This window comes from Lactuca serriola, chromosome 5 (genome assembly GCF_051521515.1).
Source record: "Lactuca serriola cultivar US96UC23 chromosome 5, Lser_US96UC23_V15, whole genome shotgun sequence".
Classification (NCBI taxonomy): Eukaryota; Viridiplantae; Streptophyta; class Magnoliopsida; order Asterales; family Asteraceae; genus Lactuca; species Lactuca serriola.
The window spans coordinates 297,012,989-297,085,077 of NC_136412.1; the positions used below are offsets into that span (position 1 = coordinate 297,012,989).

Consider the following 72,089-nt stretch of genomic DNA (forward strand, 5'->3'; position numbering starts at 1 on the left):
TTGACCGCTCAGTGCATGTGTATAAGTTGGTCATAACAATAGATAACATATCAATAAAAAATTTCATCAAAAATTCAAATATATATCATAATTATATTTTTGAAGTTGATTCTATATAGTCGGTCCAATATATAAATAATATAATAAATAAATTTACATCAATTCTCTCACAATTTAAATTTAAAAAATAACACTTATCACCTATTAACAAGAACACAAAGATTAAGTTTAAGAAATTTATTGTTGTGTGTTTCTTTTACCTAAGCTTAGATATAAAACCTTGTAAACGAGATAATTCTAAACAAAACAAATCAAATTTCATTTTCTCTTAATTTTGTTTTAATAGAATACCATTGAATTGAGTTAAATTATGGAATGAAAAATATCAATTATATATTTTTTTTTGTTGCAAAGAATTGTTGAAATTTAAAAGCAAAGTAAAAGACCTATATTTTTTAATTAATATAACTCAAACGTTTTGTCCTTCAATCGAAAAACTATATCCAATGATTTTATAAAAAGCTTTATTGAGTTATTCAATGTTCTTCTTTTATCTTTTAATTTATTAGTTTCATTTAAAATTTAGTAGGGTTGATTAACTCACCTGATTAACGAATAATATTAAATGAGATATCATGTTTCCATAGAGATCCATGTTGATATTTAAAAAAACAAACTTTTATTCAAAAAAAACTCAATCGTTTTGTTGTTTATTTCAATATTTAAGTTTATTTTTATCCAAAAAAACTAATTATATATCGAAAATTTCATTTTTTGTCCTTATTAATTAACATCAACATTGATTTGAAAAAAAAAAAAACTCGATTATTTCAGATTCACAGTGTGAATCTAAACAATATTTCAATTTTAACGTTCACAATGTGAATCTGAGTAGATTCACAATGTGAATCTATACTGGAATTCTGTTTTTTTTTTATTTTTTTATTTTTTTTATATCAATATGAATCTATGTATAAAGAGTATCAAAAAGTATGAATTTTGATATATTTATTAAATTTTTTTGATAAAAATAGGCCTTAACTTTTCAAAAAACAAAGAAATGAAGTAAGTTTTTTTAAAAAAACAAAATTCATTTATTGTATATCAATATAGATCTCTAACGTAAAAAACGAAAAATCATGAACAATGGTAAATTTGGTTTTTTATTTTTCGATAAAAAATATGGCCTAAAAAATTAAACAAAAAAAATAGTTTTGTTTTATTCCGGTGCATGTGTGTCCATTATAAAAGTCTATAACTCTTTCTTTTGCCGTTGATTGATTTAAATTCTGACATTTTAGATTGGTTGCCTACTTCATTGATTAATAATAGTTATCTATTGAACTTTTATATATATATATATATATATATATATATATATATATATATATATATATATAATACTTCAATCAAATTAACCTGGATATAGTATTTCAATATTTTTAAAAGAAATAGAACTAAATTTAAATTGAAAGTTTCATAAAATTAATATAAAAAACTAAAAAAAGTTAGAACCTATAACAAAAATCTAAAATAAAAATATTTTTTATTTGATAAATGTCTAATAAAACAACATAAACTCATTTTTCCCAAGAAATATATTATATATGATATGTATATTTATAGATAAACAATAAACTGCTGATTAGCATATTTACACATTAAAAAATAAACCTTTGAATCATTGACAGTCGTTTATTTTAATGATTATTATTCTTAAAAAAAAACAGAAAAACATTTTTCAATGAAAAATTAATGATATCAAACTATTGTATATCATTAATCGGGTACTAAATTATACTCTTTCAATTCCAAAATTATTGTGAGAGATAAGATTCACACAGATTAAAAAAACAATAATTACAACCTATTTTATCTATAAAATGACTACTTTATCCTTTCTTGTATTTAATGCACTCATTAAATACTTAAATTTGTTAATAATAATGAGGAATATTTTAGTAAAAATATATTTATTTATAAAAGTGGACTATTATTTTAGAACAACGCAAAAAAAAGATTAACAATAATTTGGGGACAAAGGAGTGTGTGTGTGTGTGTCTATATATATATATATATATATATATATATATATATATATATATATATATATATATATATATATATATATAGGTTTAGGTTCTATGGAAAACAAAAAACCCTAAAAATCATAAAAATGCATAAAAAAAATACTTAGAGATCACAAAACTTTTTTTTGAATTTTTTTTATAAAAAATCGCAGCTTTTTATAAAAATTCACTGAAAAAAAAATCAAATTTTTTTATTAAAAAAAAGTTTTTTTTCACTGATTTTCTTTAAAAACCTGCAATTTTTTCATAAAACATGTCAAAAAAATTTTTTTTTGTGATCTCTAGGTATTTTTTTATGCATTTTTATGATTTTTAGGGTTTTTTTGTTTTGCAAATAACATTTCCCTATATATATATATATATATATATATATATATATATATATATATATATATATATATATATATATATATATATATATATATATGTTCAGGTTCATTTGAAACCATGCTTATTTTGTGAAACTGTGAGGCCAAATCTAAAAATAATTTTAAAATGCAAAATAAACGAAAAAATTCAAAAATTATATTTTTAATTATTATTTTCGGAACTTTAATTACCTAAATAAAATAAAAAAATAAAAAAAAAATTACCGTTATTTTTAAATACGTGAAATATTCTAATAGAATATTACACTGTAAATATATTATAATGTGATTTTTAGAATGTTAGAATATTTTACTACATTTGTCAGATATGTAGAATATTCTAATATTCTACTAGAGTATGTAAAAAATGTATTTTTTTTTTATTTTTTTATGGAAAATATAAATTCCGAAAATAATATTTGATTTTTTTTTTCGAAAATTTTCAATTAGTTTGCATTTTGAAAATGTTTTCTTTATCTACTAAATGAGTGATTACGATTGCGTCTCACGGTCTCACAAAATTAGGCTGTGTCACATGAACACACACACAGATATATATATATATATATATATATATATATATATATATATATATATATATATATATATATATATATATATAAAAGAATTATTAGAAATAGAAAAAACAAAGTTAAAAGTGCAATCAAAAGATGAACGTGTCACTTGTTTGATGATTTATGATTTGGAAATTTCCTGTTGTCTTTTTGGGTTATCACATGTGAAGGTTTGTTCATGTGATTCCAAAGAGAGAATATGTTTTGTTATTCGTTGGGATGTGAATACAAAAGTTTTTAGCTTTAGAAAAGAAGAAAATAGATTGATATATACGATTTTTATTGTATATGATATACCCTTAGATATATAGGATTTTTATTGTATATTATATACCCTTTTCTGTCTGATAATGTTGATTCATTCATTTTGATATATACACAAGTATCCGATATTTACCAAAACTCTATAAAATGACATTACGAGAGGAATAAGAAAGAGCATGTGGCATATCTATGTGCATAGGAAGAATTGTTTTTGTAATATTTTGTCATGATCGATCTTGATATGGGAGTCTTTCGTTTTGTGATTTAAACGAGTTGATACTGTTTTTTTTTTTTAACTATATTCTTATATTTAATTGTTTTAATTATTTCTTCGTTGACGTTTTTTTATTCCTGATGAATCAACAATACGTACAAATTAAGGCACTTTAACAATCGATTACCCTCTAGACTCAAATGTCACGGTTCTCAAGTTTGAGAGCTTAGAATGAGACAATGAACCCCACATATTCAAGGTGTCAGTGTTCTTATAAAACGATGTATGCTTATGCACAGAATGTTACTCTCTATCAACTACGATAACAAACACGAATTTAGATTTTACAAATTTGTCCTCAATGTATATATACTAACAAAAATGTATTAAAATACATCATCTCTTTTTGCTAGCGTAATGTAACAAATCGACTAAAAGCTTCAAAATTAGCACCCTTACTCTAAATGAGGATTGCTCCAAATACGCCCACGATCATCTTAGATGTTTTAAATTCACATCATACACTTGTATACTATTTCACGGGCCCTAAATTTTGTTTGGTTTTAATAAAAAAGTAAATATTACTTATTTGTTGTTCTATACAATGAAAGTTATATTTTAATTTATGGTGAATTTAATTGATTTATTGTATAAAAATAAGTAAACAAATAAATAAATAAATAAACAGCTTGATTTTTTGAATCTTTGAAAGAATATATTCTCAACACCCAACACAAAAATAGGTGTTCACGGGCACTAGCACTACCATCATCAACCCAATCAACAAAATTTATGTGGATCCCACTAGAAATGTTCATTTAACAAATCTACATATATTATGTATGTTTGTCAAAAATTAAAATTTATGTGGATCCCACTAGAAATGTTCATTTAAAAAAATTTACATAATTTATGTATGTTTTTCAAAAATTAGTTGTCTATAGCTGAAAGTTAATACTAAAAGCTTAAAAAATATAGAATAAAATTTTAAAAGTGAAACATAAATATTAAAATATTTTAAAAGTTAATTTGAAGAAGTTTTTTGATTAAAAGCTTTGAAATATGTTATTATAAGAGTTTTTAACTTATAACTTTTAATAGAAAAACCTGAATAAAAGAAAAAAGTTTTGTTAAACTGTACGATTTAAAATTTTTATTTTTAAAAAAAAAACAATTTTCAAATTTAATGTGTAGATCACGATCGTCGTCTAACAAGGATTTTTTTTTGTTCGATTGATCTGGAAATGATGCTTTGAAAGAATTTCATGGACTAAGATGACACGAAAAAGTTTTACTAAATGTGTTTTTGTGAATGGATGTTCTTTCGAATGCCAAAGTTATGAAAATATAAAAAATGACACTTTATATGAAATTTATAGGGATATTTTTCAGAAACCCACTATATTTTCAACCATTAATCTAAAAAGCTACTATTTTTTTCCTTTAAGAAAAAGTACTCATATTGGGTTTAAATGTCGAGACTACAAAAGAGTGTTGCTCTTTCAACCACAGAAGTAGGGTACATAGTTTTAGCCGAAGCCAGTAACGAGCTCATTTGATTGAAGAACTTCCCTTAAGACTTGGAGTTGAATCAAGAAGATTGTGTGTTCTATTGTAATAACCATAGTGTTGTTCACCTTGTGTAGTGTGTTAGATATAGATTAAGACATTCAAAGCTGTAAATGAACACAATATGTAATAACCATAGTGTGTTGTATTGTAATAACCATAGTGTTGTTCACCTTGTGTAGTGTGTTAGATATAGATTAAGACATTCAAAGTTGTAAATGAACACAAGATGTAATAATATATGTTTGACTAGATTTAGTCTGAATGAGTACAAGAGTGAACAAGAGTACAAGAGAGAATTCAGCTAGTGATCGAACGTTACTCTACTCTATGCACCTACCCTATTTATAAGGTACATCGGACTCACAGTTACAAGGACTAAACATCAAAGTATCGAAATAATTGTTGGGTCAAAAAATTGGTATATACTTTACTTTTCTAGGAAAATGTATTTTTATGTCTAGGACCGTAAACAGCTTGGTGTTTATGGCTATATATGTGTTTACGGTTGTGTGTACGGCCTGTAACATCCGAACTTTCAGGTATATTATTGTGTGGCTAATTTTTTAAATTTATGGAGTGAATCAACGAGTTGTGAGTCCAACTCGTCGAGTAGAGTCGTGTTTGACCGTGTGGATTAATGAACTGACTCGGCGAGTCAGTGTGCCGACTCGCCGAGTTGGTGATGTGCGTAGAAACCCTAAATTGTCGGATTTGTGACCTATTTAAGGGGCCCTAAGCCCTCATTTCCGCCACCATTTTTCATTTGAGAGCCTGAGAGAAACCCTAAACCCGTTCCATCCCTTGCTAAAGTCTTGATTTGGCATTCTGAGCCAAAGTTCCATGCAAGAACGTAAAGATGCAAGCTTTACGTGACTTTTGAGCTTAGGGAGGTTAGATCTAGGTATTGGGACCATAGATCTGACTTAAAACGTCTGGAAGAGGAAGTGGACTAAATAGACTCGCCGAGTCAATGAGCTGACTCGACGAGTCGGCTAGAGTTTGTCTCGATGAGCTTGATCATGCGATAACTCGGCGAGTTGGGGGTCAACTCGATGAGCTGAGTTGGACCTTCACAAGGCTTCTAACTTCTGAGGAAATGAAGGGGCTCGACGATTTGCATGCATGCGCTCGACGATTTGGGGTCAATATGGGCTATTGACTCGAGTTTTACTTCTGTTAACTTTAGGGTTGGTCAAATGTGAGTAACTGAGACCAAGGAGGGGTAAAATAGTCTTTTACCCATTTCAAGAGTTTGAGAGAGAATAACCTTTGGTTATTTAGAGTTGTGAATAGAGTATTAATTAGAGATAATTATCCTATGTGATAGGCGGAGACTAATTCGAGATTCGTACACGAGGTTATTCATTTGCTCGCTTGCGAGGTGAGTCTTCTCGCTATACTTTACCTAGAGTGGTATGTATGTGTGACCAGAGGGTCTTATATGTTTATTTGAGTACTATGATATTAATGTATTATGTCTGTGTTATTTATGCTATGTGTAATTCAGAGTTTACAGAGTTACGACCAGAGGGTCCACAAAGTTAGGACTAGAGGGTCCACAGAGTTAGGACCGGAGGGTCCATCAGAGTTATGGGACTGGAGGGTCCCACTGAGATACATTGATCGGAGGGTCTTATAGAGTTATAGCCTCGAGTGGCTTATATGTTGTATGTGGTATTTTGGGAAACACACTAAGCTTCGTGCTTACCGTGTTATGTGATATGTGTTTCAAATTCTTCTCAAAATCGTGGGAGGGCGTCAGTTCGATTGTAGACACCAGAGAAAGAGTTATGTTTGAGGATTCTGGATTATTAATCAAATAATTATGGAGTTGCATTTTGTAAATTAAATAAATGGGATTTTGTGAAATGTGTTATGAGAATTGTGTGATTTTAAATCGAAAAAAAATTGTTTGAAAATTTACGGTGTTACACGGTCGTACACAGGTTTACGGCCTATGACATGGAGTTTACGGTCTATGACATGGAGTTTACGGTCTAAGCATGTGCTTGGGACCTTTAGGGGGGCTTACGGCCTATGACATGGAGTTTACGGTCTAAGCATGTGCTTGGGACGTAAAATCTTGTTTACCCTTCAAATGATAAGGTTTAGGTGTTCCAAGTCCAATATTATAAGCCCCTAAGTCATATCTAAGCTCCAAATGTGGTTTGGAAGGGTTTTGAGGCTTGATTTGCATGATTAGAGGGAGTTTACGGCCTAAGGATGTTCTTGGGCCGTAAACCCTCTTTCAAGCCCCCAAACTTGATGATTCATGACTCAAACACTTCAAGATTTAATCCTAAACTAGTTTCTAAGCCTAAAGGAGAGATTTAGGGCATGTTTGGCATCTTTTTAGGGGTTTACGGCCTAAGAGTGTTCTTGGGCCGTAAACTCCTTATTCATGCCCTTTTTGGATGATTTTCAAGCTATAATTACATGCAAGGATCTTTAGCACAATCTAGGATGAGAGAACTTACGTTTTGGAGGCGGAAACTTGCAGTTTTTGGGATGAAATCGGACTTGAGGAGAGAGAGTAGAGAGAGAGAGAGAGTGTGTGTGTGTGTGTGTGTGTCTAGTGTGGTAAAAGGTCCAAAAGAGTGTCCACTCACCCTTATATAGGACTTGAGTGTTGTACCCGGTATACAACTACCCGATACTTATGTTAAACGATGTTTAAAGTTTTACCCGATTAAATGGTCGTAATTAAAAATAAACTTTTTCCAACTAAATGGAAAGGTAATTCACGTGTTTTTATTTATTTCATTACGACGTTAATAACATAAAATGAAATAAAATAAAACATTTATTGATTTGTCTACCCCCAAATTAACGGAACTTTTATAAAATAGAATATTCTATTAACGGAAAACGGGTTATAACGATGGAATAACTTTTGGGTTGTCACATCATCCCCCAGTTAAAGGAAATTTCGTCCCGAAATTTAGAATTCAAGAAGCTAAGTTATTACAGTACTACTAAGCAAAGAGATGGGGATACTTGAGTTTCATTTGATCCTCGCGCTCCCAAGTGAACTCCGGTCCTCGTTTAGCATTCAATCGAACCTTCACAATTGGGATGCGGCTTTGTTTCGTTCGCTTGACCTCTTGGTCCATAATCTCCGTAGGCTCTTCCACGAAGTTGAGGCTCTCGTTGACTTCGATCTCGTCGAGTGGGATCACGAGAGTCTCGTCGGACAGGCATTTCTTCAAGTTTTGAGACATGGAAGGTAGGAAGTATGTTACTTAGCTCGCGGGGTAGGTTGAGTTTGTAAGCTATGGGGCCGATTCTGGCGAGAATCTCGAAAGGCCCTATGTACCTTGGGTTCAGCTTTCCACGCTTTCGAAAGCATATCCTGCCCTTCCAGGGTGAGACTTTCAAAAGGACTCGGTCTCCCACTTGGAATTCCAAAGATTTTCTTCGTTTGTCTGCATAGCTTTTCTGTCGATCCCTAGCGACTTTTAATCGTTTGCGAATCTGTACAATCTTCTCGGTCGTTTCTCAAATGATCTTCGGACCCGTGAGAGTGCTGTCAGGAACTCGTCCTTTGGTTAACTGAGTGTCACCCACCTCGGCCCAGCACAGAGGGGATCTGCACTTCCGGTCGTAGAGGGCTTCGAACGGGGCTGCCTTGATGCTCGTGTGATAACTGTTATTGTAAGAAAACTCTACAAGGGGTAAGTGGGTATCCCACGCCTTACCAAATTCGATCACACAGGCTCGCAGCATATCTTCTAGGGTTTGGATCGTCCTCTCACTTTGTCCGTCAGTCTGCGGATGGTAGGCTGTACTCATGTCTAGCCTCGTCCCTAATGCTTTTTGCAGTGATTGCCAAAATCTCGAAGTAAACCTACTATCTCTATCAGAGATAATAGATATAGGGACACCACGCAACCTTACTATTTCCTTAATGTATGTTCTTGTGAGTTTCTCCTTCTTGTCTGTTTCTTTGATGGGTAGGAAGTGTGCGGACTTGGTCAATCTGTCGACGATGACCCATATGGTATCCAACCCCCTCGTTGTCTTGGGTAGTTTAGTTATGAAATCCATAGTGATCCGCTCCCACTTCCACTCCGGTATCTCCGGTTGTTGGAGAAGACCTGATGGATTCTGGTATTCGAACTTGACCTTTGCGCAAGTAAGGCATCTACTCACGAAGGTAGCAATCTCTGCTTTCATGTTAGGCCACCAGTATAGATTTTTGAGATCCAGATACATCTTATCTGAACCTGGGTGAACGGAGTATCGAGTGTTGTGTGCTTCCTTCATGACCAAGTCTCTGAAACCACCGTGACGCGGCGTGCAGATTCGGTCCATGAGATAATAGGCTCCGTCATCCTTGACCTCCAAGTTCTTATCCATTCCACGTAAGGATTCTCTTGCCACCTTCTCAGGCTTTAAGGCTTCGAGCTGAGCCTCCTTAATCTGTGCGGATAGATGTGAATGGATAGTCATTGTTAATGACTTGACTCTTCGACCAAAATACTCTTTTCTACTTAGGACGTCTGCTACTATATTGGCTTTTCCCGGGTGATAACGAATCTCGCAGTCATAATCATTTAGTAGCTCGACCCACCGTCGTTGTCTCATATTGAGCTCCTTCTAGTTTAGTATGTGTTGGAGGTTTTTGTGGTCAGTGTATATCGTGCTCTTCGTTCCATACATGTAATGTCTCCAGATCTTCAGAGCGAATACGACCGCTCCTAATTCGAGGTCGTGCGTGGTGTAGTTAACCTCATGTGTCTTCAGCTGCCTCGAGGCATAGGCGATGACCTTACCTCGTTGCATCAGGACACAACCGAGCCCTTGGTTGGATGCATCGCAGTATACCATGAAATCATTTGTCCCTTCGGGAAGGGATAATACCGGTGCGGTGCATAGGGCTCACTTCAGGGTTTGGAATGCCTTCTCCTATTTCTCTCCCCAGTCAAATGTCACGCCTTTCTGAGTCAATGTGGTGAGAGGTTTCGCAATCTGGGAGAAGTTCTAAATGAATCTGCGGTAGTAGCCGGCGAGGCCTAGAAATTGACGAATTTATGTAGGCGTCTTCGGTGCTGACCAGTTCTCGATAGCTTTAATCTTGGATGGGTCCACGTGGATTCCTTCCTTACTAACCACGTGTCCTAAGAATTCGACTCTTCGGATCCAAAATTCGCACTTAGAGAACTTCGCGTATAACTTCTCCGATCGTAGGGTTTCTGGGACTCGTCGTAGATGATTTCTATGTTCTTCCTCACTCCGAGAGTAGATAAGTATGTCATCAATAAAGACGATGACGAACTGATCTAAGTATGGACGACACACCCTATTCATCAATTCCATAAACACTATGGGTGCATTAGTCAGTCCAAAGGGCATCACTACGAACTCGTAGTGTCCGTAACGAGTTCGGAAGGCTGTTTTCGGAACATCCTCCTTAAGTACTTGTAACTGGTGATACCCGGACCTAAGATCAATCTTGGAAAAGTAACTCGCCCCTTGCAGTTGGTCGAATAGGTCGTCTATGCGGGGAAGAGGGTAACGATTTTTGACCATGCGTTTGTTGAGCTCCCTATAATCGATGCACATATGGAACGATCCGTCTTTCTTCTTCACGAACAAGACCAGAGCTCCTTTATTCTTATAAAGCCCTTGCTAAGCAGCTCGTTAAGTTGACCGGACAGTTCTTGCATCTCTGCAGGCGCTAAACGATAGGGCGATTTAGCTACAGGGGTAGCTCCTGGGACTAGGTCAATTCTGAACTCAACCTGACGTTTGGGAGGTAAACCTGGAAGCTCCTCTAGAAAGACGTCAGGGTAATCGCATACAATAGGGATGTCTTTTAGATCTGTCGTTTTCTGGCTCGTGTCAACGACGTGTGCAAGGAATGTGCAATATTCCTTACGCAAGTACTTCTGGGCTTGAATACTTGAGATGATACAAAGGCTCGTACCGGGTTTGTCTCCGTAGATTAACAGAGTTCCGTTAATCAGTAGATTTAGGCGGATGGCTTTGTCGAAGCATAGAATATCCGCGCGATGAATACTCAACCAGTCCATGCCAACAATGACATTAAAACTCTTGATCGAGACCGGTATGAGGTCGATTGGGAATCATGATCGTCTAACGTGAGGGTACAACCTATGTAAATTTCGTTAGAGCTTTCTGTCTTTCCGTTAGCCATTTCTACGACGAATGTTTCTTTTAGTGGTTGTGGGGATTGTTTAAGTAAGTTTTTAAAGTTTTGGTTTATGAAGCTTCTTTCTGCACCACTATCGAATAAGACATAAGCATAAGAGTTGTTGAGAAGGAACGTACCCGTGATTACCGCGGGGTCCGCCACCGCTTCATTGTGGCCGGTAGCGAGTAGTCTTCCTGTTCCTCCTTCATTCCCAGCCTTCGGACAGTTTTTCTTGAAATGGACAGCTTCACCGCAGCAATAGCAGGCCTGGATCACTCCCGAACTGGGGACTTGAGAGATAGGTTTGGGTTGGGATGTGCAAAACCGGACGGTATGACCCTTTCGGTTGCAGTTGGTGCAGTGCAATTCACGGCAAGGGCACTTGGGGCACTTGGGCAGGTTCCCAACATAGGTTTTTGCTGGTACAGGGGTAGCAGGAGTGGTGGCAGCATGGACAGCCACTATCTGTTGGTTTTTGGAAGAGGGTTGAGCTTTCTTATCCTTCTTTTTGTCCCACCGCTTCCTTTTGTTGTCGGATGCCTTGGGCGGTGCAGTGGCAGTTGTTGTTGCTGGAGTGGAAGGAGTTTCATGATCAATCAACCTGTGGGCCAACTCCTTAGTGCTGTCAAAGGTTGTAGGATTTAAAGACAAAACATTTCCTCGATACGGGGGCACTAAACCCCAGATGTATCATTCGATTTTCTTGCTTTAGGAAGGGATCATGTTAGGGCACATAGCTACCAGGTCGCAGAACGTGGCGGTATAAGCCACTATGTCTGTCCCCTTCATCTTGAGGTTCCAGAGTTCCTCCTCAAGCTTCTGAATCTCACCTCTAGGGCAGTACTCCCTTCTTAGTAGGTTGTTTAGTGTGTCCCAGCCCATGGCATTAGCTGTTACTAGAGAAAGTGAACTGACATGGCCATTCCACCATGTCAGGGCCCTTTCAGTGAAGGTGGTAGCAGCGAACTTGATTTTGCTTTCGTCGGGGCATGAGCACATTTCGAAAACGGCTTCGGCTCTTTCGATCCATTGGGACAGAGCAAGGATTCCTCCGGTCCCATTGAAAAATGTTGGTTTACAGTTCATTAAATCTTTATAAGTACACCCCTGTGTACGTGATGGAATTTCACCATGTCTGGAGTTGGTGCCCATTCCGGCTCCACTAGCATCGCCAGAATTCATTTGGGCCATGGCTTCCATCACAGCTGTGGTCACAACTGTTTGAAACAGCACTGGATCGAACTGCAGAGGAGGAGGTGGAGGAGGTGGGGTTTGAGTTGCAGGTCTGCCTCTGTTCGGGCGCTTGCGAGGAGGCATCTTTTACTGAAAGTTCATAGAGATGTTGACAATAGTAAGGCTCTATTGCAAGTATGATAAGAGAGTTTTATGGATTAAATCAACATAGCTCAATAATCAAAGAGAGAGTCATAGCAATAGAGTAGTTAACTGCCATTTTACTGGTATTAATGATGTAATACAAGTTTGGGAAAAAGTGACCTATCAGTAGGTCTTACATCAAACCATAAGGAAAATGTTGGCAGTCTAGAGACCTATTTAGAGTACTTTCAAAGTTAGGAATGTTTACAGACAAGTGCTCTACTGATCATAGAAAAGAAAAGGCTAGTCCTTAAACAAAAGAGTGAGATGTTTTGACATCTTCTACGGGCGACGGGTACCCATTGGGCGAACCCTCAGATCAGCTAGTTGGCGCATAACTTCCTGAAGATGTCGTTCATGAGCCCTCTGACGTGCTCGGAGTTCCCTAACCTCGACTCGGGATGCAGCTAGTTGTTGCTGCAGAGCCTCATTGGCCCTCCTCGTCCTATCCATAGCTTCTTCTAGTTGGTGGATGCGAACAGTGTTGAGATTAGAGTTGGCATCAACTTCCACAACTCGGCCAATAACTGCTTGACCTTGCTCGACATTCCTGGCAATCCTTTGGACCATGATGGGCAGAACTTGGTCCGCTGATCCTCCCTCGCTTATGTTGTAGAAGCTTCGGTCTCCATTGTAGGGTAAAGGCTGACCCTGCTCCTCGCTCCATCGGTTCAAGGTTATTGCCCACATAGGAGTGGGACCTTGAATTGCCGGACGGGGGTTGGGGTTTGGAGCTACAGGGGGTAGGTTGTTAACTTCTGGATCGGAGTTGGAGCTATCCGAAAAGCCTTCTGCATGGTGATCATCCAAAGGAATCGGGTGATCATCTTCTGGCTCCTCGTCGAGCCATCCTCCATTGCCTTGGTTTGGATAATACGGATCGCCGAGATGGTGGAAGCCAGCCATTACTATCTACGCTAGAATGGGGAAAGAAAGGTTAATAGACGTACTAATCTAGGATACTTATAAGATGGATCGTTATTAGTCGAATCAATATTTGCGTAGTGGATACCAACTACATGCAACCGAAGCAAGATAGTCCTTCGAATAAGCAACCCTAACTTCAGATCCCCAATCAAACAAGAACAGGAAATGAAGCAAAGGCCACAAATTTTAAGTCTATAGCGCCCTAGTCACATGTAACCGTGGTGTATCCACTTAGCAACTATTGCCCTACCGGTAACGACCCTTTTAGTTATCACGTATGTAGTTAGTAGAATACAGAATACTCCTATAGTATTCTTGTCCTAATGTTCTGGTGGTAGTGTTGGTAAGTTTTTAGACTTGTTGCAACACCACAATCACTCTTAGGCACATGCTAGTCACTCCTGGAAAAATATAGTTGATCAGGCTACATCCCCCCAGATGTGACTATATGTCTCTAAGCTTAATTGTGCTGCTCAATAATCTTAATACTTTTGCTCTGTTCTAGTATGATACTGACCCCTTTGTAGTGGTGAATGTATATATATATATATATATATATATATATATATATATATATATATATATACTTAATTAAATATTTTAGTATTTAGAAGTATATATTCTTGGTCAGAGTGTTTTAGTCCCGAAGTGTTTATAGTTCGTATATCTTTTATAGGTTGATATAATTGATTCACTATAAACAATGCTCTGATACCAATCTGTCACACCCCAAAACCGAGAACGGCGGAATACGTTCTGGGGTGGAGGACGTCATGTACAGTATCATAACAATTGCATAATAGTAAAAACAAGTGGCAACAACCATTGTATTAATATAGTAAATTTAATTACAAGCGTGTTCTGTATAGTTTTTGATAGACACCAAAAGTATAAACAAAATAAAAGATAAATCTTATATACGCTCCATCTTCTCAAAAGCTGCACCGGTACCTGTCTATCTTTGACCTGAAGATACAAGTTATTTTGAAAACGAGTATCAACATAAAGCTGGTGAGTTCATAAGAATTTAGTGTCGTTGCTTGTATAAAGTGTTTATAAACATGTAATATAAAAGCTGAAATTTATGTTGTGAGTAGTAGAAATCCCTAGAAAATCCTATATTTTCCAGAAAAGTACATTTGTAAGTTAAATCCTTTGAGTGGGTAAAAGTATTTTCATTGAAACTTTCAGTTATAAAAGTAAAGTAATAATTCTCATTCAAGTAATCGTAAATGAGGGAAAATTATGCCGTCTGGCAGTAGTAGTGTTGCAAACTTCAATTAGTAATAGATATTCATTTACTTCGGGATGTTGGCTTAGGCTTTAAGTCCTAGAGTATTAATTTGGATATGGATATAACCCCTCATGTAACCAAACTGAACGATAGTAGAGAGCCCGATGACCTTCCAAGTCATACGTAGTGTAGTGATGTAGTGCCATCCCTGGGCCTAGACGGCTCGAACTGTAATTGACAGTCGGGATGTAATAGCGTCTTTCCTCTATAGATCTATACATGTAGTGTTGATTTCCTTCCGAGAAACCCTGGTCACATGGTATAAGCGCAGTAGAGTGCCGCATAGAGGGATAGTGTGTTATACTCTGGATTAGTGTATTCTCTTGTGTTATAGTATAGTAAACTTTTAATATGGTACATAGAGTGTTCTCTTTAACATGCATTAACTTGTAATAGTAGCAGTTATAATGAGTATAGTAGTAATAGAGGTAACGAGCAGTAGTCTTAACTATACCTATTATAGTTAAATAGAGTGTGGAATTGCATACCTTTGATTTACAAAGGTATTGAATAGTATGAAGACTTTCATATCTAATCACAAATATATATGATATATAACTAAGAAATCAACGACAGTCAGACGGATAACAAGATACCCTAAGTCCACAATCAAACAAGAACAGGAAATAAGTCGAGCTATCGGTCCTAAGTCCTTCAAGTCGTACTTATATAAATATATTAGTGTAGATATAGTTTAAAAGAAAAGTAGTTTAAACACAGTTTGAAAACAGTTTAACAACAATTTAACCTTGAAAATGCATTTGATAATTATTTAAAACAGTTTTATTGATAAGTAGCTAAAAGTATAGAAAAATCCCTTTTTGGTTTGAAGTTATGGATAACATATGATTTGGTACTAAAACTTGTTGCATTTAACTTGTATCCCCCCCCCCTAAAACATGTAAAAACATTTGAAAAGGTTCATTAAGGGGTATGAACTCACCTGAAGCGAGTTGATCGAACGGGAGTCTCGGTTGAGTGTTTGGTGTCAAGTGAAGACTTGGACACGCTTTATGAACCTAATTACATATGAAGACATTTGTTTATATAAAATTAGTGATTGAAATACTAATTTAATACATATAGACTTCCTAATGTGAAGAAAATGCTTTGGTTAAGTGCTAGAGATGACCCGGGTAACATCTAAGGGTTTGTATGACTCGAATATGGGGTTTACTCTTCAAGAGTAAGCTCCTTATGGAGTTTTTGGCCCATATGACCAACTCCCCATGAGTTTCATGGTGGGGTGTTCTAGGATGCTTACTGGTCTTGAAATTCTTGAGGGGTGGTGCTAGACCTAGTTTTAAAGCATAGGAATGGAGTTTGAACAACATAAGGACCATTTAAGGAGTTTACGGTAGTAAACTAAGAGTTTACGGCTGTAAACTCTTATGTACCAATTATTGATGGGTTTTGATGGTCCTAGATCAATTTCAAGGGTTTTTAGTGCAAGGAACAAGTCATGGAAGGGTGTTAGGGCACAAATTGGCCTCCTTATGGGAGTTTACGGCCTAAGAACCACTCCTTGAGGGATTTACGGCCGTGAACTCCTTAGGGGGTGATTTCTTGCATGAATAAGGTCCTTAACACATTGTTGGATAGTTCTAGACTTTATTCCATGGCTTAAGGGGTGCTTAAGGGGCATTTTAGCACCTTTAGGGGGGCTTACGGCCTATGACATGGAGTTTACGGTCTAAGCATGTGCTTGGGACGTAAAATCTTGTTTACCCTTCAAATGATAAGGTTTAGGTGTTCCAAGTCCAATATTATAAGCCCCTAAGTCATATCTAAGCTCCAAATGTGGTTTGGAAGGGTTTTGAGGCTTGATTTGCATGATTAGAGGGAGTTTACGGCCTAAGGATGTTCTTGGGCCGTAAACCCTCTTTCAAGCCCCCAAACTTGATGATTCATGACTCAAACACTTCAAGATTTAATCCTAAACTAGTTTCTAAGCCTAAAGGAGAGATTTAGGGCATGTTTGGCATCTTTTTAGGGGTTTACGGCCTAAGAGTGTTCTTGGGCCGTAAACTCCTTATTCATGCCCTTTTTGGATGATTTTCAAGCTATAATTACATGCAAGGATCTTTAGCACAATCTAGGATGAGAGAACTTACGTTTTGGAGGTGGAAACTTGCTATTTTTGGGATGAAATCGGACTTGAGGGGAGAGAGTAGAGAGAGAGTGTGTCTAGTGTGGTAAAAGGTCCAAAAGAGTGTCCACTCACCCTTATATAGGGCTTGAGTGTTGTACCCGGTATACAACTACCCGATACTTATGTTAAACGAGGTTTAAAGTTTTACCCGATTAAATGGTCGTAATTAAAATAAACTTTTTCCAACTAAATGGAAGAGTAATTCACGTGTTTTTATTTATTTCATTACGACGTTAATAACATAAAATGAAATAAAATAAAACATTGATTGATTTGTCTACCCCCAAATTAACGGAACTTTTATAAAATAGAATATTCTATTAACGGAAAACGGGTTATAACGATGGAATAACTTTTGGGTTGTCACACCATACGTCCCGAACACTCTCACTCCGCTAGACCCGAAAACCTGCAATTATGCTCACAAGATTCGAAAGTACTCGAAATAGTCATAAAATAACAAAAAGTAAAATATGCATGGAAATTATCTAAATTATGAATGAAATATGCTAAAATAAACTATAAAAAGAAGTAAACAAAACAAACTATCAAATCACCCCAAGCTTAAACCTTACTTGTCCTCAAGTAAGACAAGACCAAAATGAACTTGGGATGAACTATCTTAGAAAAAAAAAGAATGGATAGAACCGCAGAACCTGATCACCGTTAGTCAACATGGTCATAATTGATCTTGGTATTACCTCATGAATTTTCCATCCGATGACAATGGAACCATAAACCACAGCCAGGACAACTCCTTTAGGTGAGTAAGGATGGATGAGCACTCGCAGCCTCAATGGAGCATGCATACAATGAAGAATATCTGTAGTAGGGAGAAAGTAGTTGGATGGGCTCGGGTGGAGCTCTCTTTTTAAATGTACACTCTGATCTCACGTCTGCCGGTTTCTCTCATGTGTAACTAGTTTTAATTGCTCGGGCACCGTTGTCGGAATCAACTCACTTGGTGTTGGCGCAAACCTCCCGTAGTATCTGACTCGACAGCCTCCTAACATCACCAATTTGCGAAAAAAAAACTCGATCTAAATACAATGAATCAAACCTATACAAATGAATATCAAACGCCGGTTGACCAAAATGTTGGAAAACTTTATTCAATAATTGAACCGGTCACCCTTCTCAGCTTTCTGCAGCTGGGAATTGCCTGCCCTTTTTGTTGTTGTTGTTGTTGTTGTTGTTTTTTACCATACTTGAAGGTAATGTAATAACAATCGAAATTTTTAACAAGATAACCATTTGACTCAAAATTTGGTTCCTAAAGTGTGTAAGTGGAACCGAAAGGGTAGTAATATAATCCGAATGGTCTAAGCGAGAAAATGACCATGTGTGGAGCATAAAGATATAATGTAAGCTCCTTTTCAAACTTGTGATTTTTTTTTTCAAAAATAATGAAAATGTCTACATGCGGACTAAAAGACTTCTCTAAAATCCTAACAAAATCGCAAAAAGATATGGTGATGAAAAGAGACCGGATATGGATTCTACTCGGGGACAAGCACTAGTGCTTCATCCTAACGGTTCAAACATGATCAAGTGTGATCCTCTCGGCGGTAGTGACCGAAAGGCTAAGACATCCATTGCTATAGTATATCCTACAGTCATTAGTATTGTATGCAAGGCTAAGACATCCATTGCTATAGTATATCCTACAATCATTAGCATTTGATCCCAAGTATGAAGTCCCAAACTGCAGCTAGTGGTCCCGGTTCGATGGGTGAGATATCAATAAGATCCTGGACGAATAATGATACAATAACTGTGAACCTATTCCATGGCATCCAAGGGGGTGAGAATAAACAGACAACAAAAATGAATGAATGTTAATGCCCTAAGCTAAATGTTATGCAAAAATATAAAAGGTGAAAAAGAAGAAAATAAAATCTTTTTGGAATTTTATATAAATAAGAGAAAAAAATGAATGAAAATTAGCTTAAAACTAAAATGTTATGCAACCTAGTTAAAAATGCATGAAAAAGTAAAAGATAAGGGAAATGCCCCACCCCCAAGCTTAAGAACAAGCATTGTCCTCAATGCTTAAGGAAAGGGCGGAAATGACCTAAATCGGTGGGTCGGGTGGCGGGAAATGCCCGTGGCGATAGTGGTAGTCCCACATATCCTGGAATTGGCGAGAAGTGTGAGGGAAGGACTGCTCCAATCTATCAACACAGCTCGCCACATCTTGGATGGCTCTCGTAGTCTCTTGCGTTTGGGCGTCGATGCGCTGCACCGTGGAGAACATTGTGGCAAATTGGTCAAAGAACGTAGGGGGGAAATATGGTGGGACTTTGTGTCCCCCATGCTGATGGGGCTGGTCAAAACGTTGTGGAGGGGCCTGGAAGTGGTCATGCTGAAACATCGGCTGCTGCATCGAAGGCTGGTCAAAATGGTCCTCAGCTTCGGGCATCTCGTCGTCTTCTTCGTCATCTTCTTCCTCTTGTTCCTCTACGTCGTCACCCTCATCATCACCGAATTCTGGAAATACACCTGCTTGGGTCAACTGTTCTGGAGGAAGCCAAGTGTCGGGGTCGTCTGTGTCGAATGAAGAACCGATCCAACTTGGCAGGATGTAAACTGGGGCTTTGTCGGAGTCTAACCAATTGTACGTGCGGGTTCCCCAATCGAGCAACATCTCCATCCGGATGAGAGCATCACAGTCTAGCAGGAAGTTCGGTGGGGTGTCGACAGGTATATACTCGGGAGCCGGGAAGTTTAGGCCGACGGCTCGACCTACGATCGTGATAAGTCCCCCGATGAAAATTTCCCCCGTGGAACGCTGGCGTATGGAATCGCATTTGTCTAAAAAGAAGCCTGAAAAACTGAGGGGGGGGGGGTGCACGCCTCATGCTACGAAGGAAAAATAGATCACATCTGTTGATTTGATCGGGCTCGAGACGCCCGAAGATGCTTGTCGTGAGAATTCGATGAGCAATTCGCCAGCAGGGGTGAACAATGTGCTTGGCACGCTGTCGGCTCGGGTTGAAGGTAGTGAGACCGGAAATCTGCATCCAAAAGCGTGCATCCGAGTTACGCAGAAAATCTTGGTACTCTTGATTTTGGGAGCTGATGCGGAATGGATCATCTATACCCATGATGGAATCAAGCTCTTCGTATGTGAGCCTATGATGCTCCTCTTTCAACTGGAATGTGAGGACTCCCGCTGCATCATCTCGTGCATATGTGCTAAGAAATTCCATTGTGGGTTCCTCCGGATTGTGCGACCCCGAAGGTTGGAGCGATAGGTTTTGATTTCAGCATTTGTAGGGGAAGGATCGCTTCCCTCTTCTCCTCTTTTTTCCGTTTACCGGCTGCTTTGCGTGACGGACCGGCGACATCCTTTTGCGGGTTAGGATCGATCGATGATCCATGGGTGCGTGTCCGAGCTGCGGTTTTGCCCATTTTCAAAACCTACAATATCAAAAACAATTTCTCCAACGTAATCCCTCACCTCACCACTCTCAAATCAATGCAACTATCTTTAAACCAAACACAAAAATTCCAAGAAATAATGGCACCCAACTTTTGACAATTTAAAATGGTTTCAACAACACCACTCAGTTAATTTGACAATCCCAACAAAAATTCAGCAGCATTACGAGACAAAATTAGAAAATCCCAACCAAAGTTTAAACAATTTTTGAACAAATTTCCAAGCAAATTAACCAATCTCAACCATTCTCAAATTAATGTTTCCAAATAAACCGGGCAACAACTAACGATCCTACGCAATTTTCAAAGCATAATTGGATGCAATTATCGAATTGAAATAATGCAATGTGATAAAAACCAAGGAAAGAAAATACCCGAATTGTCCCAAAATTGAACATGAACCCGAAATCCACTACCGTGCACCCTAAGCTTTGTGGTTATTCATGGGTGCCAAAATGCAAGACTTGTTCACTGAAGGAATATTTTCAACTTGATTTGTGTGAAAAATCCGGCGGCGGCTCGTGGTGGCTCAAAAATTCCGGGATATTTTTTGGTGAGATTTTGAGGTTTTTTTCGGTTAGAAGTAAAGAGCTTGGAAAAAGAAAAACTTTGGTGGTGTCGGAATTGCGAGAGGTGGCCGGAGTTGGCCGGAAAATGGTCGGAAAGCGGCGAGTTGGGTGGTGGTGGCGTCCCCAAACCCGGCAATGGATCGGAGTAAATTTCGGGTGGGGTTTGTAGAGCACGGAAAATGGTGAAGAATGGCGGTGGTCTCGTCGGATTCCGACCGGTGGAACTCCCGGAAATCGAATCTTAGTGAAAAGTGGGTTTATGTGTTCTTGAGAGTTTGAGAGAGAATGGTGGGTGTTTGAGAGAATGAAATGAAGAAGAAGAGTTGCTGGAGGTTTTCAATCCATATTCAAGTGTGTTCAACACCCGGTCAACGTTGGTCAACTCATTAAAACACCTGGTCAACGAAAGTCAAAGTTGGTCAACAAAATAGGGGTTGGTTGTCAAGGCAGCATGCGGGTCGTGCAGAGGGGGCACGCGGGTCACACAGATCATGCAGTTAAGGATCTGATTTGTGTCGCAAGTTGAAGGTCGGTCGCGCACCCGTGTGCGGGTCGCACAGCATCCTGCTCACGGTTCTCGATTTTTCTCCGTTTTCTTCCGTTTCTTCACTAGTTCTTGATTCGGAAGGCCCCAAACACCTAGAAACTCTTGATTTCTTCAAAAATGACTTCCAAAGACGCATCAAAACATTTTCAAAACTTCTTTATTCGAACGTAGAAACATGAAAGCATAATGCTTTCCAAAAATGCCCCTCTATAACGTCTTAGTCGAGACGTCCTTCTAGCTTGGTTCAACACACTGGGACATCCAAGTGGACGATTTCAATAACACTTGCAATAAAAACTTCATAGAATGGCTTTAATCGGTGCCCATTGACTTTGAAAATTTGTCCCGTTTCTTCACTTTGGATTTCGACCGCTCCATGGTCAAAAGTCTTTATTATAACAAAAGGGCCAATCCACCTTGATCTTAATTTGCTCGGGAATAACTTCAATCGTGAATGGTAAAGTAAAACCCTATGCCTCGGTTCAAAATTCATCCGGGTGATGGACTTGTCGTGGAAGAGCTTCGTTTTTTCCTTGTAAATTTTCGAGTTTTCATAAGAATCATTTCTCAATTCTTCTAACTCTTGAAGTTCAAGCTTTCTATGTCTTCCCGCCTCATCAATATTGAAATTGCATTTTTTTGATTGCCCAAAATGCATGGTGCTCTAACTCTATGGGAAGATGACAAGATTTTCCAAAAACCAGTCTGAAGGGCGACATTCCTATCGGGGTCTTATAAGCAGTCCGATAGGCCCATAAGGCATCGTCAAGTCTCAAACTCCAATCCTTCCTTGTCGGATTCACTGTTTTATCTAGAATAGACTTCACTTCATGATTCGAGACCTCCGCTTGACCATTCGTTTGAGAGTGGTAGGCGGTAGAGACACGATGGGTTAATAGAGCCTCCATCATTTTGTTGCCAAAGTGCGTCCCTATATCACTAATCAAAGCCCTAGGCACACCAAATCCTGCAAAAACATTAGACTTTAAAAACTTGATAACCGTTTTGGCATCGTCCGATCTTGTGGCTTTGGCTTCAACCCATTTAGAAACATAGTCAACCACGAGTAAAATATAAACGTCGCCAAATGAGACGGGAAATGGGCCCATGAAATCAATCCCCCATATGTCAAAATTTTCACAAACAAGGATTGGATTTTGGGGCATTTGGTTCTTTTGCGAAATGTTTCCCGTCCTTTGGCACCGCTCATAACTTTTGCAAAACATATAACAATCGCGTGACATGGTTGGCCAAAATAATCCACACTCAAGGACCTTTCTCAAAGTTCGGCTAGGTCCGAAGTGTCCCCCACAAGCAAATTCATGACAGAATTGAAAAATGGATTGGTGCTCTTGTTGGGGTACACATCGCCTAATGATTTGATCGGGACAATGTTTCCACAAGTAAGGTTCATCCCACACATAGTATTTTGCATCACTTTTCAACTTATCTTTTTAAGCACGTGTGAATGTGTCGGGATACCTTTTTGTGACCAAAAAGTTAACGATATCGGCATACTAAGGAATAGATTGAGTAAGGGAAAAGAGATGCTCATCTGGAAACTCGTCCCGCAACGGGAGAAGAGTTTCATTTGAAGTGATACGGCTTAAATGATCGGCAACGAGGTTCTCGCATCTGCTCTTGTCCCGGATTTCCAAGTCAAATTCTTGTAACAGTAGGATCCACAGGATGAGTCTCGGGTTTGCATCTTTCTTCGTCATCAAGTACTTAAGTGTTGCATGATCCGAATACACTATGACCTTGGTACCAAGTAGGTATTGTCTAAATTTCTCCAAGGCGGACACTATGGCAAATAGCTCCTTCTCCGTGGTAGAGTAGTTGCTTTGAGCATTGTCTAGTGTCCTTGATGCATAATAGATCACGTGGGAGGCCCTCCCATTCTTTTGACCCAAAACGGTGCATATCGCATAGTTGCTTGCATCACATATGATCTCAAAGGGGAGATCCCAATTTGGTGCTTGCATGATGGGAGCGGATGTAAGCAACTCTTTGAGCTTGTCAAAAGCTTCTTTGCACGCCTCATTGAACTCAAAATCAACCTCCTTTTGCAAGAGTTGGCACATTGGTCTTGTTATCTTTGAAAAATCCTTGATGAACCTTCGGTAGAAACCTGCATGGCCCAAAAAAGAACGAACTTCCCGAACACAAGTCGGGTAAGTTAAGCTTTGAATAACATCAATTTTTGCCTTATCTACCTCAATTCCTTTTTTAGACACAATGTGACCCAAAATGAGACCTTGACTCACCATGAAATGACATTTCTCAAAATTCAAAACCAAGTTTGTTTCAATGCATCTTTTTAAAAATTTTGTGAGATTGGTCAAACATTCTTGAAAAGAGTTGCCATATACCGTGAAATCATCCATAAAACCCTCAATTATGTTTTCAACGTATTCCAAAAGATACTAACCATACAATGTTGGAAAGTTGCCGGGGCGTTACATAATCCGAATGGCATTCTCCGGTATGCAAAAGTACCAAATGGACATGTAAATGTTGTCTTTTCTTGGTCCTCCGGTGCCACCAAGTCCAATCACCTCCTAGCCCATTTTCTTCAATTTTTTCTTCATTTTAAGCCCAATTTGACGTCTCCAAATCCTCCAAAGCTCATGCACTCGCCCGATTAACAATCTACGCACACTTGAATAAACTCCCGCATCTTGCAAATTTAAAGTTCATTTCTCTCCAAGCCTTCAAATAATCATCAAGCTCACTCCATGCATCATCTCCACAATCACCAAGCCTAACATCCTTTTTGTCTACCAAATCCCATCGCTTCCCATACGTCCCGAACACTCCCGCTCCGCTAGACCCAAAAACTTGCAATTATGCTCACAAGATTCGAAAGTACCCGAAATAGTCATAAAATAACAAAAAGTAAAATATGCATGGAAATTATCTAAATTATGAATGAAATATGCTAAAATAAACTATAAAAAGAAGTAAACAAAACAAACTATCAACCTCCTTCCCCTTTTTCTCCCCCTTGCGACAGGTGCATTGCATGAGGAGCATTTGTTGGAAGTCGAAGAACTAACCTCCTGATCGGATCCAGTTCAGCCTTAATGTTTGTCTCGATATTAGAAACCATTTGAGAAATGGATTCTGGAGAAATCGTCGATTGAGTTGAAAGCATGGTTTTGATTTCCGTTAAGAACTCTTGTAACATTCCAAAAATCAAGGATAAAAATTTCATTTTTATTATAATCAAAACATAGATGTAACTTGATCCAAACATTTAAAAACATTTCTAAGTAACACAATTATCAAAGTTGAATCCCAAAATCACATATTGCGGAAAACATGGGTGTATGTGCTGCAATCAAGTTGGGCCCTTCGCTTCTGAACTGGAAGTACCTGAAACCAAAACCACAAACTATAAGCACGAAGCTTAGTGAGTTCCCCAAATACCAAATATAACGCAAACATATTGTCAGGCATATCTGGGTGCCCGACCAACCCTGCTGAGCATATTTGGGTGCTCGACCTACCCTTGTCAGGCATATATGGGTGCCCGACCTACCCTTGTCAGGCATATTTGGGTGCCTGACCTACCCTTTTCAGACATATCTGGGTGCCTGGCCTACCCTTAGGTCTTATTCCAATTGATTACGGGGTTTCTCTCACCCTACCACTACCATATAAAATCATGTATATCTCACATAAACATCAAACAATACATACCACCTTAATAATTATCACAAATACAATCATTAAGCTATATCAATATTAGTGGGCCAACCTTGGTGCCTTCGACCCACGGATTCTAAGAAGGAAGACTCACCTCCAATGTAGAAGCTCACTGAAAGAAATCCTTAGTTGCTGCCCTGACGACTTCCCGAGCTATCAATACCAAGATATCACCGAATTAGCAATTGGGTTCCAAACTATGGTCTATAATCCAAACTTGGGGAAAAATGACCATTTTATCCCTAACCCATCCAAACTCACAACTAAGGCCCAATCCCAAAAGCAAACAAGCCCAAAACCACAAGATCCATAAAAGCCCACTAATGGCCCAATTTTCTAAATTAGGCCCAAACGTTACATGGGCCTTTCCCTAAAGCCCATTTACTTTTTCTGAACCAAAACACATAATCATAGCTAGCCCAACTAAACCTCAAACAAAACAAGCCCAAATGATAGCCAAAACTCGAAATGACACCACAAGGCCCTATAAGGCCCAATTACCCCAATTACCCCAATTAGGCCCCAATCTATCATGGACCTATCTCGAGAAGGCCCAATATCCAAAAAGACCTGAAATACTGAATGTTCAACCCTAGTCAACTCTTGGTCTAAGGTCCAAAGCCTAAAAAGTCAATAAAACAAGATGATTCAAGCAGGCCGAGTACGCCCTGTGTACTCATCTGGTACGCCAAGCGTACACCCTTTGGGGCTAGTACGCGGAGCGTACCCTGTGGGTACGCCCAACGTACTCCCCTAGACTCCAAACTTCTCCAATAAGCACTTAATCACTTCATCCCTTGCTCCAACACTCCAGTTTGATTCCTATGGATGACTTTTCAAGTAAAGTTGGCAACTTTACTAGTTTGCATGGCGTAATGGGACTCTAGAGCTCAAAAGAGATTAATGGATGGTCTTAACTCATGCATGAACTCAAAAAATCCACAAAGCTTTCACCTTTGTGAATGAGGGACCTTTAAAATTTCTAGTTATACTATATTAAGCTTCTAAAACAACCTACCTCACCAAGACCAAGCAAAAGGGACTAAAATGGCCAAACACCAACCCAAAGTAGATCTATACAATGAATTGCCAAGATATAGACTTTATACCTCTAAAGCCTTGAAATGGAGATGCTAACACTGGATCTCTAGGCTCTTCTCCAGAGGTAGAGTCTCTCACCTTCTTCTTCTTCTTTCAAGCTCCAAGGTTCACCCAAAGCACTCTAGGGTTCCATGAACATCAAAAGGGTTGGTGGCTGACATAAAATGACCACATGGGTGGTATAATGTTGCTTATATATGGTAGGAACCCCGAAATTAGGGTTTTGCTCTAAAGGGAGTATGCCCCGCGTACCCCTTAGTACGCCCAACGCACTCACAAACCACCCGCGACAAGATGACCTTATATGCTAGGCGTACCCTAGCTTACGTTGGGTGTACCCAGCCAAACACGCTCTTGCTTCCTTGCATGCATAGGGTTTCTCTACCAAATATTTCCATTAGGGGACAAATCTGCCAAAAACTTCAATATACCATAACTCCCTCATCCTAGGTCCACTTTCGACGAACCTTATATCCACAAACAGGTGGCGAGAATCCCTAAGCTCCTAACAACACACCCAAACTTTAAAACCTCCCGAACAAAACCCAAAATCCATAAAAGATCAAGATACCAAATTACGATTATACTCTTGGACTCTAAAGACACAATCAAACACTTGGATCACTTATATTATGACACCCACATCCGAATTGGGCCAAATACTTCCTTTACCAAGGCCCTAATCCCTATGACAACTGATGATTGGGCCGCAGCCCCGAGCGACGAAGCAAATCCAAAACCGAGTGTTACAACTCTCCCCCACTTAAATTAGATTTTGTCCTCGATTGCTCCTTACTAACACCCATATCAAAACAACAATCTGAGGAACGCAATCAAATTTTTTTTGTGCATAAGACAACCTTCCTAAGACAACCGAAACCCAAACCAAAATTCCACCCCGAAGAAACAAACCCTAAGCTCCCGCAATAATTTTTCGAGACCTGAAATATATAATGGTGTGACTCCCCGACAGACCGCCTATGCTGAAATATTACCATGCCAAAACCTCATCGAATAACTAACCAACCATAATACTTCTAACCCTGATTATCTTGATGCAACCTACAAAAAAAAAGCCACTAACCATAACCATCTGCAAAACACTTATACTTGACAGAATGCTTAGATAATCCTTCGAGTAGAAGATTCATCCCTGCAACCATAAGACTCAAACGAGAGTTGCGCAAAAGGTTCAAATCAATTACTCTGAGATTATTTAATCCAACTGCAAGTGGCTTAGCACTTTCAATCAACAAGCTACCTGAAGCATATGATGCCTCCCATCTGCTTCCAAACATAACCGCGACCTCCCTGGTCCCAACTTATCTGCCAACTATCTAGAATATTGGATTCCTCATAGTCGCCCCACGACTTATGACAGAAAACTACGACCGGCAATTAATACCTGAACCATCACGACACTAACTTGATGCTAAACTGAATGCTATAGGACCGGTTGTAGTCCTATCTCATACCCGGTCTTCGACGACCTCCCAAATCCTGATTCCAAACATGATGTGGCCCTCCCATAGTCTTGCAAACATACCCACCCTGGCTAAACCATCTGAAAAAACTCGTGTGCAAATCACAGATTTGCCACAATCTCACCGCCGCACAGGGACCGGTGGATGCAACGTGTCACCCCGCAATCTTCTAACACTTCAATACTAACTGCTAACTAGTGAATGTTACGGGCTACCCCGTATTCTTACAACACTTCCACTTCACCACAACCGCCGCCCAAAACCTTGTCGCTAACCTATCAATTCGAACTCCTCCAGAGTCGAGCATACACTCGACCAAACACCCAAGCCGAACTCGAGTCATGACTGGAACCCCACCCTGGGTTACCCTCCCAAATCCTGTTAACTAACACCTTTAAGAAGATGTGAACCCAATGTTGGGAAGTTTCCTGAACTCCCAACTCACACAATCTGCAATCCAGACAACCACTTGGGCCGCCTTACTCCCCGACGGGGATACGAAACTCATCCTAGTTTCACACCTGCTTCTAATCCTGAATACCTGAATGATTCTCCCCCACTTTGATCCGACTACGCATTTACAACACACAAGAATTAAAGGATTCCCAATCCTTCTTACCCTCTAATGATCGATCCACTCACAAATTGCGCTTACCAATGCTAGTGATCCATTACCAACCAAACCCTATGATCGCCCAACCTCTGAAATCCTAAAGAGTACTCTTGAAATCTTAACCGGTCCGATACTCCAATTCACCTTCCATGATACTACACCAAATCTTTGAGCTCCCATGTTGGCAACTAGGAGCCATAACCCTTACCATGTATGACGAATCTTCACCCCAACTTCCATTCTCACAGAACCACTGAACTCTAACCGAACACAACCCATGCAAAAATAAAATTCCCTCGAAACATCCAATGACCAAACAACTCATGCCACATATACTGCTATCTTCCTGCTACCGCTCCTCTCCTAGAAACGGTAGTGCATGAACCCAAAAGTACTCCCATAGGCAACCGCCGATCATACCAGAACAGATGATGAAACCACGATACCCCAACAATACCGGAGAACTACCCCGATGAAGCTGACAAAAGACCTTCCAGACAATACCCCTGAACCGATCCCGACCAAGAACCATAATTTTAACCGAACACATTGAAACCCACTTCAGAAGATACAACCCCCTTACTGGCCCACTAAAGATTAATGGCATGCAATTGGCATATAATGATTCCTTGAAAACATAACCTAAATATAAACCGAGAATTAAACCAGAGATAACGCTTACCCAAACCAATGCAAGATTCCAAACAACATAAATATTGATAAGGACCGAAAGGAATCAAAAGGTAACATACCCGCAATTTCACCTGAGGAAACCCTGACTCCTTCTTTCTGTTGAAGTACCCACGGTGGAACCTGTGCTGCTCTAATCACCAAGCGAGGACAATTCGCTTGGATATGACCAGGCTGATGACAACGATGGCACAACTCTACCTCCAACGTGCATTCTTGGCGGAGATGACCCTTCCGTCCACACTTGCCACACTTAGACCTGTTGCGCACCTCCTCATGCGCCCCCTCATCCTTCGTGTAACCACCACGAACCCTCAGGTCTCTAACACCAGCTATGGCAACATCCAACTGCTCCAATCCTCAAGCCCGACCAGAAGTCCGCTTCCTCTTTCCTAGCTGTCTATCTGAACCAATCTCCTGCTCCTGAGTTACCCCGACCTCCCTATCATCCGCCTGAATAAACTGAGGCCCGCCTCTCAAAATTGACGAACAATCTATCAGTGACTGATACGTGCACGCTTCCATCATGCGAAGGCTCTAGGTGGCTGATACGTGTCTTCGTAGTACGTTGGGCGTACTTCTCCGGTCCAACCTCGTAATTTGTGCCATAAACCTCAAAATTTCATATCTTTCGCATACTACCTCCGTTTTTGACGTTCTTTATATTCATGCGTAGATGAGATTAAACTCTACAACTTTCGTGTAGATTCCATCGGCTAATTTTGACTTCATATTTAATATTATATTTTTAACGGGTTGGGGCAGGAAAAGTCCATTAAAAACTCATAACTTCTTCATTTGACGTCCATTTTTGTCTGTATTTTTACCGTTGTTCTACTATTGACGAGACCTTCGATTCTCGTTTAAGTTGTATCGGCTAAAAATCACTCGATCTTTATTTCGAGTTTCGGGTTGTGTACTGCTATGTCGAATCTTAGAAAAAACATAACTTCCTCATACGAAGTTAGATTTGGACGTTCTTTTTATGAAAATTCTCGGTTTAACGAATACTACGAATTTCATTTAGATCACAAAGGCTAAACAATTAGTTTATCGTAAACTCACTTTTTACGTCATATAGTGTCGTGTCGGTTTTGTCGCGAAATTTCAATAATTCATAACTTCTTCGTCATCATTCGGATTTCAATGAGGTTTTCGCCTAAATGTTTCTATCGAGATAATCTACAACTTTCAATAACATTATTTTTTTTTACTTATTTCCCACTTAAATTTTACATTTTCGTTAATTTCAAAATTTAACTTTTGATTGGAATCTCATAAGACTTTCAATGCTTTCCGAATGATTCTAAACATAGTTTTACTTCAAATCTCATAAAAATATCTTTTTAGAACTCAATGCTCAAAACCATATAACATTTAATAATATTCATATTTAAACTAACAAAACACGATAACTGAACATGTATGTTACATGTAGGCTTCATGCTTTGGATAATTTTTGTTGCATGTATAACTAGAGAAAACTTAGTTCCAAAGCATTAGGCTTGTATGTGCACCATAGGGATGTTAGAGTACATAAAACCCAACAATGGTATCAGAGTCATGAGTTGTTTTCTGTTATATAAATGCATTAGTTAATTTTTCAAAGCTGAAAAATTATGATTTTTGATGTCTGACTGTTGGACTCGACGATTCCCATGAGTGGACTCAACGAGTTGGCTCATATGACCATGAACTCGATGAGTCCATAGCCTGGCTCGACGAGTTGGATCATCCGTTGGCAAATTTTTCGAGTTTTTTTTGGCCTGTTTTGAATTATGATCATTACCACAAAATGTTTTGGTTCATAAAATTTAATTTTGTTGATATGGTAATGATTATCCCCATCCAGTAACATGATGATTGCCAAATTTTAAGATAATTACTTGATTTTGTGAAAAAACTAATTGTTTGTAAAATTTGAATTAGGTCAAATTAGTATAAGATAAAATGGTTATTTTATAATACTTGATTTTAAGAGTTGCATTAGGTCAAATTGTTAAAAGATAAAATGGTTATTTTATAAGTTTAAAATTTGATCTAAATGTTTTTGAAGAGTTACAAAACTTGTCTTTAAGTTTTGGAATTCTAAAAGATTTTAAGGAGTTACAAAATTAAGTCCATAAGTTATGGAATCCAAAAGTTTTCAAGAGTTTCATAACTTGCCCTCAAGTTATGGAATATGAAAAGTCTCATTCATGAAAATATTAACTCTTGTAATTGAAAGGTTTCAAAAAGATACAACTCTTAGGTTCATAACTTAAAAATTAATTAAATAGCTTTTTATTTTGAACTTTTATACTAAGAACCTTGATGTTTTGAATAGTTCAAATTACACCTTATGGATTTTATTTAATTAATTAAAAGATGTTAATAAATCCATAATCACATGGTTCAAGTTTAATTAAATTAAGAGTATAGTTTAATTAATAGATTAAACCACAAAGTATTTTAAAAGTATAAAATACACCCTTATACTATATGAAATTAAAAGTTTAATATATTATATATGTATAACTAAAAAGTCAGTCTTACCGTTATTAGGCCTCATTCACGAAGCTGGTCTATAACAGGTGTTTAAGGAAGCGGCATGTAAAATGACCGACATTGGGTATCCACTCTTACCCACCGCACCCTTGACCAGTAGGGGGTCGTTAGCCGTCGGATTTCATAGGACATTTAAATCCTCGTTAAAAGTATAATGAAATATAAAGTAACTAAAACCTTATAAATTCCCAATCTTAGTTACTTTAAGAAAAATGTGAATTTGGTGCTAATCCATGAAATTGCACTTTGCACCTTCCCAAGTCGTTAGTGGAGCGTGTGTGGTTAACCAGCACACTAACTTGGACTAGTAAGGGTGGCAAAGGGTAGTTCAATGTTTTTCATAGATCAATGGAGCGTGTGTGGTTAACCGACACATAGATTAGGTGATAAATGACTTCAAGAGTACCGAGCTAATTTGCATGGTTATTCATACCTTTTTTTGTGATCCTCGGTATCCCAGTAACAAACTTGAAGGGCATAATCGAGATTAAACATGCTATTGAAGAGTTCAATGAATCTCAAAAGAATCTAGGAATTTCATTTCATTTAAAACTTAATTCGTTTAAAATTTCGTTTTCGTGGTGGAATTGGTAAATCGTCATTTACCTACCGACAAATAGTTTTCAATTGGATTACGACAACCCTCTTCCAAATTGTAAATTATTGAGTTGGGTCCTAGCCTTAATATTTCATTTGGGTGTTATATTAAGGGCTTAAATCAACTAAACTTGAATTTCTCCCTTGTAGATGTCTAGTTCAGACAACTATGGTCTTCTCGAATCTTTTGGAAAAAGCTTTCATCATAAAGATGATGTTCCCAAAAATCATACTTCACTTCCTCCACCTCTTCCAATAATTCTCCCTGACCCACATGTTCGTCGACTTGAAAAGTTCAAGGTCACTCAAACCCTATTGGCAAGCAAACACCAGGATGCAAGGTCTGTGTGTGAACATGTCTTGGAGATGAAGTCACACATTGACAGACTGGGAATGTTAGGTGTCGTTTTGCCAAGGAAGTTGGCTATTGACCGGCTTCTTCAGTCACTTCCCGAGTCATATGGTCAGTTTGTTAAAGACTACTATATGACAGATCACGACGTGACCCTTATCGATCTTACCTATTTGCTAACTGTTGTTGAATCAGAAATGATTTGGCGCATTGATAAAGCAAATTTGATTGGAAGATCTACTTTCCAAACTTCCATGAACATTGACAATGGAAACATTAGAAGTCCAGAAAAGTCTTCTCTTCCCAATGGAAAGGGATCAACCATGGTCAAGCCATTTGACCAAATGGTAAAGAGAAAGGCTAAGTCTAAGATTGTCCCGTGTGTCATTCCGAAAGAGTCTGTTTTTTCTACTGCCAATAGAAGGGCACTGGATGCGGAGCTGCCGTATCTACCTGAAGGATCATAACGATGGTAAAGTCAAATTGTATAACTCTAATTCAGATAAGTCCACTATCTAACTCTATTAAGTTCCTATTTGGAGATTCTTAATACATGATGTAATGTAATTACATTTTGATGTTTTTTAGGATCGAAGAAAAGAAAGGAAGCTTAAAGGAAAAGCATGTTGAGTCTGATCGCGAAGAGATGGATTTCGATCGCATGATTCGATGATCAGAGTTTTGAGCTGCTGCTTAAGAGTTATGATAGAATGCTTAGAAATATGTAGTAACATAATTTTCATTTGTAATTGCAATGTAAGGACAAGTTTTCCCACAATTTTATAAATAAAGAAAATTTTGATTTTATCTTATTTTATATTTCCTTACAAATGCATTTGTGAAAATTGATGTTTGTATGTATCTATTTTTAGCAATATGGATTTGATTCCTGCGTTTGTGGTAGTGTCTAAATTACCAAAAAATGAAAGATTCACATCACCCAAGTTTCAATTGGATAGAAACTTGGAATCATGCGACTTGTATTATGTGATGAATAAGAACCTTTGTCTTTGGGAAAATTAAGACTAATTCCTTGTTCACATGTATATGTGAGTCAAGTGAAGGACTAGGGGATCGGGTACACCTGGTTGTGCACTGGTCAAGTCCACCACAAAGAACGATAAGACTATTCGTCATGATTTACTAAAAGATTAGTGAATATGATTATGCTTACAAGATTAAGTATAATTTTGAATAATTGAAAAGCTTCAATGTATAACAGAACGAGAGTACTTTAGTTTCGTGTTTTATGATCATCTTAATGATTATGAAAACCATATCACAATTAATCCTCTAAGGACACATTAGTGCATTAGCATGGCTAAGAAGAGGTATCGGGAATTGTTGAAATGGTTAGATCAAAAGGATGAGTCATACTTCGTTCCAAAATCAAGTCTTAGAGTCATACTCCAAGATTGTTCCTTGAGTGACATATCTTAAGTAGCTTTATAACACATTTGTAAATGGTAGTTGTGATTTCTTGGAAAAGACAAAGACTAACTAAGACCAATTGTATAAAGTGTTATCTTGATAAGAATCCGCACTAACTCTTGGATATTTTTTTGTCAAAGAATGTTTCTTAACAAGAGAATCCTATACGTCAAGAGGTCAGTGGGAGTCTTAAAGATCTTGAAAATTTTCAAGAACTAATCAAGAATAAACCTATTGTTTAACACTAGCACGCGACTTGAGGTTTGTAACCTATCGTGTTGACATATTCTTGTTTTTGCGCCCATTCCAGTTGAAGTTGTCTATGCATATGAGTTCTAAGAGTTCTCTGTTGGTTGCATAAGGCAATGCACCTTGATCAATGGAAAGTACATTGATTAGTAAGGGTGAGTTGCTGAACAACCTGTAAGCAATGGTAGGCTCTTGGGCTACTAAATGGCAAGAAATTAAGATTGAACAAGTTCAATCCATGTGAGTTTGAACTTGTCATAGACCTTGTCTTGTGATAATGGTTGGGAATGACAGATTCACATGGATAGGAACACATACACCATAAAATCTAAGTGTCATAAGGTTTCTCTCCGATTCGTGAAAATAATTATGAGGAAACGCTTTCACTAAGTAGATTTTAATGAGATAAAAGTTGTGTTAATTGCGTTCTCAAATTCGATTATGATTACGGCATCCCTCTTCACAATTTGAATTGTGAGAAATGGCAATTAGTTTGAACATTCGGGACTTACTGTCGTAAGTTCTGAAATAGTTTAGACACACATATGAGCTTTCTTATGAAAGGTGTATGAGCTTAGATAAAGGATTATCGAAGCACCCTGTATCAGAAATCCGAAATATGGAAAGAAATTCAATAAATATTGATTTCTAGAAGTCCACCTGATTTTGGATACATGTCAAAGCTAGTGGGAGCATAAATGTTATGCTAGTAACAAAATAATTATTATGCTAGTGGGAGCATAATTATTATGGTAAGTGTTGAGAGTTAGCAACATTATTTATAAGAAACAAAGTTCTAATTTGCAAAGTTGCAAAGGTTGAAAAGTTGTTTCGCTATAGTAAGGGAGATGATACTTATACTTTATTTCGAATCTAAAAGTTTAGATTGAAGTATTAATCAAACTTAGTCATGGGTATATATGAATACCATGTTGAAGTATTTCAACATTGGAAATTCCATATATGGAAATATTATAGCAAAAGACTGGTTAAGTATCATGTCTTTATATAAGACATTATGAATCGTGTCCCATATGCTTTGGATATAGGATCGATTGCATATGCTATAATATTCACGTGTTCTAATTTTCCAAATACCTAGGCAATTAAGAGGGAAAAGGGACTAGAATCGGATATGACTAAAGTGGTTAAACAACTGTCAAGGACAATCTAAGGTTCGCTAAGGATTGGTTGCTTAAGGACAGTTGGAAGTATAGTAATGGATGGACCATATCGACATTACTATGAATAGACATAATTCTATTAATAATGCATTGTCATATGGCAAATATGGAAATGTTTTCATAATAGGGGTTGGTAAGTAAGAATATATGTGTAGATTAGAAACTTTTACGCAAGAAGGATGTTCAAAGGAATGTACTTTGAATTTGAGACTTCGCTTCCTTGGAATTGTTTTGTTATCAATCTCCAGTGGAAAGTTTTGTAATATCGTTGGCAAAGTCTTTGTGACTTTGGTACCATGAAATTACAAAAGGGAGTTATTGCATTATAGTTTAAAATCTAACACTTGTGATAAAGATTTGGAATTATGAAATGAGCATCATTGAAATGTTTTCAAATGATCTATTTCACAAAGTAAGGACCACATATGTAGACATAGTGTGCATGCTTGGAGCATGGGATAACTATTGTTTTTAATTCAAGTATTAAGTTGATTAATCGAAACATTATACAATGAATAATTTGTAATCAATATGGTGATTAAATAAAAGGTGTTTTATTTATATTTAAAAGTTTTGAGACCATATTGGATTCGATTATTCTTGTGTTTCACTTCGCATGTTTTACTTCCCGGATAACTAGGTTATTCAAACATCCACAGTCAACCATAATGAGGCAAGACTGTCATGAATCTGACTGTAGATTGTCTAAGCATTTAGACATAGCACAAGTTTGCTACAGTGTTCATGAGTACTCCTGAAATAAGATTTGAGTATTGGATTAAACCCACGCTCATCTGAATCACTTCATGGATTTCATCATGAGTGATTATGAGACGATAATATCTTATATTCTTCAAACGGAGACATATAGTTGCAGTTTACAAGTCGGTTGCACATTAATGATATGTAAACGTATCAGTAACTTGGTGTTATAAGACGTATCATTGTGTGCGATTTGATGAGTAAAAAGAGAAAGCATATGAGTCACAGTTTATCCGTTCCTTTTACCCTAAGAGGGATAAAAGTGATATATGTGGGCCCCTCGATGATTTAGTGATGACAACCCTAAGCGCTTGGCCAAGTCTGGACTGATTTTGATTCGTTCAATTAGTCGGTCATCATAAATCGAAAATCGGGAAACAACACATGGCCAGAGATAATGATTATAATCCATGTCTCATGTCCATACGATATCTAGAATAGAGGGATATATGATCCCTTATCTAATGGACGCGTCAGAGTTCGACATCAGCTTTTAGGAGCTACGATTGCTAGTCGGTTTTAAGTTGTACTTACAGTTATAGTTATTAGACTTATCCAAGTGGGAGTCTATTGGATTAGGTGTCGAAGCCATAACTATAATTGATATGTATTTGACCTGAGAGTAGCGCGGTCCATTTCAGGTTGCATTCACCAGGGCAATTTGATAGGATGGATATTTGAGAAAGAGGTTATTTGTGATTTATTAATGTATTATAAGTATAATATATTAAATTGAGAAATCATATTATTAAATTAGTATTAATCAAATTTGGAATTAATTAAGTGATCAAAAGAGACAAATTAAATTTTCGGGTGCTGATTATGTAAATTAGTGATACATATGGTTTGGGCTATTGATCCATGATGGACTAAGTTTATGTAAGTTTCCATGAAGACTTAGTCCATGTGAGTTATTGGATCATAAGCCTAAGTGTAAGAATTAGGGTTTTCATATGACTCTAGGAATTCTACACTATATATGTATTTCCCTAAGCCTAAAATCGGACCTATGAGTTCAAAGAAAGACCTAGCCGATTTTGTGTCTCCAAACCTCTCTCTCATATTCATCCAATTGTTCATGGTGTGTTGTGAACCGTTTGAGGCATCATACTTGAGGTGCTAAGCTCTTGAAAGGCCAAATACAAGAAGCTACAACAAGATGTAATCTTCTAACTAGTTTTTATGATTCAAATGTCAAATTGTATGCTAGTTGTAGGGTTCATGTTTTGGATAATTTTTGTTGCATGTATAACTAGAGAAAACTTAGATCCAAAGCATTAGGGTTGTATGTGCACCATAGGGATGTTAGAGTACATAAAACCCAACAGAAAGATCCTTAAAAATCCTTCATTCAAACCCGACATGCCCTCCTTGCGAATTCCTTGAATTCTTGCTGATACCACCAAAATCGAACTAGATGTTGGTATTCTCCCACTTAAATCTTGTTCTGACGATGGTCGATGTCTCCCACATCGAAATCCAAAACCGGCTCACCCGAATATCCTCTAAACATGACATTTGGTATGCAAAATGGCATATGAAGATTCTCAAGATAAAATGTCTAGACGATCATGAAGAAAAACTCTAATCTCTAGGTGGAGACTTAGATAAACAACACATGGCATCTCACACATGAAAATACATTCATAAATCTAGTTAATAAGAGCATGAAGGAAGTGAATACAACACATACCTACGACTTCAAATGATGGAACTTGGATCCCTTCGGCGTGTGACTGCAATGCTTGGCTCCTCACCACATGAACATCCACTTTGCCCTCGCGACCATTAGTAATCCTCAGAGTGGCTGGAGCAGGTGCCCTCACTGCTCCCTTCACCAACTCTAGACTGTCGGAATTCTTATGGCCCACTTGGTTGAAGTGGAAACATAACAGACTTGTACCCTGGGGACAATCTCTACTGACATGACCAAACCTACAACACTTGTAGAAACCCATACCCTTAGATCGGCAAACCCCATCTTGCTGCTTCCCGCATGTGTTGCACTGACCTCGACCTTGTTGGCCCCTTACTCGCTGATTAGAAGTCTTTGGTCTCTTCCCACGAACCCCAACTGTCTGAACCTACTCTTCGTTCCTCTTCCTAAGGTGATCTAAATCAATCTCCCACTCTCGGGCTCTAGCTATCATGTCCTCCAAAGTCTGACAAGCTGAAAAACTAGTGGTCCATCTCTTCAACAGGTTGTCCAATGGCGACGAGTTTATCACAAATAATTTTGGAAGTTTCGATCATAATCAGAGACTATAGAAGTACCTTTAGTAATTTGAAGAAGATAGTCACACAAAAAGTGGATTTTTTCAACATATGAAATGCTATGGGTCAACTCCAATGCGATCCAGATGTCGTGAGCATTAGAGAGGCCTAAGATCTATGTAGCAACTTCCTCAATTAAAGAAGAATTGAGAAGAATGACTGCTTGTTGGTCTTTATCGGTCCAATTTTCAAAAACTGGATTAGGAACCAATTTGTCTTTAGGAACGATATCTTTCGGTGGTGTAGGAGTACCATTAATGTGATTGGTAAGTTTTTGATAAGAAAAGAGAGGAAACATTTGATTCTTCCATAACAAATAGTTTGTCAAGCCCAACTTGATTGCAATCAAGTGAAGAAGGATATTCATCATAAATGTGTCGTCGGTAAAAGAAGGAGCCACCATGATGAGGTACCAGGAAGAAAGAAAACGACGGTGGTGTTTTTAGGTTTTAAGGAAGGGAGAAGAGTTTTAAGGTTGATATCATATAAGAGATATTGAATTAACCACATTTCTAATTGTGTGTAGTGTTCATTATATATATAATTAAATAGTACAACAATATACTCCTATAAAAAAGGAGTTGATACATATAACTTAATACACAGGATATTATCTAATAATAACCCTTTTCTGATTAATTGGTCATTTAAAAAAAAATAGTCTTTTTAATAATAACTTAATCAATAATGTTAATATCCTCTAAAGAAAATATTAGTAACTAATGAAACCCGAAAAGATGCCCAATGGTTTTATGTAAAAAATTAATGTGTAGTAAAGCAAATTGTGGGAAAAGTGCATTAATGAGTAGTTGTACTTGTGGCCTAAAATTCACCCCTGTGATTGCATAAATGTCAGTGGTATCGCCCGTGACTCACATTCTAAGTTTAGTGACATCTAAATTCTAAAGTGATTATTTTTTTAATAAAAACAATTAGATATAAGAAAATGATTACAATTAAAAATCTACCAATTTAAAACAATATGGCACTAGTCCATTTAGTAGAGGTTTTGCATTTTAGATTGGAGGTCACAAATTCTATTTATGACGTTGACGGTTTTATAATACTAACTGTTAATCATTAACTCTGTCTTAAAAAAATCTACTAATTTAATATTTTATATGTAAAAATCAAGTTTATTGTAAAATTTTACTGCTAATTTTTAAAATTGTGATTGTTTAGGTCTTATTAAATGAGATGATTAAAAACAAAATTCGATTTGGCAAAAACTAGAAACTAATTATTTCACGTCAAATTTGCCACTGTATTCAAACACCCTTTACTTTCATGTATATTCATTTTTTTACTCAGTTATCTGTAATCTTTTTCTTTTCATTTTTTTTATTGAAGTCAGTTATTTAACTTGAACACTTGTTCGTTAGAAATCATGATACTATATTAGTGAAAATAATGATGGCGTACAATTATTCTTAATTTCTAGAATTTAATTACTAATTAAGAGCTTTTACAAGGTTGTGCCTGTGTTGTTGGCCTTAGTTACCCTTAAAAAACGTTTTCAAACATAAAAAAGTTTACCTCATATACGACAATTTTTTTTAATCATACATAACAATTTATAATTTAAAGATGTCATACAATATACTCAAAAATATGTTATTGTTGCATATGACAAAAAACATTATATACAAATCAAATCCATAAAAAACTAATTTCAAATGAACTAATGAACTAGGCGATGGGCACCACATACACATGTCTTCACATATCGAAATTTGTTATAAGAAAAATAATATATATATACGCATATAAAAACATTGGTTTGCAAGTTATGCACTTTTGCCCATTTTTAACAATATTATATTTCATGACTAGTTCAATAAATGCACACAAGAACACTTCACCACATACCCAAACCAAATTTCACTTCTCTCTTGTTTTTCATACCCATTTCCACTTGCTTACACATTTTGATGGCCAAATTTGGGTACATTTGGTCTCTTTTCATTCTTCTACTTGTTCTTGATGCTATTACACCAACACTTTGTCATACAAAAGGCTTGCAACCAAAAAGAAACACATGGAAGCAATTAGGGGCAAATTTAACACAAACCCAATACTCAGAACAACAGTTTATGAAATGGGTTAATTTTGTTGGAAGTTTAAAGCATTCCCTTTTTTCCCCTGCTAAGAACAAGCTTTTCCCTTCTTATATGATCACTGTTGACAAGAATCCAGCAAGAGGAGATTTCACCACCATTCAACAAGCTATTGATTCTCTCCCGTTTGTGAATCTTATTAGAGTTGTTATCAAAGTTCATGCAGGAGTTTACAAGTAAGTTGTTTTAATTTGTTTCATGGTGTTAATGTTTTCTAAAGATTTTGAGTTTGAATATGTACTTTTAGTGGGAAGAATTTTCTTGGATATAAGTTCATATCTATCTAAAACCGTACGTTATCAAGGTATTTTTTTAATGAATGGACGAAAAAAGTTTTTGATCAAGATTTGGTGGATTGTGAGAGAACACGCAAATTTGTAACATTGATATTTTGGTCTTTTTTTTTTTCTGTTAATTATGGGAATTTTGTAGTTCATGCAGAAGTTTTATAAAGACAAAATATGATAACTTTTGAGGGTGTTTATTGTTTATATAATTTGGTGAAATTCTTATTTAAAAATTATGGGTTTTTTCATTATTACGTTTACAAATAGACTATGAGATGAAGTCTGTCATTTTAAGATTCTTGATTTTTATATTCTGTAATGGATAATTTGTATCTTAATAATTACATGCATATTACAATTTAGAAATTTTTAAGAGCAAATGAGTAGTTTTAATTATTTTAATTTTGGGCTAGATACAGAAAATAACAATGGTTTGTTAAAAGTTAAAACATCATTCTTCATTTTACAACATTTAATTCTTTAAAATATATATGTTATTATAATAAGGCTATCCAAAATACGAAAATACATTTTGTTTCGGTTTAGTTTTATTAGAACTTTCAAACTGATTAAAAAATCTAAAAATACATATAATTATTGGATAAAATTTCAACTTATGTTTCCACAAAAACAAAAAACTAAATATATAATATTGTAATATAAAAAAATAAAATATCATATTATAATACGTAAATAAGAAAGATGGCATTATTATTTTTTAAATTTAATTTTTTTATTCTTTTTCTTAATGGCTCGTTGATTGTCTTTTGTGGTCAACCACAACAAAGAAAAGAAAATTAGAATAATCCCATGCATCAAATTCCTCAATTTTATATTGATGTTTTTTTTGAATGTGGTATTTCTTTTATAAATATCACAAAGAAAAAAGAGGTTTAAACTCCTTTTCTTCATATTTTTTTCTTGTTTTTCGGTGCTTAAACTTAAACCCACGTATAAAATATAACGTTATCGACTTCTAAAAAAAATACTTTCTTAAAACGATAAAGCATTTAGTCAAACTTTTTCTTGTACCTTTTTCTCATTATTTTTTCCCTGATATAATATTCTCTCTGTCGATAGTAAACCATTACCGTTAAATTATATGAAAACAACCTCTTTTTTTTCTATAAATTATTTGATTTTTATTCCTCATATAATTTAGTATTATTTACATATTTTTTGTTTTTCTTATATAGGGAGAAGGTAAATATACCTCCACTAAAATCATTCATAACAATAGAAGGCGAAGGTGCTGAAAAAACCGTTGTGCAATGGGGTGATACGGCTCAGACCATCGGTGCCAAAGGTCAAGCTGTTGGCACCTTTGGCTCAGCCACTTTTGCGGTCAATTCCCCCTATTTCATTGCCAAAAACATCACATTCCAGGTAATTACAAAACATATGCATTAAACACTTGTACATTATTCTCGACTTTTCAAAAAGATACAAAATATTAAATATATTTGTTAAGTGTCGATGGTTAAATGTACAAGTATGCAATGAATACAGAACACGACACCCGTGCCAAAACCAGGAGCCGTAGGGAAACAAGCAGTCGCGTTTAGGATATCAGCAGACACAGCCGCATTCGTAGGTTGTAGATTTTTGGGAGCACAAGACACGCTTTATGATCACTTGGGTAGACATTATTACAAGGATTGTTATATTGAAGGATCTGTCGACTTCATTTTTGGCAATGGTCTTTCTCTTTTTGAGGTATGTGTTATATATATATATATATATATATATATATATATATATATATATATATATATATATATATATATATATATATATATATATCTTTTTTGTAAAATACTATTGTTGTCTTTTCCAAACATTTGAACATTTCTCAAAAATTTCTTATATATTATCAATTGATATAAGTTTTATTTCCCTTGTATGATTGTGGATTCTTTAAAAAAAACTATATTACCTTTTGTCTTTTAAGTTCAAACAACCAAAACCAACAAAAGCACAATACCTTTTAGTTCAAATTGAAGTCGTCTGGTTCATTTTGCTATTATGGACCCATATATGGACCACACTACATATATATATTTTTTCTAATTGTACCTAAATGCCTAGATTTTACATAAAATGGTATTTTATTATATTAAATTATTAACAAAGTATGTTGAATTAATTGAAAAGCTAATACATTTGCAAGTACCCTTAATAAAGTTATTCAAAAGATTTAACATAAGATCACACGTTACATAATTTCCTCTAAACTTGTATAGGCTATGTTTATGTTATGACAAGGGCAATATTGTAATTTTGGTGGTAACTGATAACAGGGGTGTCAAGTCCATGCAATAGCACCAGTAACAGGAGCAGTAACAGCACAAGGAAGAAGCAGTTTGCTAGAGGACACAGGGTTCTCCTTCTTGAGATGTAAGGTGACCGGGTCGGGTGCCCTTTACCTAGGGAGGGCATGGGGTCCCTTCTCTAGGGTCGTCTTTGCGTATACGTATATGGACAACATCATTATTCCCAAAGGCTGGTACAATTGGGGTGACCCTAATCGTGAAATGTAAGTCCCCCACTCCCTCCCTCTCTCTCTCTCTCTCTCTCTCTCTCTCTCTGTATATTATCGTGCAGACATAGGACCCCAGAATGATGTATAGAAGCGATAATGTTAGATCATTTTTGGTGGGTATTGCTTTATGAGTATTATACAATATGTGGTATACATGCACCAAATTGTTAGGCTACAATTACATTGTCTTTTGCAGTGGGTAATTGGGTATTGGAATGGGCGGTGGTAAGGTGGTGTGTTTACTTTTATTATTATTATTTTTTTCCGGTATGCGCTCTAAGTGTTCGACGAAATGCCACCTTTTTGTTTTTTTATATCTTGTAGATTTGTTTTGTTGAATTATATGCAAAAGTAAGGATCCCATTCCCATAGGTTACGTTGCCTATGCAGTGGGTAATTGGGTATTTAAAAGGGCGGTGGTTTATTTCCCTTTTTGTGTATGGATTCTACGTGTTCGACGAAATGCCACCTTTTGTTTTAGCTTTGTTTTTTAGCTTGTGGATAGTGTCATAGTGAGTTAGTGACTACCCCATAGCAATAGGCACGCGTGCAACTACTAATTTGGTTTTGCATCCCAAGAAAATTGTTGGATAATGTTAATCTTGATTAAACCCATTAATTTAATATTTGGAAATTGAGAATTAGCAATGATAAGTGATTGTTGAAAATTAAATTACATTACAGGACTGTGTACTATGGGCAATACAAATGTAGTGGACCAGGGGCAACATTTGCAGGGAGAGTGTCATGGTCAAGAGAGCTCACTGATGAAGAAGCTAAGCCTTTTCTTTCACTTACCTTCATTGATGGTTTTGAATGGATTAAATTGTAAAAATTTCATCATCATTATCTTTGTTGTATATATTTTGTCAATGATCTTTTTTGTTGAAGAAGGTGATTCAAACACCAAATCGACCATTATCCATGTCGATTATGATGTTAGATCTTGTAGTAGCTTTTAACAAGATCTAGTGTTCATTTGAAACACAACAAAAGTGAAAGAGTTTGTACTATAAAATCTCCTTTCAATCCGAGCTTTTGAGCCGATTGAAGGAGATAAAGAGTTGCTTGAAATAGGCTCCAAGTGTTTTAACCGAAATAAATTTTGGGTAACAAGTGTTTTTTTTTATGTGTATAGGTTGATTTTGAGTCTTTTAATTTTTGTTTGTTTGAAGTGTGACCTTTCGTGATTGGGTGTGTGTTATATTGTAATCGATTGCTTTGAGCCATTTCTTTTAAATTTTTAATCCATGTAAAAATAATGAAATTGAGAGCTAGTATGTATCTTATGTCGTTCCATTTCTTTTAAATTTTTAATCCATAGAAAAATAATGAAATTGAATAACCGGAAGCTTGAAACACAACCATAACCAAAGACCCAAGAAAGAATATGGTCTATCATGGAGTTTGACCTTCACATTAACCTTTTTTTTATATGCCATCGTGGTCGGATTTGCTTCTCTTATTTTCATGGATTTAGCCTTTTTAGAATTTGGGTATTTTTGTCTTGTTTCACATTTTCAATGTTTCTCTATTCTCATCCAATGCATATGCCATAGTCTATAGCCATAGCCTAGGCCAAGTTTAAGTATAAGCCCAATAGCGGATTCGCCCTTTGAAGTTTGAACCCAATAGTACCAAACACCCAGGGGCTGAGATAGAGGTGCACAAACCGGTTTTTTTCGAACCCGTTCCGTTTAGTGGACTGGTTCGGTTCTAGTCAACAAAGTCAACACCGGTTCACCTTTAAACCTGTTTGGTTTCAAACCGGTTCATCATCAAATTAATTCGATCCTATAGAAACCGGTTCGGTTTAGTGCAAACCAATTCATCATAAACCGGTCCAAAATTGGTTCCTTGAACCTCTTCAATAAGAACCGACGAAAATTGCATCTTTTTTTGAATGTTTGTTTTGTTTTTTGGGATATTCTAGGTTATATATGCATGACTAATTGGTTAGAATGGTTAGCATCTTTAAAAGTTAGACGTATTAAAATAATAATAATAATAATAATAATAATAATAAAAAACACACTTAACAATAGGTATGTATGTATGTGTGTATGAAATGTGGTTTGTGCATATCTATTGAATTTAGACATATTTTAGAGCAATTTTCGTGGGGTTTTTTGGGGGATTTTTATATTGAAAGTACATAAAACATCTTCAAACATAAAAACATAAACATAACAAAACATTTTCAAACATCATAAAACTTCTTCAAACAACTTTATTGTTGTTTGGATTTAGTCTTCATCCACCGTGTCGATGTACAATGCTCTTTCATACTCAAGCTCTTATAGGGTGAGTGGCACCGGCAATTCTATCGCTACTTCTTTCTCATGTACTTATTGTTCAACATGCAACGTTTTGTCCTCTAGTAGTTCAACGTCTTGTATCCGTTTCACGTGTAACACCCATAAAAATCATGCCAAATTTAAACTTTTAAAAAACATTTCAAAACCATTAATCATTACAAAACTTGTTTTCAAAATGTGTAATATCAGAGTATCTCAGAAACATAAACATAAATATGAGGAGCTGCACGATCACGCATTTGCCTTGCCACGATCCCCAGATGTACTTGAAACAATAAACTGAAATTGTAAGCCTGAGGCTTAGTGAGTTCCCCCAAAATACTGATACACTGCACATAACACTTATACAAATAACAACATGTATTGGGTCCACCGCTTTACAGTCTGGATTACCACTGGGCCTACATGTGAGTCTGGATTGCCTTCCGGGGACACAACTCACATCTAGATTACCACCGAGCCCACAGTACGAGTCTCCCTCAGCTCGTGTCTGGAATGCTCCCAAGCCCACAGTGCGAGTCTGGCAAGCCCAACGTGGCTCTCAGCTCGTATCTGGAATGCTCTCGGGTTTGTTGGTCACCGCACGGAGCAATATTACCTCAACCCATCCCACATAATATGTTGACATATAACACAACTAATACGCATACAGATAATCACATAATACTACATATAGTCCTACAAATCTACCTAACTGGCATAGCAACTAGCATGCAACACTAACTCGTACTCAACATACTACCAACTGCTAGGATATCATATCCAATGGGTCGGCCTTGGTGCCCTAGACCCCTTAGTATAGTGAGGATAACTCACCTCACAAGTAACCAAAAACCTCTGATCGTTGTCTCACCGGAAATCCCGAACTATCACATAATAAATACCAAGTCAATACACAACATAACAATCTTGGCTAAGGGTCTACACAATCCATCATGTCCATTCTTTTTATTGGGCCAAGGCTCAATGCTAAGTCCATAACCTTGAAAGTTCTTATGCAAAGCCCATTATTGGCCTAATTTACCAAATTGGGTTGAACTCCCTAATTGGGTCTAATTCCAAGATCCATTATGAAAACTTGGCCCAAAACATTATATTCATAAAGTCCAGCAAAGGCCCAAATCCAACTAGTCCACAAACAGCCCAAAACCTGAAGCCCAATTGTTAAAGGCCCAACAGAGGACGTATACGGGGCGTACTCCTCTGGTACATTGGGTGTACTCATCCTGATGTTGACTACCATCGGGGTGGTTGACCCAGTACGTTGGGTGTACTGTATTTACGTTGGGCGTACTGTATATACGTTGGGCGTACGCAGTGTTTTGCCAAAATCTGAATAAGTGCTTAATGGCTTAAGCACTTAAGCCCAAACTTCAGATCCAATGACCAAATGTGCCTAGGACCCATAAAGTCATGAACTTTGTCACTTTGGACATCCAGAAAGCTCTTAATACTTGGTCTTAATCCATTAAGACCTTCCTACTCCATGCATGGGACATCTTAAGCCATTGGGACCTCATTTTTATCACTCACAACCCCTTCAAGAGTCTAGAAGGACAATTCATTTCTTCCAAAACACATCATTCACCATCTTGGGACTTTTTGGGACAAGAAATGGTTCTTTAAAGCAAACATAGCAAGATCTATACATATATGCATAAAGTTTGAAGCTTTTTACCTTTTGGAGCTTCTAAGGCACAAACCAACTTCAGATCTACAAGCTTGATCTTCTTCTCCAACTCATTGATGCACCACCTTCTTCTTAAAACACTCAAGAAACACTCAATGAGCTCAAACACTCAAGGAAATGGCTAGGGTTTGGGGAAACGACTCTAAGCAGTGGAGGCTGGGGTAAGGGAGGGTTATGAGCTCATAAGGTTGTTTATATAGCACCCAAACCCTAGACATTAGGGTTTCCTTCTGACATGTATATGCCCAGCGTACCCTTATGTACGCGCAACGTACTCCTCTTGGTCCCAAAGTTGCAACTTAGCCATTAGGCTTTTCATGGCTTTACCCTTCCATCCCCAGGGACTATAAATGAGAAATCTTGGGGTGTTACACCACGCCATCGAGGTAGCATTTCAAGCAAATGCACACTTCCACCGACAAATGGGTGAGTTTTCTTCTTCTTAGTGATATAACCCTGCCACTAACAGAAAAAAATCGATTATGAAGCTACCTTAGAAGCTTGGGAGCTTAGTAGATCATGTGTCATAGCGGCTAGAATCGGAAATTGGATTTTCTTTTCTTTCCACCAAGCCAAAATATCAAAATTATCAAACTCTTTCACACTAATTTGTGCCAAAAAAAATCGGAACCAATGTACTTTCCAAGCTCGCTACTAAGGGTGTTAGACCAAGCTCGTTTGGAATTTTCATTCCTCAAAGTATTATAGAGTTGAATTGTTTTGTTATTTTGGTGAGAAGTGGATCCGGATGTCCCCCGTATCTCGCATCATGTCATGAATGTTTGTTGAACCATACTTTGTTAAATAAACTTCAAACAAACTTTGAAAAACTTTGTTAAATTTCAAAACTTACTTTGATGCATAATTTATGTCATCATCCAATAAACCCAAGTCGTAACAAATATTTTCAAGTAAAGTCTAAACCCCCTAACATTTAGAGTCAAATTCAAAGCGGCGGAGTAAGTTATAACGGTGGACATATTTTCAAAATATCTTTTTAACTTTGTTTTCATCGGTTTCACCATATTAACAACCATTGTGACTCTCATTTCAAACTCATTTATTTTCGCACACATTAAAAATATTTGGTTTAAAACTAAACAACTTGTAGGATAATAAATCCCCGATAAAAATAATAGTTGCTTTCTTAAAAAAACCCAAAGATTTTCGTAACAAGTTTGATAGTATCACAACTTGATTTTGGGTCGTACCCGATTACGTTTCGCAAGGTTGTCATGAAACATTTTTAAAGTATCTTTTTGATGTAAGGCACATTCAAACATGTTGCAGGTGGAGTTCCATCGGGTAGATGTTTTCCAATTTGGACCTAACCAAAGGGCATTCACATTGGCACAAAACTTCATATAATTATGATATCGAGCATTACTAGAACTATAAATATCTTTTAGCATTTGTTTGAAACCATCTTTTATAAGTTCAATGCTAGTTAGTCCAACTTGCACAACCAAATTAATGATATGTACAACACATCGACTATGAAAAAAAAACATCATTGCAAATTGGTTTATATTTTAATTTAAGTTGTCCAACCACGACGGTGTTGTTCGATGCATTATCAAAAGATATAGAAAAACTTTTCCTTCAACTTTATACACACAATCTTAAATTTTATATAAATTTATACTGGTGTGCGGATTCTCAAACAATTCAAACGTAATCGTACGCTTCATCATTACCAAATTATTTGGATTTATCCAATGAGCAGTAACACAGAGGTACGAATCTGGTGAACCGTGAGGAGCCGTCCAAACACCCCAAGTTAAATTTACACCGGTTTCTAAAGCTTGGAATCTTAAAATCAATTCATTCGTTACAAGTTTCCATATTTCAATACAATCGCGTCTAAGGGAAGTATGGCTCACATGAAAATATCATGGTTGGAGAGTATATTGGATGAGTGAAGTCAATCGTTTGTTTTCGAAGTGGTCAAAAGGCAAACATTCTTGAATTATGAACTTTGCCATCGTATCCCAAATTTTAATCGCTTCATTATTCCACAATGTGGTATCTTTCGCCATTGTTGTTTGATTATGGCCCGGCCCAAATTTCACCGTAAAACATCTCTTGCATTGCGATTTATTCGTACCACTCGACATTATACACTAATCATAATTGCCCAAAATATTCATATTTCTATTTGTTTCTTTTATGCTAATAACAGTAATATTGTTTGATGAATCTCCAACACCAATGGAAGCCGAATCCATTGCTTAACTTGAGAGCTTTTTTTTTTTTTTTTTTATCTAAGAGAGCTTTTTTGTAACAACGTAAATTTCAAAACAAATTTTCACTTTTTAATAATGCAATTTCATTCATAAAAATTCCCAATTCTCAATATATCACATAACAAATCCATAAAATCACATCCCAAGATCAAATATATGAATACTCCGATAGTGTGTACTGGTCATGCCGGCGTCTTCCCGCGATCCTCACTGGTACCTGAAACACATCACACAAACACTGTAAGCATAAGGCTTAGTCAGTTTCCCAAAATACCACATACAACACATACGCCTCTCGAGGCTACTATACGACCCTCCAGTCGATGTGTCTCAGCGGGACCCTCAAGTCCTGTAGCTCGTTGGACCCTCTGGTCCGGTCATAGCTCGTTGGGCCCTGCGGCCCAGTCTGTATCGTTGGACCCTTCGGTACGGTCTATATCGTTGGACCCTCCGGTCCGGTCTATATAATCACATAGCATACATATATCACATTGAACATAATCTCATACATACACAGAGCACACAAGACCCTCGGGTCTACACATATATATACCACTCTAGGTAATGTATAGTGAGAAGACTCACCTCGGGTATCTCGGATAATCTCGCACACGAACACACTGGTCTAGCCCCCGCCTAAACTCATAAACACACTCTCAAATAAATAATGGCTCTCAGAGGCTAGATTAAATCCTCTCTACAATTCCACAGAAAGGTAAAAGACCATTTTACCCCTCCCTGACCCAAAGTCCAAAGGTTGACCAAAACCCTAAAAGTCAACGGAAGTCAACAGGAGGCAGTACGCGGCGCGTACCTTCTCTGTACACGGGGCGTACGCCGGCGAACCACAATAGGGGTCTCAACCCCTTACGATGCGCGTATTGAGAGTTACGCCCAACGTAAGTCTCAATTTCAGCCTTTCCTTGGATTTTGGTCTTAAACGGTTAAGACACTCATTCAACTTCCAGATCTGACTCTCCCTAAGCCTCTTATCCCATAAAGTCGGAACCTTTAAGCCTTTGCATGGCTGTAAAGGTCCCTACACCCTCTAACACCTTCCCTTCTTCTTCAAAAAGTCTAGATCACTTGCATGGCTCAATATTTACGTCCAAGATTGCATTTTTATGAACATACAACTCTTATAGTCCTGAAATATGATAGATCTAGGCCAATGGAGACCATGTGCTCATAAAGTCTCCACCTTGGGACCAAAAACCCTAGAAATTGGTCCAAGAAGCACACAACACAAATGGCAAGGAAAGTTTTGAGCTTTTTACCTTAAAAAGAAGCTCCAACCTCTGAAGAGCTCGGATCTACATTTGCCCACAAACTCCTAGCTTCCAAAATGGCCTCCTCTTCTCTTTCACCACCTTGAAATGACACTTGAAGCTTAGAACACCAACACACTAGCTAGAAACGAAGGAGGACTCTCTATTAGGGTTTCACTCTCAGGAATGGTGGCTGAGGATAAGGCCTTAGCATTCCTTTTATAGTGCACAAGCCACAATTTAGGGTTTACATTTGGGCTCGCTACGCCCAGCGTAACCCTGGGTACGCCCAGCGTACCTAGGCGAGTCCGTGTCCAAATTAAGCGCGCGAATACGCGCAGCGTACTCTTCAGTACGCCCAGAGTACTCACTAGCCTAACAATTCATTTAAGGGGCTTAACTTAACAACTTGGGAAAAGAAGAAGGGTTTAAGAGACACACCTAAATTCGTGATGTTCCATTTTTTGAGGTTTGGTTAAGGCTAAATATCTAATGCCTATTTATACTATGAAGGAATGGTAAATATGGCCAAAAAGGACCAAAAAACGGGCATATAATAGTTATAAAACGATTAAACGGCTATATAATCGTTAGGATAGGACAAAAAACGGGCAGATCCTCTTCCTCGAAAAATTTGTTCAAAATCGGTCCAAAACTGGTTTGGTAGACCGATTCGAAACCGGTCCTAAAGTTCAGAAATGAGAATTACTTCAAACTAGCGGTTCGGTTCTGCATCAGATGGGTTCTAGCTTGGACCGATTCAGGGGAGAACCGATTTTTGGTTCGGACAACGGTTCGGATCGTGAACCGGTTTTTTAGTGCACGTCAGGGCTGAGGGTGGGTTTTTCACTTTTTTCACCGGCATAAGGCTAAACGGTATGGGGGTTTCTTACGCGTCAAAAGCCGACGTGACAGACTTTACCACATGTGAACACTGGTCCACGGGAGCGTAATTATATTGTGGAGTGAAGCTATTCATGGATGATCACGGAGGCTGTGATTGGTTGAAACCATATGTTTCTCCTTCTCGTCCTTCTTGTAAGCTTTCTTTCTTCGTATCCATCTCGTTCTCCCGCTCTCTTATCGAGTTCTTTCTGGTCTTTTTTGGTTAGCGCCCGCAAGGGGGAGAGGTTTTAGGGTTTGGTGTGTCGAATGAAATAACGCTCAAGAAAATCCAATGCCCAAATTTTGGTTTTTGGCATAAAAGGCCCCTAAGTCACATTCTTTTACATTAGTATTATTAAATTTCAAGATGACAAATTTAATAGAATAATAAATCTGAATGGTTTTAATAGATTAATTTAATTTTTGGTAAAATAAAAAGTGATAATTAGACCTATAATTTTTTTTAGTGATTTGAAAACAATTATATAATTTTTAAATGTTTATTAGTAAAATGTTTTTTTTATTTTAAAAATTATGTTTTTCATTAGTAAAATATTTATTTAAGTTTAAAATTATGTTTTCTTATTAAATTTAATGTAAAAAAATTCAAATGGTATGGAGTGGTAACCATTTACACGGGTTAGTGATGTGATATTAATAATATAGTGAATATGATGTGGCGTCACTTTTCTAATGAATATGTAATGATCATACCCATTTATCTAAGTGCATAACTTTCTTTTTGTTATAAACTATAAAGTTTATTACACAAATGGTCCATATAATTTGGGGTGATTTACATATTTGGTTTTTAACATTTTTTGAACTCATGGTTTGGTTTTATTTCGCATTGCAAGGTCAAAATGAGAGTTTTTGACCAAAACTTCCAAGCATGATACTAAAACCCAAAATAAATCCATATCCAAAGCAGCAAAGGCCATAAATGGCCTAGAGATTCATAAAGTTGCAAACTTTATGAAATCTCACCACCCAAAAATCAAGGACATGAAGATTTAGGGACAAAATAGCAAGATCTAGCTTACTAGCCATGCAAAGTATAAAGATTTGATTTTGAGGACTTGTAAGAGTCTAAGAATGTGCTCAAGGTAGATGAGAAGATTTGCTTGCTGGAGGAGGGGGATTAGGGTTTAGCACGCAAAACAAGGTTTAACAAAGAGGAGGGGGATTAGGGTTTAGCACAAACTCAGAGGGGCTGACGAACGTTGAGAGTGAGTGAACCCTAGCCTCATCATTCCTTTAAATAGGGAGCAGAACCTGGAAATAGGGTTTTGTCATTTGCCAGCAACCACGTTGTGGCGACCTTAAATAAGCCAATGATTTTCTTGAAGCGCCACGTTGTGGCACCTTCCCCCATGCCGTGGCGACCTTACATGCTTAAATATTGGAAATTGAATTACCTTGGGATCCAGATGTTACAAGAGGTTGAGGATGCGGATAAATGGTGGTCGTTGGATGTCACACCCCCGAATCAGATGGCGGAAACGCCCGAGGGCTCGCGTGACTTAAATTTAAATATCATCACAATGTATATACATGAAACATAACATAAACATAACCATGCATCAATATATTACAACTGACATTGTTCACATCAAGTACATTGTCTAAATATTACATTTCCACAGCAAATTGTTTGAGAGTTTTTCAAAACATAACATCCTAATACACTTGGTATTGTTCTTCAGTTTACCTGTTACCTGAGAATACAAGTTATTTTGAAAACGTCAACATATGGATGTTGGTTAGTTCATAAGCAGGTTTGATATGAAAATGTTTTGTGTAGTTTATAAAAAAAACCAGAAAATCCGATATTTTCTGAAACGGCAATTGTTTATACAAAAAGTGTGAAGATCCATAGGTTTATGCATGAATGATTTCAGAACGTGTATAAATGAGAGGTTTTGCATTATATTTATTGAAAGTACAAGTGATTAATGTTGATTTCCCCCGAAAAACCCGATGTTTTCCGATTAGTAGTATGATCGTTTTGTATTATTATATCATCACAATGACTAAATATGATTTCCGTTGATTACTTAGATGGTATTGGATTTTTATGTGAGTCATTATAACCATGCATGATAATGACTAGTTCGTTTGTCTTGACATTCTAGTGAACGCCAAAATTGATCTTAAGATTTTGTCACCCTAGACTGGTCGAGTCTAACTATAGCGAACAACTGAGGTGTGGGGAGTCACCACCGTATAGATCTATACACAAACTCTCGCTCTCCCTCCAGGAGACTTTGATTATAACTACAGACTACGACCGACACTTAAAGGTGTCGTCCGTTATTAATCACTTAATCCAAACGAATTTGATTACCCTTGATTAACGACCTGATTTTTGTTTACTTAAATAGAAGGTAAGCCTAACAGACGAGGAGAAGAGGACTGCGAGGTTCCACTAATTTCGTGTGTTATCTCTCTCTCTCTCTCTCTATATATATATATATATATATATATATATATATATATATATATATATATATATATATATATATATATATATATATATAGAGAGAGAGAGAGAGAGATAGGTTCAAATGTTTCTCACATTTATTGTATGCTAGAATGCACCAATAGGAATTTAGTATTAATTATATGTATATTAAATGCTATCCATACTTATAACTCATTTTTATGGAAACCAATTAAATTCGTGATTAATGTCAACAACAATATTCTTTTAGAATGAATTCATATGTAAAAAAATGAGAATGTATTCCAGCAGAATGAGAGTGTATTCTACTAAAATACACTCTCGTTCTTCATATTTCATGCAATTTTATTGTATTTTATGTGAATGAGTCCTGAAACAAAATTAGAACTCATATATAAAAATGTAGATGCAAATTCATTCTGAAAGAATGTTATTGCTGACATTAATAACGGATTTAATTAGTTTCCATAAAGAAAGAATTATAATTATGGATATCATTTAATATACATATAATTATGGAAATCATTTAATATCTATATTTATTTAATTAAATAATTATTTAATTTACTAAATTACTATTGGTGCATTTTAGAACACAATAAATGTAAGAAACAAAATAACCTAGTCCTATATATATATATATATATATATATATATATATATATATATATATATATATATATATATATATATATAGGGTTAGGATTAAATGTGAATCATAACTATTGTGTGAATGTGTGACCAAATCTAGACCACTAGATTAAAAGAATAAATGGTTGTGATTTTAAGGTACATATTGTTAACATAGACTAGCATGTATTGGATAATTATACATAATTAATTGTAACGGCAAAAATGAAATATTGTAAAGAGAGAATTTAAGATTTGTTTACATTTTAGGAAACTATATAGAATTAATTAATAAAAGTTAAACCAAATATAACATCTTATTCGATAAATTTAAAATAAATCTGACTTTTTGAGAATACGGCTTCATTCAACAAATATGAACTTGTATTTTGATTCTTTCATTCTTAAAGAATTTTCATTCTTTCATTTGTAAAGAAGACGATTGCATTTAGTAGTTTTTTTATTCATTCATTCTTAAAAAATACTATTTGTTGAGAAGTAATATTTTTAAAGAATACACCCCATACATCCATCAATAACATATCATTCTCACTCCACACTCCATTCTTGCAGCATTAAAAACAAATTATAAATCAATATTATAGATGTGCAAAAGAAAAAGAAACTAAACATATTTTACAAGAATGTGATTAGATTCTTAAATAATATACAAAAAAATACCACACTGAGAAACAAAATCCCTAAAATTATTATTTTAATTCTTGAATTCCTTTTGTTTTTTTTCTTACTTATGTAAAGGCAAAATGGTTTAGGCTCATGTAACTTTTATCAATTGAGTTAGTGAAATATAAAAATCTTTTTTTATATAAACAATTAATAAAGGAAAAAAATATATATGAGACATACTTGATAATTATCGTATGAGTTTTAACCATGAGTATCATTTTTCCGATTGAATATTGATTTTCATATAAATAATGAAGGACTTTATTTCGCTTGTTAATATGTAACCGACTTCCTCATTTAAGGGGAAATTAAATGTTTTAATTATTTTCTATAGTTAACTATATCCATATTAATTAATATTTTATTTTTTTCTTAAATTGTGATTGGTCCTTACATTCACACAATATTTGTTGGATGTATATGAACCTAACTCTCTCTCTCTCTCTCTCTCTCTCTATATATATATATATATATATATATATATATATATATATATATATATATATATATATATATATATATATATGATTTATCATCTATCAATCACTTAACCAATAAAAACTTCAAAGCTTAAAATATAAGAATATAATTTCACACCATATATTTTTGTTTTACTTAAGTCAAAAACTATAAGTCTCATATGTTGACATTAACTCAAAATTGCACAACTTTCCTCTATCTATCTAATCCCATTTTAAATGCGCCTACTACAAATATAAGAAAAAGTACACCCTTTACCCTACTCACCCCCATTGGACTTTTGAGGACTTCCCAATTCTTCCCATCACAAAATTTTTGAAATTGTTGACTTCTAATAGTGATGGTGACTTTGACTTTGACTTTTCCTTTTCAACCCTTGCCCCAAATTCCACCTCATTTAGACCAACCCTCTTCTTGAACCCAAACCCATAATCCGGCCTTTGTTTTGGTGCACTATGGGACCTCACCTTAGCCCTAAAAGACTTGGTGTTAGCCATGTAACCAGGGTGGCTCGCAAATGAGTCATCTTTTGAAACCTTGTCATAGACCGAATCATAAATGTTTGGCCCACACGAATATGAAAAACGAGGGGTGTTATGTGTTGTTGAGAAGCCATAGTCGAATACATGATGGTTTGGTAAACTAGGTGTCGAAAGATGATGAGGGTTGCTAAAATTTGGGGTTTGGGCCCCCGAGTCTGGACCCCAAGCCCATGTCTTGGCCTGATATTCTGGATCAAACTCTATTGGGCTGGGCCTCCCATGTGCTTGAAAGGAAGTTGAAATCCTTCTGCTTCTTGCCTCATTAGCCCTCTTCTGTAAATTAACAAGAATTTTTTTCATAAATAAACACACACAAAGTGAAATTGACGAATTGGGTTGCTTACAGTTGATCTTCTTGAGTGAAATTTATCATCTTGAAGACGAAATCTGTGTGCACAAACAGTGGATTGTGCTCTGCATAATGCCTCCATGCCATGTAGAGTCTCTGCCGCTTCTTTCCTCACTAAATAACCTCTCACAACTGCTTGAAGCTTCACTAGCGATTTCAATGCCTTCAATGCTTTCCTCGACTGTTAAATCCACATAATTTGAATCCATTTATTGGAATTCGAATTGGGTTTTTAAGTTTTTGATTATATGTCGATTGATGTAAAAGTAAATGAATAGAAGTTGAGAATTACCAGGTACCCACGAAACAGAGCTTGGATTTTAATGGCGGCAGAGTTCTCCCTGACGGTGACGCGATTATAACTTGTTAGTCTGACGAAGGCGACGGCGGCCTGGGCTGCAGCCACGGCGGCGTCTGCGGCTGCGGCGGTGGCGGCAGCTACTGCAATTGCATGTTTGTTTTGCTCCATGGAATTGTTGCTGTATAGTGGTTTCAGAAAGGGAGGCTCTGGTGGAGAAGTGGAGGAATCGCGACGTGATCGACCGATGCATGAGGTAGTCTTGTCTCTCCGGCTACCGGAATTTGATTGGTCGTTTTCTTTTTTGAAACTGAACAGCCCCTTCAACCACCTCATCGCTTTCCCCATTTTCTTCCTCAAATGTCAAAATGAGACTGACTTTATGTGAGAGAGAGTGTGTGTGTATAACTGCTAACAGTTTTTAAACATAACTATTAAGAGGGAAAAGTCGACAAGAGAGTTATATATACACAATTACAATATGTATGGGTATATAATGTGTGTATACAAATTTTCGAAAGAGAGGGCAATTTTTTTATAATAACTTTTATGGAGGAAAAATGTTTTTAAAGAGTCAAAAAATATAATTCTAAAATATTAAAATATAATATTTTTTCAAAAAAAATATTTTTTAATTAATTAAATTTTTTTTGGACAACTAGGACAGGCGGTGTGTATATATATGGAGAAATTCTAAGAGATAAATAAAATGGCTCAAAAGGGGGGAAAATATATTTGATGAAAAAGTTGCAAGGAAAATATGTAAAATTATACTTACCATTTATCTAATGAAAATATTTATTTTAGTATTGAAGTATTTAATAGTATTAATAATTAAATACGAATCAAAGAATAAGAATCATGTGAAAGAATCAACATAAATCATTATAATCATTAATAAACAATCAGATAATTAAATTTCTATCTTGAATCATATATTAATTATAAACATCCCCTCTAATAAATAAATGTTTTTTTTTGTTAATTGTTAAATTCTTAAGAGTTTTTGGCAAATGTAATTCTATAGTTTTTTTTTTTTTTAATAAATTGATTTCACATGTCATTTTGTAGTTGCTTTGTATTAAATGAGATTAATTAATTAATTAATTAATGTATTTAATCTATTAATTTTGAAAATATAAATGCTATATATATATATATATATATATATATATATATATATATATATATATATATATATATATATATATATATATATATATATGTTTCTTTCCTATGATATTATAAATACACATCCAATTTTGATTGTGTCACCCCAATTCTAAGTTAATCGTATATATTTTTCAAAATAATATCATGTTGCTTATATGGTATTACAATTTACCTATACCAAACTTACATCAATTTCTTAATATGGTATTACAATTTACCTATACCAAACTTACATCAATTTCTTAACACATATTGATTGACTGCTTCAAAATCAAACTTTAACTTAAATTATAGAAGTCATTTTATATGGATCAAAAATCATTTTAAGTTTAAGTTCAACCTCTTAAATAATTTTGATAGAAAAAAAATACATTACAATCCGAAACAAATTGAAAGTAACTATCTATAATTGATAAATTCAATGTAATTCATTATAATTGATTTTGATTTAATATCATTTTTAGTTTTTTTAGCAATTAAACTTTTATTTTAAACAATCTGTATAGTATACTGGTCTCACACCTAGTTAATTATAAACAGTTGTTAATAATTAATCTTACTGAAATAAATTTGTCCATTAAACATTTTTTTAAATATATATTATTTATGTAATACAACTTACATAAACGTTATATTTATCATTATTTTCAAAATCGGTTTTTTAATTAAATCGATATGGTGACTGATTCACGGTTTAACCGGTTCGATCGTCGGTTCAACCGGTTTCTATAATTTTCATATTTTTTCGTATTTTTCTACACAAATATAGACATCCACAAATTTAAAAATAAAAAATACACATAAATACAAGATGAAGATCAACCAAAATAAATTAAACTCATAACCATTAGTTTTACATCAATTCTCCTACATCAAAAATAAAATAAAATATAATACAAGAACAAAATATTATTTTAAATGAATACAAACACATTAAAAAATTTTATAACATTTACCATGTGTTTTTATTCAAAAATATCTAAATAGATTTGGAAAAAAAAAGTTTGTTATGAAAATGATTTTCATGTGTTTTTATTTAGTTTAACTGGTTCAACCGGGTTTTTATAAAAATCAAGTTTAAAAATAAACATAACATCGGTGTTGGTTGAACCGCTCCCTTCTCCGGTTTTTTGTCCAACCGGTTTGACTAACCGGTTCAAACTGGTTTTTAAAATCTTGATATTTATTTTTAAAATGAAAAACAAATATATATTTTTCTTGTTTTTTTTTTAATTTCTAATTTACAATAATGCGTCAGGTTTAAGGGTAAAGAATACTCACTTGGGGTTGACAGACAGTAACTATGCATGAATTATTGATGGACAACACAAGTGCAATTTCACTTCATTTGATTTTCTAATAGTTTGATCAATGAAAAAAATTATATATTATTCTAAAATATGATTATAGATAACTATATAATATTATTAATATGAATAATCAAGGCTTTGTTTTTCACATTCGAGTTTACATTTTCTTTTATATCTTTAGAGGATTAAAGTAAATAATCTTAAAATTTAACTGAAAAGCAATAAATAAAATACTTGATATAAATTTTGTCCTTTACTCGTGGTACGACGGTTATATTTCAAAGATAATGATGAACTACCATCCCATTAAATGGATACAGATATTGATTAGATGGCATTATAATGTATTTCTTTTCTATATTTGTACGAAATTTGAAATTTAAAGCTTAATGCCATTAAATGGACAAAGATATTGATTAGATGGCATTATAATGTATTTCTTTTTTATATTTGTACGAAATTTGAAATTTAAAGCTTAAAAGTTTGTTATAACTATATACGGGCAACACTCAACAGATAAATTAATAGCTGTAAAGACGCATATATTATATTGTAGTTATAGATCATTGTATCTAAACAACCAATAATGATAATTAAATAAGACAACGATTAATTAATATTTTCCGAAATCATGTGAACAATCTCAATGCATTCTCTATAATTGTTATACTCCCATAACATTAACATATTATCTAGAGCAAATTACAATTTGTCACCTATGGTATACACAAATCTACATGTATAGTCTTAGTTTGGGAAATTTACACCATTGGTCCTCATGGTTGGAAAATCCTCCAATTTTAGTATATATCTCAGTTGTCGTTTGTCATTTCGTTAAGCACGTATGAATCGACTAAAATTCTCATGTACCACCACCACCACTATCTCTTTCCTCATTGACACCACAACTACCTACCTACCACCATATAAGACCAACCTCACTACCTACTTGATGGGTTTTGAGCATTACATCAATCCTATGGTGCAAATGCAAACCCTAAAGCTTTGGATCTAGTTTATCAAGATGTACATGCAATAATCATCCAAAGCTCATAAACCCTAGATCTAGTATACTATAATCGAAATTAACAAATGATTAGGGTTTAGATCTTACCTTGATTGTTATGTAGCAATAACAATCACAAAACTTCTTGATCTTGACTTCTAAAAGTTTAGTGCCTCAAATGTTGCACCTCTAATGGAGTCACAAACATCATAAGCAACAAGATGAACAAGGAGAGAGGGAAGAGGCACCAAAAACGTCCTAGGGTTTCTCTTAGAAGGTTAGGGACGTTTTTGGCTTGCCCAAGGCCCAAGGGTTCCTTTTATACTTAGGCTTCTAGGGTTACCAACTACGAAACCCTAATCCAACTGCTTAATCCTTAAGTAGCCCAAAGACCCTTCTAGAAGGCCTTTGGACGATTTCTATATGGACCTCCATATAGAATTCGTCCATGCTTCCTTTATGGATCCTAAGCCCAACTTTGTAACTATCTTATAATTATAGTCAGAGTACCCTTTATTTAATTAATCTCTTTTAGCTACAAAGTTAATTCTTAATTAATTATTGACTAATATTAATTAAACAATATGATTTGTTCATTAATATATTAATAAATCATAATTAAATCCTCTTTCTCCTTAATTCATCCTATCAGTTGCTAAGGTGAAGGCAACACAAAAAGGTCATGCTCATAATCCAGTCAAGTACATACCAAAATAGTTATGGGCGTAGACACCTAATCCAACAGTCTCCCACTTGGATAAGTCTAATAACTATTTTGCAAATACGACTTCAGAACCTGATTAGTAATCGTAGCTTTCAAAAGCCGCTGTCAACTCTGATCTTATTAGTAACACGTCCTTTAGATAAAGGATCACATATTCCTCCATTCTGGATATCGTATGAACTGAGACATGGATTTAATCATACTCTTTGTTCATATGTTGTTTCCCGATTTCCGATTTATAACGACTGACAACAGACTACAATTGAAAACATCAACTTAGTCCAGGCTTTGCCAAGAGCTTAGGGTGTCATCACTAAATCATCGAGGGGCCCATAAATATCGCTTTTATCCCTCTTAAGGTAAAAGGAACGGATAAACTTCGACTCAAATGCTCGCTTGTTCCTACTCATCAAATCACACACAACAATATGTTTTATAACACCAAGTTACTGGTGCGTTTACATATTATCAATGTGCAACCGACTTGTAAATTACAACTCACATGTCTCGGTTTCAAGAATATAAGATATTATTGTCTCACTAATCACTCTGATAAAATCCATGAAGTGATTTAAGTGAGCGTGGGTTTAATCCAATACTCAAATCTTATTTCATAAGTACTCATGAACGTTGCAAAAGACTTTTGCTATGTCTAATACAGTTTAGACAATCTACAAGCCAATTCATGACAATCTTCTTTCATACCTACTTCCAAAGTATGAGCGACTATGGATGGTTTGCATAAGACAAAACTGTAAGATTGATCCCTGTGGTATTCAAAAAACTTTGGATGGGGTCCAAAAACGTTTCCACTAGCATAGAAGGTCCAAAATCAAAGTTTTTATGTGTTTTTAGTCCATAGTAAACTTGAAATTACATTTTTACCCTTTTAAATTCTTTTCTTCTTTTTTTATTTTTAATGTCTTGTTAATTTAAAAATAAAAGAAAAAGAAAAAGAAAAAGCAATGCTCTCTCTCTCTCTCTCTCTCTCCCGCCCCCCCCCCCTCTCTCTCTCTCTCTCTCTCTCTATATATATATATATATAGACGATATACTCCTGATTTCAAAGATTATTTATATCACTCTTCAAATCCCTAAATTCATTTTACTCTCGTTGAAGCCCATTTACTTCCATTCCCTAAAATCTGCACGTGTTTCGCTTCACCATTTTTTGATCTGTAGTACACCGCTGCAGGCGGTGGCGATGACTTTTCATCTCCGGTGCTCAACCTTCCCGATCAAAAGAAAGGACATTCATTTGGAATTCGGGCTCTGACTATTACCTCACCTCCCCTGCATCAACAACGGTACGAAAATTTTATTTACATCGATCAATACAAATAACTAGAGGGTTCTTATCTTCCAACTGTTTATCCTTATTCTACGGCTAATTGATGAAAAGAGTGAAGAAAGAGCAACTACTAATCTCCATTACCAGAGTGTACCAAAAGTGGTGGAGAAACAAGATGAATTGGTGGAGTATGAGGTTCATGTGGTGGATAAAGAAGTTGTTGACAATCAACAAACCCTTTTCTGATTCAAACATAGAGATCCAATTTAAACCATTCTTTGATTCAAACATAGAGATCCAATTTCACTGTAGTTACTCGATCAAATGAAGATCTATTCAAAATAGGAATCAAATGATTTAGCTTCAAAGTTGAAAGAATGGGGAATGGAATGATGTAAGAAGAAATGAACATGACTGATTACTTAGTAAAGTTGCAACCCACGAACCTAAAGTATGGTTGATGCCTACCAAGTGTTTGATCTTTTGTCTAAATGCTCTTTCCATTTTGTTACATTTCTAGTCACCTGGAAGCTCCCAGGGATCGAACATGTAGAGTTGAATTTCAGTAATGTGTGTCGGTGTATTTTAATAGGTATGTTCATGAGTGCTTGTATGTGTCATGTGTCCGGAGAAGATGTGTGGATATGAAATTTTGATTAAGAAAAAAGAGATGAAGAAGATGAAGTGTTCTTGGGTGAAAAGAAAAAGAATGTGGGTATACGGTGGAGAGAGAGAGAGAGAGAGAGAGAGAGATAAGGGGGGGGGGGTAACGGTAGGGGTGGAGTAGGGTCTATCTTTTTTGTTTTTTTATTTTTATTTCATAAAGTATTAAAGTAAATAAGAAAGGAAATACAAAATTGAAATTAAAAGGGTAAATCGGTAATTTCAATTTTTTTTGGACCAAAAACCTAGAAAAACCTTGATTTTGGACCTTTGGTGCAAGCCGAAAACTTTTTGGACCCCATACAAAGATTTTTGCAAATCACAAGGACCAAATTTGCAGTTTTGTCTTTGAATAATCTTATTATTCGGGAAGTCAAAACATGCAAAGTGAAACATAAAAATAATACTAATCCTATATGGCCCCAAACTTTTGAGTATAAATAAAACACCTTTATTTAATCACCATATTGATTACTCATTATTCATTGTATAATGTTTCGGATAATCAACTTATTACTTGAATTATAACAACAGTTGTCCCATGCTCCAAGCATGCACACTCTGTTTTCCTATGGTCCTTACATTGTGAAATAGATAAAATGAACACATTTCCAATGATGCTCATTTCACAACTTCAAATCCTTATCATAAGTGCAAGAATACCAAATTCTTGACACTAGTAGAATATGTTAGATTCTAACATTTTATGCAATGATCCTTTCGTAATGTCACAACACCAAAGTCACCAAGACTTTGCCAATGAAATTATAAAATGCTATATTGGAGATTGTTCCAAAACAATTCCATAGATTTGAAGTCTCACATTCAAAGTACATTCCGTTGAACATCCTTCTTGCATAAAAGTTTCTAATCTAGACATAAATTCTTAATTTCCAACTCCCAATATGGAAACATTTCCATATTTTCCATATGACAACTCATTTTAAATAGAATCCTATCTATTCATAATAATGTCGATATGGTCCATCCATTACAATACTTCCAACTGCCCATAAGTGACCAATCCTTGGCGAATCTTAGATTGTCCTTGACAGTTGTTTAATTATTGGAAAATTTAGAACGGTCGAATATTACAACATCTACAATCGATCCTATACCAGAAGTCTATGGGACTCGATTCATGAAAAACGTGATACTTTACCAGTTTCTTGCTATAATATTGCCATATATAGAATTCTTTTAAGTTGAAATATTTCAACATAACATCCATATATGTCCTTTGACTAAATTTGATTAAAATTTCTCCATCTAAGCTTTTCGATTTGAAATGAAGTTTAATATTCTCTCCCTTAATTATAGCAAAACAACCTTTCAACCCCTGCAACTTTGCAAATAGAAACTTTGTTTTCTATAATTAATATTGTTAACTTGCAACATAATGATTATACTCCCACTAACATGATAATTCAGTCCTTACCAGCATAACACTTATGCTCACACTAGCTTTAACATGTATTTAGAAATTAACTGGACTTTTAGAAATCAATACTTATTAACTTTCTTGCCAAAGTTCATATTTCTAATACAATATGCTTCGATAAGCCTTTATCTAAGCTTCTCAAACTCATACACCTTTCCTTAGATAGCTCATATGTGTCTAAAGCATTTTAGAACTTATAGCAATAAGTCTTAAATGTTCAAACTAATTGCCAGATCTCACAATTCGAACTATGAAGAGGGATGTCGTAATCATAATTGAATTTGAGAACGCAAACATCACAATTGCTATCTCCTTAAAATATCTCTTAGTGAAAGCGTTTCCTCACAATCATTTTCATGAAGGAGAGAAACCTTATGACACTTAGATTTTATGGTGTATGTGTTCCTATCCATGTGGATTTTCCATAACCATAATCACAAGACAAGGTTTGTGACAAATCCAAACTCATATAGACTGAACTTGTTCACTCTTAATTTCTTGCCTCATGGCAGCACAAGTGCCCACCATTGCTTCCAAGTTGTTAAGCAACTCACCTGTACAGATCAATGGACTTTTATTAATCAAGGTGCTTTGCCTCTATGCATTCAAATGAGAACTCATAGAACTCACATGCATAGTTAACTTAACTGGAATGGCATAGAAAACAAGAATATGTCAACTAGAGATTGATCAATTCTTGAAGCTTTTCAAGATCATTAAGACTCCCACTGGCCTCTTGACATATAAGATTCCCTTTTCAAGAAACATTTATTGACAAAAAATACTCAAGAGTTAATGCTGATTCTTATCAAGACAACACTTCATAAAATTGGTCTTAGTCAGTCTTTGTCTTATCCAATACATCACAACTTACCAATTTCAAATGTGCAGGAATAAGAAAACCTTTCCTACCTCACACTTGATGAGTGTTTTAAACTTACTAAAGGCGTGTCACTCAATATCAAAATCTTGGAGTACGATTCTAAGACTTGATTTTGGAACGAAGTATGATTCACCTTTTGCTTTTAACACTTCAACAATTCCTGATTCCTCTTCTTAACCATACTAGTGCAATAAAATTTACTTAGATGATCAATTGTGATATGGTTTCATAATCAATGAGGCGATGATAAAACATGATACTAAAGTACTCTCCCATATTTTCATATTGGAGAAACTTTTATCTTTCTGACCAATTGATTCTTCTTATTCGGTCTGCCATTCATTGAAACTTTTCAATGATTCAGAATTACACTTAATCTTGTAAGCATAACCACATTTACTAGACTTTTAGTAAATCATGACGGATAATCTTATTGTTATTTGTGGAGGACTTGACCAGTGCACAACATTGTGTACCAGATCTCCTAGTCTTTCACTTGACTCACATACCTATGTGAACAAGGAATTAGTCTTAATTTCCTAATTACCAAGATTTCCATACATCACATGACTCAAATCATATGATTCCAAGCTTCTTTCCAATTGAAACTTGGGTGATGAGAATCTTTCCTTACTTAGAAAATTACAACACTACCATAAATAACATAACTAAGAATCACATCCACTTAATATTGCTTATAATAGAAACGCACAAGCATCAGTTTTCACAAATGACATTGCAAGGAGATAGAAATAAGACAAAACTCAAAATTTATTTTATTTATAAAAAGGCGCGGAAAAAAACTTGTCCTTACAACGCAAATTCAAATGAAAACTATGTTATCACATATTCCTAAGCAATCTATCATAACTCCAAGCAGCAGCTCAAAAATCCGATCATTGAATCATGCGATCAAAATCCATTTCTTCGCAATCAGACTCAGCTCACTTCTTCCTTCAAGCTTCCTTTCCTTTCTTCGATCCTACAACTTATCAAAATGAAATCTTATCACATCATGTATTAAGAATCTAAAATAGAAAACTTAATAGAGTTAGATAGTGGATTTTACCTGGTGCAGAGTCATACATCTTGACTCTCCCATCTTCATGATCTCTCAGGTAGACACGGCAACTTCAAAACCAATGCCCCTTCTTTTGGCAATAGAAATATATGGATTCTTATGGAATGGTACATGAGACTATCTCAGACTCAACCTTTCTCTTGCGTATAGAAAACTTTTATGGACTTCTGATGTTGCCATTTCTCATAGAAGGTTGGGATATTGATTTACCAGACAAATTTGCTTGACCAGTGCGCCAAATCATCGTTGATTCAGTAACAATAATCAAATAAGTCAAATCAATGAGGGTCACGTCGTGGTATGTCATATAGTACTCTCTTATAACTCAATATATGATTCGGGAAGTGACTGAAGAACCAAGTCAACAACCAATTTCCTTAAGACATCGACACCCAACATTCCCAATCTATCAATATGCAACTTCATATCCAAGACATGAGCACATACAGACTTTCCATCTTTTTGTCTTTTTGCCAATATGGCTTGAGTGACCTTGAACTTTTCAAGTCTTTGAACATGTGGGTCAGGGAGAATTATTGGAGGAGGTGGAGGAAGTGAAGCATGATTTTCATTTCCACAATCCAATCGTGGAACATCATCTTCAAGCGGAAAACTTTTTCCAATGGATTCAGGAAGACCATAGCTGTTAGATTTTGACATCTACAAAACGGGAGAAATTCAAGTTAGTTGATAAAATCCTCAATATAGCACCCAAATGACATATTGATGCTAGGATCCAACATAATATTCTACAATTTGGAAGAGTGATGCCATAATCCAAATTGCAGAACATTTAAAGGTAGGTAAATGACGATTTACCAATTCCCACAATGAAAAACGAAAATTGAAAATTAGGTTTTAAATGAACTGAAATTCCTAGATCCTTTGAGATTCATTGAACTTTTCAATGGCGTGTTTAAATCTCGATTATGCCCTTCAAGTTTGTGACTGGGATATCGAGGATCACAAACAAGGTGTTGACAGCTATGCAAATTAGATTGGTACTCTCGAGGATGTCATCACCTAATCAATGTGTCGGTTAACCACACACGCTCCATTGATCTATGATAATCTACAAGCTATCATTGCCATCCTTCATTGGTCCCATGTTAGTGTGAAGGTTAACCACACACGCTCCACTAACGACCAACAAGGTGTAATGTGCAATTTCATGGATTAGCTCAAATTCCACATTTTTCATAAAGTAACTAAGATTTGGGAATTTGTAAAAGCATTTAGTTACTACGTATTTCATTATACTTATAATGGAAGGTTGTGTCATATCCTACTCATTCGGCTAACGACCCTCCACTAGTCAAGAGTGCAGTGGGTAAGAGTAGATACCCAATAGCGGTCATTTTGCAAGCCGCTTCCTTAAATACCCCTTATAGACCAACTTCATGAATGAGGCCTACTAACAGTAAGACTGACTCTTTACTTATATATATACACAATATATTAGACTTTTAATTTTATATAGTATAAGGTGTATTTTACACTTTTAAAATACTATGTGCTCTAAGTTAACAAAATTATACTTTTAATTTAATTAAATACAAACCATATCATTATGGATTTATTAACTCTCATTTAAATATACACTTAATTAATTTAATAAAACCATAAGGGTGTAATTTGAGTTTTTCAAAATACTAGGGTTTAGAATTTAATATTTTCAAAATTAATACCTTTTAATTAAATGTTAAATTCCAAAACTTGAGGACAAATTTTGAAACTTTTCAAAACTTTAGGGATTAGAATTTAAATATTTCAAAATTAAACTTTTAATAAAAAATTTAAATTCCAAAACTTGAGGGCATGTTTTGAGACTTTTCATAACTTCCTAGATCAAACTACAAATAATTCAATTAATCAAATAATTAGTGATTATCTAAATTTAACCTAATTCAATTTCCTTACAAGATAATTCAAATCAAGACTACAAATAATTAATCTTTATCTTATAAAACAAGTAATTATCTTATAAAACAAGACTACAAGTAATTAATCTACTATTTGGATTAGGATAATCAATACCATAATGAAAAAATCGGATTTATTTGGAAAAACAATTTATGGTAATTATCCAAATTAAAATATGACAAAATTTTCGATATTAACTATCAGAACTGAGCTCACGTCTCACATCGTGAGCCTAGTCAGAACCCAAAAAACGAAAATTTTTCATCTTTGAATCATCAAACATAGCATCAAATACATTAGATAAACAACCTAGGGTCTGATACCACTGATGGGTTTTGAGCATTACATCAATCTTATGGTGCACATGCAAACCCTAAAGCTTTGGATCTAGTTTATCAAGATGTACATGCAATAATCATCCAAAGCTCATAAACCCTAGATCTAGCATACTATAATCGAAATTAACATATGATTAGGGTTTAGATCTTACCTTGATTGTTATGTAGCAATAACAATCACAAAACTTCTTGATCTTGACTTCTGAAAGCTTAGTGCCTCAAATGTTGCACCTCTAATGGAGTCACAAACACCATAAGCAAACAAGATGAACAAGGAGAGAGGGAAGAGGCACCAAAAACGTCTTGGGGTTTCTCTTAGAAGGTTAGGGGGGTTTTTGGCTTGCCTAAGGGTTCCTTTGATACTTAGGCTTCTATGGTTACCAACTACGAAACTCTAATCTAGCTGCTTAATCCTTAAGCAGCCCAAAGACCCTTATAGAAGGCCCTTGGACGATTTCTATATGGACCTCCATATAGAATTCGTCCATGCTTCCTTTATGGATCCTAAGCCCAACTGCGTAACTATCTTATAATTACAGTATCAGTACCCTTTATTTAATTAATCTCTTTTAGCCACAAATTTAATTCTTAATTACTTTTTTATTAATATTAATTAAACAATATGATTTTTCCTTTAATATATTATTCTTATAATATATTAATAAATCATAATTAAATCCTCTTTCTCCTTAATTCATCCTATCAATTGTTATGGTGAAGGCAACCCAAAAGGACCATACTCATAATCGGGTCAAGTACATACCATAATAGTTATGGTCTTAGACACCTAATCCAACATTACTGCCAGCCACCATCCAAACCCACCACCCACCATCAGTATCCACCTAACCCCACCACCACCAACAAAATTGTTCCCAATTTTTAACAAGTGAGGAGAAAGATAGAGTAGATCTAATGTGTCCCAACATCGTAAGATAGAAAGGGGGATTCGATGGTGATAGGGACACCACAGATGAGGCTGGATTTGTCGTTGTGGTATAGATCTGGCGAGGCGGACATGTTGGCGACGTGGTGGTAATTGGAAGTGGAGTTGTAGGTGTGTCGACGTCACTAAAGAGGAGTGAACCTTGATAGAAGCGTTTTCAAGAAGACTGGAGATGCTAATCCAAGGAGAGGGGATGAGAGAAGAGATGAGATTTGAGACAGGAGGATGGGATAAATAAGTTATCTGTTCTTAATTTAACGTTTGGAACAACTTACTTATACGGTCTCTCTAGCTTACATATTTTACAGATTTGGTCCATAGGCAAAATGATATTTTCATGTGACATATGATGGGTTTTGAGCATTCTAACACTTCCTAAGTGTACATGCAACCCTAATAAACCTTGGATCTATGTTTGTCTAAGATACATGCAAATAATTATTTTTCCAAGGCTTATATCCTAACTAGCATGGCATGGGGAACTTGAATCAAATAAAGCTAGTAGAAACACTTACCTTGTAGTTGTAGTTGATTCCTTGGAGTTTTAGAGCCTAGCACCAATAATGTGGATGCCTCAAATGAAAGTCACAAATCACCACAAACTTGGAACTTTGAGAGAAGAGTCACACTTCTCTTGAAATCGGCCCTCACCTCAACATGTGTCAACTAGTGTGATTTCAAGAGCCAAAGCCTCCTTTATATAGTGTGGTGGATTAGGGTTACATCCATGTAAACCCTAATACCCATGTCTCTTCATTTCCATGAGATCCATGGGTTAAAGCTCCATGGAGTATCCATGGACTTCTCCATCCAAGCCTAGCCCATTCCAAATAAGCATAAGCCCACACTATATAAATATAGAAGCCCATATTTAATTAGTAATATCTTTGATCACTAAATTAATCCTAGATTAATTATAGATCACTACTAATTATATAATATGATCTTATATTAATATATTAGAACTTATAATATATTAATAAATCATAACTTGTACTATTCTCAAATATTATCCATAAATTGTTCGGGTGAAGTGCAACCCAAATGGACCATGCCGGGTCGGGTCAAGTATATACCAAATATAGTTTTGGGCTTAGACACTATATCCAACAACATATACATATGATAACATAAAGAGGGGTCATTGTTGATGGATTTAACAACCATAAGAATTAGTGGTATTAATTTCCAAAATTAGAACTAAACCTGCGAAGTTATGTATACCACAAAGACAATAATTGTAATTTACTCTATTATCTATTATATCTAGTATCCCACCACCTCATGCTCCCCACAAACCGTTCCCTTCCACCACCTCCTGCTACCTTGAGTTCATCTCCCCATGACACCTCTCCTAATTACGTTTGTCACTTTTATATCAACATCTCATGCTTCATCTTCTATCTTTTTTAAATCTTGAATTTTCTATCCACATGCTCGACATCCTTTTCACTTTTTCAAGAGAGACAAAGGAGTGTTAATAAAAGGATCAAGTGACATATACAATTACCAAGGCGTGAACAGTAACATCTTGGTAATTGTTTATAACTTTACTTCTAATGTTTTTTAAACAATAATGATACTTTGCTTACCGTTTTGGAACTTCCATGTATTTTGATTAAGATGGAGGTCATTTTTTAACATTTACCTTATTTTTTATCTGCATTTATCCTAAGAGGTTTTAAGATGGACACCACCTGATATTGTTATTCTAGAAGCCCTGGTAATTATAAGTATGCAATTTTGAAACTAAGTGGAGGAGCTTCACTATGGTTTGAAAGGCTGAAAGTCAAGAGAACTCGTGAAGGAAAGGAGAATATCACTTCGTATGAGTCCTTGAAACGTAAACTCCAGAAGAAGTGTGTACCAAAAAAATAGAAAATCACCACCTATCGCAAGATTGCTTATTTGAAGCAAGGCAAGATGAGTGTGGGAGAGTATATTGATGAGTTTGAGAAGTTG

General features: G+C 35.8%; 2 protein-coding genes across 2 annotated transcripts; one reads left to right on the forward strand and one right to left on the reverse strand.

Moving 5' to 3' along the window:
• The first annotated feature begins 40,355 nt into the window (after positions 1 to 40,355).
• On the forward strand, positions 40,356 to 44,620 carry LOC145054721 (Pectin lyase-like superfamily protein). The gene is made up of 5 exons (XM_079002981.1): positions 40,356 to 40,838; positions 42,146 to 42,335; positions 42,459 to 42,665; positions 43,250 to 43,485; positions 44,176 to 44,620. Exons 1-5 carry the CDS (start codon positions 40,387 to 40,389, stop codon positions 44,321 to 44,323), a joined length of 1,233 nt encoding a protein of 410 aa, XP_078859107.1. The 5' UTR covers positions 40,356 to 40,386; the 3' UTR covers positions 44,324 to 44,620.
• An 11,669-nt stretch (positions 44,621 to 56,289) lies between these two features.
• Positions 56,290 to 57,763, reverse strand: LOC145051724 (protein IQ-domain 26-like). Its single transcript, XM_078999559.1, has 3 exons — positions 57,343 to 57,763; positions 57,046 to 57,231; positions 56,290 to 56,974 (listed from the first exon to the last, which is right to left on the reverse strand). The coding sequence occupies exons 1-3, from the start codon at positions 57,694 to 57,696 to the stop codon at positions 56,423 to 56,425; spliced, it is 1,092 nt and encodes a 363-aa protein (XP_078855685.1). The 5' UTR covers positions 57,697 to 57,763; the 3' UTR covers positions 56,290 to 56,422.
• Between the last annotated feature and the right edge of the window lie 14,326 nt (positions 57,764 to 72,089).

Coding starts and splice junctions, on each gene's coding strand:
- LOC145054721 (XM_079002981.1), top strand. CDS start 40,387: ATGCACACAAGAACACTTCACCACATACCCAAACCAAATTTCACTTCT. Junction 42,336..42,458: donor CCAAAAACATCACATTCCAG/GTAATTACAAAA, acceptor CAATGAATACAG/AACACGACACCCGTGCCAAA. Junction 43,486..44,175: donor GGTGACCCTAATCGTGAAAT/GTAAGTCCCCCA, acceptor ATTACATTACAG/GACTGTGTACTATGGGCAAT.
- LOC145051724 (XM_078999559.1), bottom strand. CDS start 57,696: ATGGGGAAAGCGATGAGGTGGTTGAAGGGGCTGTTCAGTTTCAAAAAA. Junction 57,232..57,342: donor CTCTGTTTCGTGGGTACCTG/GTAATTCTCAAC, acceptor TGGATTTAACAG/TCGAGGAAAGCATTGAAGGC. Junction 56,975..57,045: donor TTCACTCAAGAAGATCAACT/GTAAGCAACCCA, acceptor GTTAATTTACAG/AAGAGGGCTAATGAGGCAAG.